The 66,843-nt window shown below is 55.6% G+C and overlaps 4 protein-coding genes across 5 annotated transcripts; all 4 read right to left on the bottom strand.

The window, feature by feature from the left end:
• Positions 1–5,089: 5,089 nt before the first annotated feature.
• Positions 5,090–7,165, bottom strand: APOC1 (apolipoprotein C1). The gene is made up of 3 exons (XM_049787321.1): positions 7,068–7,165; positions 6,353–6,500; positions 5,090–5,215 (listed from the first exon to the last, which is right to left on the bottom strand). Exons 1-3 carry the CDS (start codon positions 7,126–7,128, stop codon positions 5,158–5,160), a joined length of 267 nt encoding a protein of 88 aa, XP_049643278.1. The 5' UTR covers positions 7,129–7,165; the 3' UTR covers positions 5,090–5,157.
• Positions 7,166–13,413: 6,248 nt separating this feature from the next.
• On the bottom strand, positions 13,414–16,058 carry APOE (apolipoprotein E). Its single transcript, XM_049787300.1, has 4 exons — positions 15,944–16,058; positions 15,135–15,202; positions 14,571–14,769; positions 13,414–14,195 (listed from the first exon to the last, which is right to left on the bottom strand). The coding sequence occupies exons 2-4, from the start codon at positions 15,175–15,177 to the stop codon at positions 13,505–13,507; spliced, it is 933 nt and encodes a 310-aa protein (XP_049643257.1). The 5' UTR covers positions 15,178–15,202; positions 15,944–16,058; the 3' UTR covers positions 13,414–13,504.
• A 1,677-nt stretch (positions 16,059–17,735) lies between these two features.
• On the bottom strand, positions 17,736–24,921 carry TOMM40 (translocase of outer mitochondrial membrane 40). The gene is made up of 9 exons (XM_049787294.1): positions 24,657–24,921; positions 23,577–23,644; positions 23,076–23,168; positions 21,623–21,724; positions 21,435–21,540; positions 19,600–19,722; positions 19,418–19,494; positions 19,164–19,266; positions 17,736–18,267 (listed from the first exon to the last, which is right to left on the bottom strand). The coding sequence occupies exons 1-9, from the start codon at positions 24,913–24,915 to the stop codon at positions 18,128–18,130; spliced, it is 1,071 nt and encodes a 356-aa protein (XP_049643251.1). The 5' UTR covers positions 24,916–24,921; the 3' UTR covers positions 17,736–18,127.
• Positions 24,922–29,487: 4,566 nt separating this feature from the next.
• On the bottom strand, positions 29,488–63,615 carry NECTIN2 (nectin cell adhesion molecule 2). 2 transcript variants are annotated; one of them, XM_049787272.1, is made up of 9 exons: positions 63,342–63,615; positions 49,175–49,594; positions 43,609–43,905; positions 42,889–43,006; positions 42,451–42,599; positions 33,120–33,273; positions 30,842–30,905; positions 30,680–30,766; positions 29,488–29,823 (listed from the first exon to the last, which is right to left on the bottom strand). In XM_049787272.1, the coding sequence occupies exons 1-9, from the start codon at positions 63,433–63,435 to the stop codon at positions 29,551–29,553; spliced, it is 1,656 nt and encodes a 551-aa protein (XP_049643229.1). In that variant the 5' UTR covers positions 63,436–63,615; the 3' UTR covers positions 29,488–29,550. The 2 variants fall into 2 exon arrangements, with proteins under 2 accessions (XP_049643229.1, XP_049643228.1); XM_049787271.1 differs by lacking the exons at positions 29,488–29,823; positions 30,680–30,766; positions 30,842–30,905; positions 33,120–33,273 and adding an exon at positions 35,332–36,083 and having other exon boundaries at positions 63,342–63,597.
• Positions 63,616–66,843: the final 3,228 nt, after the last annotated feature.

Here is a 66,843-nt window from a genome sequence, read left to right as displayed (position 1 = left end):
CCCTTGGCAGGGACTTCAGAGAGAGGCCAGGCGGGCAACTGCTGCTGGCCCCTGTCCGTACCCCCCAGTGAAGAAAGGGGGGTTTCCAGGGGAGAGGAGAGATAGGACAGCAGGTCAGACACTGGCTATGCACAGAGCTGACCCAGGTTCGATTCCTGACACCACTGTGTTCGGTCCCTCTGAGCACTACTGGAAGTGACACCGAAGCGCAGAGCCAAGAACAGCCACCCCCCCACCTTAGCCCTTTGTCAGGAAAGTGGGTGGGGTATGGCCCCAACTTCCTCCAAAAGGGAAGGACAGGGTCCTTACCTGCCACTGAAGGTTCTGAGCCTTACTCACTTCCTGTGACTTCAGGCCTCAGTTTCTATGTTCTTCTGTGAAATAGGGCCACGCTGAGCACTGAAGGCTATGAATCAAGAAAACTTCTCTTTTATTGTCATTGGGGCCATACCTGGTGGTCCACTAGGCTGACTCCTGGCTCTGTGCTCAGGAATTACTCCTGGTGGTGCCCAGGGAACCATATTAGATGGTTCATCATTTGGGGAGATGGAGCATGTGCCATGCCCAGAAGTATTTAGGGATTACTCCTGACTCTGTGCTCCTAGTAGACTGGGGACTACATGGGGTACCAGGGGTCAAACCCACAGGTCATTTGTGTGCAAGGCATGCTCATTTCCTGCTGTGTGCTACTGCTCTAGCCCATCTCTGATTTAGTTCTTAGATTTTTGGTCATATCTGTTGGTGCTCAGGGATCACTCCTGTGGGGTTCAGGGTACCCTAAGTGGTGCCGGGGATTGTACCTGGGTCTGCCATGTGCAAGGCAAGTGCCTTCCCTACTTCCTGCCTGTCCAGGGTCTTGAGCCCTGTTTGATCACCTGCTCCTTTTTCTGTGAGCAGGAGCCAGAGACTCTGATGGAGGAAGGAAAGGAGGAGGGAGAGCCGCAGGGCAAGTGAGAGGGTGAAAGTTTGGGTGGAGCCCAGTGTGAGGCCTGGTCTCAGGGTCAAAAGCAGTTACACTTAATTTCACTAATTAACTTTTCTTTTTTGGGGGGTCACACTCACACTCGGCAGTGCTCAGGGGTTCCTCCTGGCTCTTACGCCCAGAAATTGCTCCTGGCAGGCTCAGGGGACCATATAGGATGTCAGGATTCGAACCACCGTCCTTCTACATGCAAGGCATGTGCTGTGCTATCTCTCTGGCCCTGTTTTTTTTTTGCTTTTGGGCCACACTCTGTGATGCTTTGTGCTCAGGAATCACTCCTGGTCGTGCTCCAAAGACTATATGGGATGTTGGGGATCGAACCGGGGTTGGCCACGTGCATAGTAAGCACCTTCCCCCTTGTACTATGTCTCTATGCACCAGTTAATATGCTGGGACCCGACACCCGAAGGAATGGAGCTGAATTCCCTCTCTCTGAGCTCAGAAATCACTTTTGGGGGCCAGAATGTTAAACACAGCGGTAGGGGCCCGGAGAGATAGCACAGACAGCGGCGTTTGCCTTGCAAGCAGCTGATCCAGGACCAAAGGAGGTTGGTTCGAATCCCGGTGTCCCATAGGGTCCCTCGTGCCTGCCAGGAGCTATTTCTGAGCAGACAGCCAGGAGTAGCCCCTGAGCACCGCCGGGTGTGGCCCAAAAACCAAAAAAAAAAAAAAAAACAAAAAAAAAAAAAACACAAAACAGCGGTAGGTCTTTTGCCTTGCAGGAACCCGAGTTTAATCCCTGGCATCCCATATGGTCCTCCCACAGCTCACCAGGAGCGATTTCTGAGCGAAGAGCCAAGAGTAACCCCTGAGCACCTCCGGGTGTGGCCCAACCCCCCCTCCAAAAATCACTTTTGGTGCTTGGGGGACCATATGGAAAGGTGGTGGTGTGATGAACCCACATTACCACCCCATCCCCACCCCCTGCCACCCACTGCCTTCAGCAAGCCCGTCCCCTTGTCAGGTCTAGCACAACATGGACTGCCTGTGTCTCCGCCCAGACCAGCCAGGAGCCCAGAGGCCAGAGCGGAGTCAGGACAGGGAGGTCTCTGACCCTCAACCCATCCCCAAGGTCTGGGCACTGTTTGCATTGGTTACTCAACAGGGGACAGTGGGGGCCAAAGGGCGGGATGTCCAAAGCTTCTTGGAAAACAACTGCAGGGGTGGGGGAGAGGGAGATCAGAGGGAGTGTAAAGAGGGAGTTGGAGGCCTGGGCCCCAAAGAGCCCAGTTTGTATCAGTAGCTCTCAGGATGCCATCTATAACCACCCTCCAATTCCCGATGGCCCCTTTTCTGTCTTGTTCTTGATCCATCCCCCCAGTCTATCCTTTTTGATCTTCCTGATCCTACACCTGCCTTCCCCATTGCACTGGGTTATTAGTCCTTTGAAAAGAGGAGGAAGGAGGCCGGAGTTTGATTCCCTGTTCCCCCATGCATAACCCCAGTAATAACACCTGAGCACCAAAACTAATAATAATAATAATAGGGGCTGGAGACATAGCACAGTGGTAGGGCATTTGCCTTGCATATGGCCAACCAGAACAGATCGTGGTTCAATTCCAGGCATCCCATATAGCCCCCCGAGCCTGCCAAGAGCAACTTCAGAGCATAGAGCCAGAGTAACCCCTAAGCACAGCCGAGTATGGCTCAAAAAAAAAAAATGGGGCTGAGAGATACCATGGAGGTAAGGCATTTGCCTTGCATGCAGAAGGATGGTTGTTCGAATCCTGGCATCCCATATGTCCCTCGAGCCTGCCAGGAGCGATTTCTGGGCTCATAGCCAGTAGTAACCCCTGAGCACCACCAGGTGTAACCCAAAAACCAAAAAAACAAAACAAAAAACAAACCCTAAAATTATGGATAAGTCTGAAGCCAGAGAGACATAGTACAGAGGGGAGGGGAGGTTGCTTGTTTTGTATGTGGCTGACCCCAAGTTTGATCCCTGCACTCCACATGGCTCCTCAGTCCTTGCCAGGGAATGATTCCTGAGTGCAGAATCAGGAGTAAGACGTCAGCATTGGGGCCGGGAAGGTGGCGCTGGAGGTAAGGTCTGCCTTACAAGCGCTAGCCAAGGAACGGACCACGGTTCGATCCCCCGGCGTCCCATGTGGTCCCCCCAAGCCAGGGGCGATTTCTGAGCACATTGCCAGGAGTAACCCCTGAGCGTCAAACGGCTGTGGCCCAAAAAAAACCAAAAAAAAAAAAAAAAAAAAAAAAGACGTCAGCATTGCTGGATGTGGCCCCAAAACAAAAAGAAAAACATGGGCTGGAGAGATAGTACAAGTACATGCCTCGTGTGTCATGATAACGAGGTCAAACCCTGCACCATGTGGTCCCCCAAGCAGAGTTGGTAGTATCACAGGTGGGACCCAACAATCCCCCTATACTTCACCCAAAAATAGTCAAAAAAGGAGGAGCAGAGAGATAGTACAATACAGCAGGTAGGCACTTGCCTTGCATGCAACTGACCCAGGTTGGACCCCTAGCATCCCATATGGTTTCCTGAGCATCGCTGGGTGTGGCCCCCAAAGCAAACCAAAATTCTCCAATGGGATCTTCCCATAGTACAAAACTTACCATTTATTTTTATTTTTATTTTATTTTTTGGTTCTTTGGATCACACCCGACAGCGCTCAGGGGTTACTTCTGGCTCTATGCTCAGAAATCGCTCCTGGCAGGCTCAGGGGACCATATGGGATGCAGGGATTCGAACCAAAGACCTTCTGCGTGAAAGGCAAACACCTTACCTCCATACTATCTCTCCGGCCCCATATTTTTATTTTTTATTTATTAATTTTTTTCTTACCATTTTTCTTTTTCTTTTCTTTTTTTATTTTTTTGGTTTTTGGGTCACACCCAGCGGTGCTCAGGGGTTACTCCTGGCTGTCTGCTCAGAAATAGCTCCTGGCAGGCACGGGGACCATATGGGACACCAGGATTCGAACCAACCACCTTTGGTCCTGGATCGGCTGCTTGCAAGGCAAATGCCGCTGTGCTATCTCTCCAGGCCCACCATTTTTCTTTTTCTTTTTCTTTTTTTTGTGGTTTTTGGGTCACACCCGGCAGTGCTCAGGGGTTATTCCTGGCTCCAGGCTCAGAAATTGCTCCTGGCAGGCACAGGGACCATATGGGGCGCTGGGATTTGAACCGATGACCTCCTGCATGAAAGGCAAACACCTTACCTCCATGCTATCTCTCCGGCCCCACCATTTTTCTTTTTAAGGATTGAATAGATCTTTTTTTGTGTTGAGAATGGATCCCTGGGCCTCACAGGTAAGGCAAGCACACTGCCTACTACAGCATTGTTGCTCCTGTCCTCCCTTCTCTCCTGGTTTCTTTTTTTTTTGGGGGGGTGTTTGAGCCACACGGGGTGATGCTTAGGGGTTTCTCCTGGCTATTCACTCAGAAATTGTTCCTGGGGCCGGAGAGATAGCACGGAGGTAAGGCATTTGCCTTGCATGCAGAAGGTTGGTGGTTCGAATCCCAGCATCCCATATGGTCCCCCGAGCCTGTCAGGAGCAATTTCTGAGCACAGAGCCAGGAGTAACCCGAGCGTGGCTGGGTGTGACCCCCCAAAAAAAATCACTCCTGGTTCAGGGGACACCGGGGATCGAATCCGGGTTCGTCCTGGATTGGCTGTGTGCAAGGCACATGCCCTATACTGCTGTGCTATCACTCTGGCCCCTTCCTTGCTGTTTTACCAGGGTATATCTATCAGATTTTCATCTTGACCTGCCTTCCTTTTTTTCTTTTTCCTTCTTTATTTGGGGTGAAGTAGGAGGGGAAAGTTTACACCCAGCCACCGTGCTCATAGGTTACTACTGGCTCTGTCCCCCTGGCAGCTGGGGGACCCTATAAGATACCAGAGACCAAATCCAGGTCAGCTCCATGCAGAGTAAATACCGTCCCAGCGGTACAATAGCTCTGGCCCCCTCTTTTGTTTTGAGGGCCTCACCCTCAGAAGTGCTCAGGGGGACCCTTTGGATAATGGGGATCAAACCCAGGTGGGCTGCACGTTAGGCAAACACCCTCCTGGCTGTTTCTTCCCTCCCCTCCCCTGCCTTTACCCCAGACGTGTAGCAAAGAGACACTCAGGATTCTGATAGGTTTTTATTGGCAGGGATGCTGGTACCCTGGAAAATCAGGCACTAATCTTGGGGCGCCCCTTGTACTGTTCAGAAGTTCTTTTTCCATGTCTCCTTCACTTTCTCTAGTGCTTCTAGGAACCAGTTCCTGCAGGGGAAATGGAAGATTACTGAGAATCCTCCCCACCCATCGCATCCACTAACTCTCCATCTCCTTCCCCACAAAAATGGCAAAGCACTCCAGTCAGCAGAATTAGTGGTCCCAGATAGGGGGGGTCACCCTCCCCACTTCTGTGCCTCAATTTCCCTGACACAGCACAGCAAAGAGAAGGCTGAAGTGTCGCCCTGGTCTGGGGTGGTCTGAAGCAGTGGGGTCCTCACTCCCAGACTCCCACATGCTGTTTTGTTTTGGGGTCACATCCAGTAGGCCTCCTGGCAGGCTTGGGGGACCATATAGGATATAGGATGCTGGGCTTCAAACACAGGTCGGCTGTGGACAAGGCAAACGCCCTTCCCACTGTTGCATTGGCTCCAGCCCCTTGTTTTGGTTCTAATTTCTAAGCCTCACTGGCCATGCTCAGGGATTACTTCTGGCTCTGCACTCAGGAATCACTCTTGATGGTGTTCAGGGGATTCTAGGGGATGGCAGGGATTGAACTCTGGTCAACCAGGTGCAAAGCAAACACTCTCCCGATGGGCTGTGTCTCCAGTCCCCTCTCAGGTGCTTAGATCTGGAATGTCACCCTTTCTCATCTTCCTCAGTTTCTCCAACCACAGGACCTTTGCACCTGCCTTCCACTTGGGAGCCTCCATGTTTTTTTTTTTTTTTAATTCATCCTCCAGACTTGAGAGTCAACATGGGGACACTTCTGGGAGGGCTGCAGAGCCCCTGCCCCACCCCAGCTATCTCTCTAGAGAGATTTGGAAAGTCTCTTCTGTTGGCCTCAGCCTCTTACCCCACCCCAAGCCAATGTCCACTCCATAGGTGGGGGGTGGAGGAGAGCTCTCCACCTTCCATTGTTATCATCCCTGACCACTTAGGAAAGTTCCGGGAATTTACCAAAATTTACTATTCCCCAAGGATTGACAGGAATCCTCAAGGCCAGGCAGAGCCCAGCACTCCCCACCCCCGGGAACCACCCCTTTCACAGAACCCAGGGCCCCTGGAAGTCCCAAAGGAGCCATTGGTCTGCTGAGACCCAGGGCCACAGTTAATCTTTCTGGGCCTCAGTGTATCCCCATCAGCGGGACATCCCACCTTCCCTTGCCCTGGGAAGGGTCTTACTTGGCCTTGGAAGTGATTTCACTCTCTTTGATGCGAGTGTAGACCGACCGGGTGGTCTCCTCCACGGTCCTTCCGAACTCCTTCACCTTCTCAGGGATACCCTCCAAGGTACCAGAGAGGTCAGGGGCCGCCTGGACCGGGGCTGGGCCTGCCCAAAACAGGGGTAACAGCACAGACATTAAGTTCAGTCTTGGTGGGGGGACACCTTTAGACTATTTCCAGCCCCGGGAAAGGAAATCCTTGAAGCTGATGCTTAAGGGATGGTAGCCTGGAGGTACGTGCGTGTGTGTACAGAGGATGCAGGCTCCCCTCTCTTCCCAAGTCCCCCCAACATTTTCTCTTTTATTTTAGGCTGTAAAAGCAGGACAGCTAATCAGGAGGCGGAAGTGGCTCTGCGTCATTGGTTACTAGGGCGCTCTGGGGGCAGATTTGCCCTATCTTGTTGGTGGACTTTTTCATGTTTCTGGACTTTTCATGCATGGGCGCCCCTTTTCCGACCCCCCTTTCCATCCTTTGATATCCCTGGTCTTACCGGCTGGGCCGGGAATCTCATGCCAGGGGGTCCCCCTTTTCACCAGTGGCCCACCCTGGAATATCCTGGTGGGGGGACCCCCTAGGATGGCAGGGGGATGGGGAGGAAGGCTGGGAGGATCTGGGGAGGGTCTTTGGATAGGGGTCCCTTCCTTCCCGGCTCCCTGACCGGATCCCCGCGTACCTTCGGACAGCAGCCATAGGGCAGCCACCAGCAGGACAGGCAGCGACAGATAGAGCTTCATGGTGGGCAGGAGGAGCACTGTGGAAGGAGCACAGGGGAGAGGACAGGAAGAGATGAGGGAGGGGAAGGGGGCCCCTCCCTCCTCCCTCAGGCCCCCTCCCCAGCCTCTTTAGGCTTTGGGGGTGGAAGTGGGGATGAGGGTGGGGTGGGACCTGCCACCTGAAAGCCACCAACCTTGCAGGAGAGGAGGCTGCTGCGAGGTCTGGGCCTCCCAGGCCTGAGGCCCCTTTATCAGCTGGGGCAAGGGCAGGGGCAGGGGCAGGGGCAGGGGCGGGGCGGGCGAGTTTCCCTCCCCACTGTCTTGGCCCACCCGCCCTTCCCTTCCCTGCACTGGTCTTTGGCGTGGGGGCGGGGTGCCAAGGTGTTTAGCACCCTGCCCTTCTCAGGGGGTCCCCCAGGCATAAGCAGACCTTACCCCTTTCACTGCAGACACCTCTCTCTCTCTCTCTCTCTCTCTCTCTCTCTCTCTCTCTCTCTCTCTCTCTCTCTCTCTCTCTCTCTCTCTCTCTCTCTCTCTCTCTCTCTCTTCCCTCCTCTCCTTCCCCTCTCCTGGTGGTGTTAGTGATGGTGCTAGGGGGTGTCCAGGAACCCGGAAACCCTGGGGGCATAGACGCAGTAATTAAAGGGGATATCTGGGCGCCACCCCTTGTTTACCTGAACCCCAGCACTCTGGTGTGGCAGTGTGGAATGGCAGAAACACACTCAGACACAGACACACAGACACACACACACAGACACACACACACACACACACACACACACACACACACACACACACCCCAGGATTAGGGGCGAGTTGAGTGTGTCCAGAAGTAGGGGACAGACAGGGGGTTCACTGCTGTGGAGACTTTGCATCCTGGAGGCTGGACTGGCTGTGCTCAGGCTTTGCAAGCAGGGCAGCGTGGGAAAATGTTAGGGATGGCTGAAGGGGAACAAAGGAAGGAACGGTCAATTGGGCGCCAATTCACATACTGGGGCTCCCACTCCCGTACCCCCCACAAGCCCACAGAGCTCAAAATTCTTCCTTTCCCTTCCTCCACTACCTCTCCTGGCACTTTGCTCTTTTTTTTTTTTTTTTGGGTAATAACATTTCTGTCCGGGCAGAGTGTTAGCACAGCATGTAGGGTGTTTGCCTTGCAAACAGCTGACTCTACTTTGATCTCCCCGCAACCCTGAGCCTGCCAGGAGTGATTTCTGAGCTGAGCACTGATCCAGGAGCAACCCCTGAGCATCATTGGGTGTTACCCAAAAGCAGAAAAAAAAATCTGTAATTATTGTATTATGGATGACCTGGGTGAATTATTTATTTGGGGAGGGGGAACCACTCACTCACTCCCTGCAGTGCTCAGGGCTTACTCCTGGCACTGTGCTAGGTGGGGGTTTCCTTCCAGGGACCCTAAGGGGTGCATGGGTTCAAAATTGGGGTTAGTCTCATCAGGCCTTACCTGATAGACTGCTTCTTTTTTTTTGGGGGGGGGGTTTAGGTCACACCTGGCGGTGCTCGGGGGTTACCTCTGGCTGTGCTGAGATATGGCTCTTAGCAGGTTTGGGGGACCATATGGGATGCCGGGGATTGAACCCAGGTCCTGATAGACTGTTTCTGATTCTGGGAATAAGAATAGAAAATTGGGGCCGGAGAGATAGCATGGAGGTAAAGCGTTTGCCTTTCATGCAGGAGGTCATGGTTCGAATCCCAGCGTCCCATATGGTCCCCCCACCCCACCCTCGTGCCTGCCAGGAGCAATTTCTGAGCCTGGAGCCAGGAATAACCCCTGAGCACTGCCAGGTGTGACCCAAAAACCACAAAAAAAAAAAAAAAAAAAAAAAAAGGAATAGAAAATTTAGGGGCCTGAGAAATAGCATGGAGATAAGGCGTTTGCCTTGCATGCAGAAGGATGGTGGTTCGAATCCTGGCATCCCATATGGTCCCTTGAGCCTGCCAGGAGCAATTTCTGAGCATAGAGCCAGGAGTAACCCCTGAGCGCTGCCAGGTGGGATCCCCCCAAAAAAGAGCGATAATATCTCTGCTTTTATTTATTTATGTATTTATTTGTTTTTGGGCCACACCTGATGACATTCAGAGGTTACTCCTGGCTATGCGCTCAGAAATTGCTCCTGGCTTGGGGACCATATGGGATGCTGGGGGATCGAATGGTGGTCTGTCCTATGTCTGCCAAGTGCCCTTAGGCAAATGCCCTACTGCTGCGCCAATGCTCCAGCCCCTACCTCTGTTTTTAAACCGTTTTCAGTGTCTGGGGATCTGGAGGATCCCCACATCCCTTCTTAGCAAGACTCTTAAGTTCTTCTGCCCTCAAAGGGCTGGGCAGGGCTCAACAGTAAGGGGCACATCTTGCTTGCAGTGGATGAGAACTGGGTTCCACTTCTGGCCCCACAAATAAACTTACAACAGTTCAACTCAGAGCCTGGCACCATATAGCACAGTCTACAGACCACACATGGGCCAATCCAGGTTCCATCCCTGGCACCTTATATGGTTCCCAGAGCCTTGCCAGGAGTAACAAGCAGTAATGCAGAGCCAGGAGTAATGAGCACTGCCGGGTGTGACCCCAAAACCAAAAAACAATTCCACTCTGGGGTCAGAATGATTAGTAGAGTGGGAAGAGGACTTGCTTTCACCTGGCTGACCCAGGTTTGATCTCCATGACTGAACACTGACAAGGAGTGATTGATTCCTGAGTCCAGAGTCAGGAGGAAGTTCTGAGCACCACCCAGTCAGCCCCACAACAACAAAAACACCCTTAAATCAACAACAGGGCCTGAGCAATAGCTTAGCTAGCGGCAGGGCATTTGCCTTGCACGTGGCTGACCCAGGATGGACCCGGGTTCGATTCCCGGCATCCCATATGGTTCCCTGAGCCTGCCAGGAGCGATTTCTGAGCCCAGAGCCAGGAGTAACCCCTGAGCACCACCGGCTGTGGCCCAAAAACCTAATAAATAAATAATTGAAGAAAAAAAAAAAACTCAAACCAACAACAATAGAATTCCAATCACTCCCTTTCTCGGGTCCCTCCTTCACTGGCTCCCCCACTTTCCAAGCCTGGTGGGGGTCCCACGTGCTCTTAGTCACTCTCTTATGCTGCCCCAGCTGGCTCCAAGTCCCCCCCTGACCCTTCCACATCTGCCTCCACTCCCTGGGGTTGCCTTAGATCACAGAGAACCCTGGCAGGGGTTCGAGGGGAGGTGCCTGCCCTTTAGGCTGCCTGGCCCAGTGCACCCGCAGACACGTGGCAGCCTGGAGCTGAGGCAGCGGCAGCGGTGAAGTTGTGAAAGGGACCCACAGACTCTTCCCCCCTGCAGGATTGCGACACCCTCCAGGCCCCACAGCCCCTCCCTACCAGTCTGCACCTCTCTGGATATCTGCTTTTCCTGGGAGTCGGAGCCCCCCACCCAGATATCTGCCCCCCCCCAGTCTGCTCCCCATTTCACCTCCTCATCAGAGAAACAACAATTGACCTATTCCCCCATAGACTGGGTGGCTGAGCTGAGACCATCGCAGCTAAGTGGGTCTTGGGGTGTCTTTCCCCAGCCAGGGTCCAGCTAAACTGTCTCTTTTGGTTTGGGGTCACACCTGGAAAGGCCTAAGGATTACTTCCAGCCGGGGATCACTCCAGGCTCTGTGCTCAGAAATCACTCCTGGGCTGGAGACATAGACGTTTGCCTTGCATGCAGCCAACCCAGGTCAGATGGTGGTTCGAATCCCGGCATGCCATTTGGTCCCCGAGCCTGCCAGGTGCGATTTCTGAGTACAGAGCCAGGAATAACCCCTGAGTGCTTCTGGGTGTGACCCAAAAAACAGCCAAACAACCAACCAAAAAAATCACTTCTGGTGGGCTTGGGTGAGGGCCCCTATGGGGTGCCAGAGAAGGAACCTGGGTTTGTCTCTCTCTCTTGACTTCTGCTAGGATCAACCTAGGGGCAACAGAAAGCAAGTTCCCCCTTTCTAGCCTCTTTCCCCAGCCTGAGCCCCTGTGAGAATTCAAGATTATGCTCAGAGTCTCACCTTCATTGACATCTGGGCAGACTGAGGCTCAGGGCTCCTTCCCACCTCTCCGGGCAGGGCAGGAGCCCCAGAGGAGCAGGGTGGGAAGCAGGGGTGGGGATGGGGGGGGGAAGGGCTGGAGCTCAAGCTGGGGCCTGTCCCTACCGGTGCAAACTGGGGAACTGGCCTTCCTGAGAATTGAGGGGGCGGGAGGGCAGGGGAGCCCCATCTGTGTGTCTGTTTGTCCATCTTTCCAGCCCAGTCCTGCAGAGAAGAGGTGGAGGAAAGGGGGGGCAGAAGTGGAGCATGAGTGGGGGAGCTGGGAAGCAGAGGGCTGAGGGCCTGGATTGGTTACCAGGGCCAACCCCCCCCCCCCCAGAAGGAACTTCCGGATAAGGATTAGAGAGAAGGCCCCGGGCCAGAGAAACTGGAGAAGAGAGAGATAAAAGATAGAGTGAGAATTGGACCAGCCAGAGATCAGAGTGCTGGTCTGATTGGGTGGGACCAGGTGGGACCAGGGTGGGACAAGGCTCTGGGACCAGGCTGAAGGGGAGAAGGTGGGGAAACGGGCAAACTGAGGGGGTGGGTGGGACCCTGATCAGATGGAATGTGAAGGAGACAGGCCTGGACTTATTGGGTGCACATGCCAAGCTTGTATCAGACCCTGGCTGGGTTCCACCTCCAGCACCGAAAAACAAAAACAGAGAGACAGAGACAAGAGACAGAGATAGACAGAGACAGAGGCAAATAGTGGAGAGAAGTGAAATAACTTAATGGTTTGATTTTTTTTTTTTTTTTTTTGGGTCACACCTGGCAGCGCTCAGGGGTTACTCCTGACTCTACGCTCAGAAATCGCTCCTGGCTGGCTCAGGAGATCATATGGGATGCCGGGATTTGAACCACCGACCTTCTGCATGCGAAGCAAATGCTTTACCTCCATGCTGCTTCGGCCCCAATGGTCTTTTTTTTTTTTTTTTTTAAGATTTTGGGGCCACACCTGGTGGGGCTCAGGGGTTACCCTTGGCTCTACACTCAAGAGGCACTCCTGGTGGTGCTTAGAGGACCCTATGGGATGCCAGGGATAGAATCCCTGTTGGCTACCTGCAAAGCAAGTGCCTCATCCACAGTGCTATTGCTTCAGCCCCATGTCTGTTTTTTCTTTTCTTTGGTTTTTGGGTCACACTTGGTGATGCTCAGGGGTTACTCTCGGTTATTGCGCTCATAAATCGCTCCTGGCTTGGGGGATCATATGAGACTGGGGGGGGAATTGAACCGCCCACTGTCAGTCCTAGGTTAGCAGACACCTTCCGCCCTGCACCACCGCCTCCGGGCCCCCCCTTTTTTTTTGGTGGGGGGAGCACATCTGGCAGTGCTCAGGGAACCACTCACTGGGTTGGCAGGGTGTAGAGAGAAAAGGCAGAAGCCCCTGAATACAGCTGGGTGTGCTGCACCCACACTTCTGGCTCTCTCTGCCCTCAGGGATCAGTCCTGGTGATAGTTGGAATCATTTTGGGGCGCTTAGAATTAAGCCCAGCTTGGCCCATTGCAAAACAAGCACCCTTCCTGCTGTGTTATCATCCCTTTGGCCCTAAGAGAAAAAATTTTATCTCGTAAATCAGTTGGGGAGGGCGCTTGCCTTGCACTTGGTTGACTGGGGTTCCATCCTTGGCATTCCAATGGTCCCCTGAACACTGCCAGAAGTAATTTCTGAGTGCAAAACACTGGAGAGTTAACCCTTGAGTGTGGCCGTGTGTGGGTCAATAAAACTAGAAATAGAATCCTCAGAAGTGGATTTTTTTTCTCTTTTTGGGTCACACGGGGCGAACCTCAGGGGTTACTTCTGGCTCTGTGCTCAGAAATTGCTCCTGGCAGGCTCAAGGGGCGGGGGAACCATATGGGATGCTGGGATTCAAACCACGATCCCCTGGATTGGTCGCGTGCAAGGCAAACATGCTCTACCACTCTCCAGCCCCCAGAAGTGGTTTTTTTTTTTTTTTTTTTTTCCCCCTCCAGGAAGCTCAGAATATTCTAAGGCAGAATGGAAAGAAAGGCAGAGAGCCAGAGAAGCCAGACCCATACTGGTGAGGGCTGATGAAGGGGTCACACAGTGGCCTGCAGGACCTATGGTTCCATTCCTGGCACTGGGCAATAAAACCAACTTCAAAAGCTCTGGAGAAGGGCCAGAGCCCCGGAATTCCATCCCTGGAACCTGCAGACCCGGGAGTAAATTAAGAACCAGATGTGGGGGAGAGGAGAGTCAGAGGAGACAAGAAACCACACCAGAACGCCCGTGGGCTGCTGGAAGCTTCTTAATCTTTATTAAATGAGAAGGCAGGGGGGATTGGGGGGATCCTCCCCTGGGGAGCCTGGTGGGCGCTCACTGGCTCTCTTGGGGCAGGGCATCAGAGGCGGGCCGGGTGCGCACGGCCTGCTCCACCTTCTCCACCAGCCCGGCCCACTGGCGCTGTATGTCCTGCACCATGGTGTCGAACCAGCCCTTGACCTGGGCCTGCAGGGCTTGGGCCTGTTGCTCCAGTTTCACCTGCACCTCTTGCATCTGCTGATTCAGCTCATCTATGCGGCTCCGGCCCTCTTCCAGCCTCCCAGCCAGCTGGCGCCCCAAGGCCTCGGCTCGCTCCTGCAGGGGTCGGCTGGCCAGGGAGCCCACATTGGTGGCCCGCAGGCGGCCCTGCTCCATCAGCTGGCTCAGACGCTCACGGAGGGCACCCACACCACGCTCGGCCCCTTCGTGGGCACCGGCCTGGTACACGGCCAGGCGCTTCTGCAGGTCCTCGGCATCACGCAGCAGCCGTTTGCGCAGCTTGCGCAGGTGGGAGGCCAGGCGGGCCCGCAGCTCCTCGGCGCTCTGGCCCACCATGGATTGCACGTCGGTACGGTATTGGTTCAGGCGGTTCTGCACATCGGTCATGTCCGCCTCCAGCCGGGCCTGGGCAGCCTGCAGCTCCTTGGACAGACGTGCCTTGGTCTCCTCGGCCACAGGGCCCAGCTGCTCTTCCACCTCGGCCACGTACGCCCTGATCTCCTTCATGGTCTCTTGGCTCATCTGCCTGGAAGGGGGAGAAGAGTGGAAAGGGAAGGTGGGCACAGAGTGGAGAAAGAAGTGGGGGTGTACAGACAGACCCTCCTGGCATCCACCAAAATCTGGGAGTTGAGCTAAAAGGCCAGACAGGGGAATATTCCAGATTTAGGGAAAGCCAGGGGTGCAGAGAGAGATGAAGCCAGGAGGGCTACCTGGAAAGGAGGTAGGAAGTTTTGGGAAGGGCTGGAGCATGTTTTTCGCCTAAGGGAGCCCCCCGGGTTTGAACCTGGGCACCACGCCAGGTCCTTTCGCTAGGAATGTCCCCCCACCTTGTTCAAGAAGGGAACAGTGACCCAGAGGCCCGAGTCGGGGAGCCCCTGGAGGCAGGTTGTGGGAAACTCACGTCAATTCCTGGGTGACCTGGGAGCTGAGCAGATCCTGCTGCACTTGGTCGGACAGAGTCTGCACCCATCGGAGGTACTCCCAAAACTGGCTGAGGGCTTGTTCCCAGGGCTGGTTGGCCTGCCAGCGATCTACCTCGGCCTTCTGCGGGGGCAGCTCCAAGTCCAGTTCCTCATCGGACGCCACCTGGGTTGGGCATCCTGCGAAGAGCGAAGCCAGTGAGTGGCCGTCACGGTACCATCAATGCTCACTGCAGGGCCCTGCAGGACCTGGCAGCCAGGCAGTGCTTTGTGGGGTTGGGGAAGGAGGGGACACCCCTGCAGTTTTTATTTGGGGGTGCATTGATGGGCGTTCAGAATCCACAGCTCATGATGGAAAATGTGCTGCTCAGGTTTGAAGGCTGAAGGGGAAACTGAGGCCCAGAGCGCCTCAACCAACTGCTTAAATTGTTAGATGGAGGGAATGGGACTTGGGGCCACCCATACGGTTCAAGAGGAGTCCAGGACGGGGAGGACCAGAGAGTAAAAAGGGGCAGCGGGGTATGACGGAGCCCATAAATCCATACCTGCCAGGAGGGCGACCACCAACAGGGTCCACAGCGACTTCATCTTGCTGGTCTGCAGATTGGTCAGACTGAAGAGGATGGAAAAACTGTCAAGTCTATATAGTCAAGGGGCCACCCCACCCCATTCCCAAAGCCCCGCCCCGTCTTTCAAAACTTTGCAGCTGGCCCCCCCTGACCCCCATCCCAGCAGGGTCCCATTGTTTATCTTAAAACTCCCCATTGTCTCTGTAAGTGCCTCTTTGTCTTCTTATCTTCCATCTGCCCCGGCTCTGGGCGGGCCCACCACGCCTCCAAAAATTCCTCTGCACCCCTGCACCATCCTAGGGTTCAAACTCCACGCACGTCCGCCCGATATTCCACCCCCGATTCAAGCTTCACAGGGTCCCTTCTCGCGCCCCTTTCCTCCTCCCTGCAGCAGGGACGACTCAGGTTCGGTACCCACAGCATCCCTTAGGTGTCAGGAGGGATTCTTGAGATCAGAGGCAGGATCTAACCTCCCTTGGGCACCACTGGGAGTGTTCACCCCTCTCCCCCCAAAAAAAACTGAGCACATTTTTTTTCTAACTGAACCCTTAGGGCCAAGTGCTTCTTCCTCCGACTTTGAGGTGCCCTCCCCTGCGCCTCTAGGGACCCACCCAGGAGATGCGCAGTAACTGTCCAGCCAGGGCCAGCCATGGACTCTGCTTGTCTCCCCGGCTCCCCGACCCCGTAGTGTCCCGGGGCTCCCCTGACCTGACCCCACCACCTCCAGCTCTGTCCTGACCCCAGGAGCCAGGACAGCGGCCCCCGCCCCCAGGCCCGCATCTCACCGCCTCCCAAAAGTCCCACTTCCACGATGCTGGGGCTGAACTGCGCTGGTGGCCCCGCGGCGGGTCCAGTTATAGGGCTCCCCGCCACCCCCGGCCCGCCCACACCCTGGGCATCTGGGCCGGCCCCCAAGTCACGAGGTGGGCTGCTCCCTCACGCCCCCTCCAAGCACTGGCAGCAGGGAGGGGCGGACGATCCGGTGACCCTTTCCCTGCCCCGCAGGTCCCCACCAGAGCCGGCAAATCCCTCTTTAAGTGGGGTTCCTATTGGTTTCCGAAAAGCAGGGCGCTGGGCACCAGGTGGAAGATGCCCTAGGCAAAGGGTGGTAAGGGCAGGTGCGCCCTGATTTTGGTGGTGGTGGTGAAACCGATGGCCGGTTTTGGAGGTACATTCTGCAGTGCTCAGGGGTTCCTCCTGGGTCTGTGCTCAGGAATCACTCCCGGTTGGTTTGGGGGGACCATATGGGATGCCCGGGATTGAACTCGGGTCAGCTGAGTGCAAGGGAAACTTTCCTGCAATACTCCCTCCGGCCTGAGCTTGACTTTTGGCCCCAGAGCTTGAAGACACAGGAGCCCCTCATTTGTGAGGCGAGAAGCCAGCACCCTAGTCCAAGCAGGGACCCTCGTAATTCTTCTCCCCTGTTGAAGGGCTGAGAATGTTCATCCCAGCTCCATGATCGAGCTGTGGACTCTGGAACCAAACAGCCCCGCTGGGCCGCTGTTGCCAGCTGTGTGACCTTGGCTCGGTGACCCAGCCTCTCTGGGCCCTCAGCAGTTCCCCGCGCTCACCCACAGCCGGTGGTGCAACCGCGCACGGCCTGGGACTACCCAGAAGAGTCCCTGGCACGCCCCGGGCCGCTGGCTGCCAACTGCTGCAAAGGGTCATGAGGCGCCCAGCTCCCCAGTGCACCCTGCGTGGGCCCTTTTCTAGAGCAGTCCCATCTCGGGGCCACTGCTTGAGCCACCAGTCAAGGCGAAACGGGGTGGGGGAAAGGTCTTGACGTGGGGTTTGCAGGGCCGGAGATGAATGGGCACTGAAAAGGGAGTCCAGGAAGCCGGCCAGGCCCAGCCTGTTTGCTTTGGCCTGGAAGGCACTCAGTAAGGGGGTGCTGTGGGAGAGAAGGGTCCCCTCCCCTGAGATGTGGGGTGGAGGCTGGAAGGTCTCTTAAGTCCGGTTTGTTCTCCACTGGGCCCAGCCTTCCCATCATGCGTAACTAGGCGGCATTTTTTTGGGGGGGAAATGTGGGGGACTTTGTTTTGGGGGACACGCCCAGCAGTTGACTCCAGGCTATTCCAGGAATCACTTCGGGCCAGTCGGGGAAGGGGGGAATGAACTCAAGTTAGCTGCGTGCATAGCTCAAAGCCTTTGAACTGCACTACTGCTGGCCTTCGGGGGTTTGAGTAGTTTCTGCACCCCATCTCTGGGGACTTGAGGCCCAGATGTCCTAAGATTGAATAAGTGGTTGGGTGGTCAAAGTCCAGCGTGGCCAGGTCAAGCCTGGACTAGCACGAAGCTGTCCCTCGCCCCCCCCCCCCCCAGAAGGGCCTGTGATGTCCAGGCAGGGTATAATCACCAGCCAGTGACCCTGGGCCCTCCCCATCCCGCAGGTGGCAGCGCTGGACCCACGGCGCCCCCTGCCAGCAGCGGCAGGAACAAGCCTATGCAGGAAACCAGACCTGGGGTGTTTTTTGGTGTTTTTTTGGGGGTTGGTTTTTCTCCCACATATATTTTTTGTTGTTTTTTGTTTTTCTGTAAAATGTCCCGGTTCTTCCATAACTTATAAACATGATTTATACCGAGGTGGTGGGTGGGCGGGAAGGCGGGTGGACTGGGGCCGGGGCCACTGCTCTGCTCGCTGCCCCCCACCCCCAGGGCCATAGGTGGGGGTGGGACACACAGGGACACCCCCAAAGCCTCCCTGAGGTTGTCTGGGCCACCTCCGCCCTTGGTGCTCCCTGCAGCGCCCCTCGATGCCCCAACGCCTTCTGGGGGGGCCCCCCAGGCCCACTCCTGGGCGAACCGTGCAGTTCCTGGTACTCCGAGTCCCAGAGCAGCGCACGGGGGACCCTCCACTGCCGGGATGAGGGGTCCCCTCTGCTCCGTGGCCCCCCGGCCCCCGAGGAGGGAGGGCAAGAGGGGAGAGGGGCTGGGCAGGCTGTGCAGGAGGATGGGCAGGCGGCGGTCGTTCAGCCGATGGTAAGGCCGAAGCCACACTGGAACTTGTTCTTGCGGTGGTTGAGGAAGGCGCCCAGGGCCAGTGTCAGGGGCAGCGGTGGCAACTTCTTCTCCAGTGTGGCACCCACGATCCAGTTACTGTCCACAGAGCCTGGGGCAGAGGGCAAGCTCAGACAGCTGCGACACCTCCCCAAGCACCCAGGGCCCACTGCCTTGCACCCCAAGGTGCACATGCACCTGAGTACATGCATGAGGGGGTCAGATCTGAGCCTGAACCCCAAACCTAGAGGGGACAGAGCCAGGGGTGGAGGCGGGAGGGGAGGCCAGCAAACCCGGGGATAGGGCTGCAGCCTTCCGAGGCCCCAGGTTCTATTCCTGGCCCCACATGCAGGTCCCATAGCACCGGAGTTGGCAAAAGACCCCTGCAGTCTCAGGTATGGTCACCAGAGACCCCCTCCATCCAAGGGAAGCCCTGCCCAGGCCAAATGAAACCACGTTCGAGGGTTTCCCGCATCTCGAAGCCAAGGTCTATTTTGGGTAGGTTTTTCTTGGGGGTGGGAGTCACACAGATGCCTTACTGCTTGCGCCACTGCTCTGGCCCCTAGCTTTTATTTTATTTTAGTTTTGATATTTGGGTCACAACTAGTGGTGCTCTTGGCAAAGCTCAAGGGATGGAACCTGGGTCGGCTGCTTTTGTGTTTCAAACCAGTGCCCTCCCTGCTATGCTTCACCCTGGAAGCTCAGGTGTAAAAGGAAACCAAGGGCCGGAGTGGTAGCATAGCGGTAAGGCGCTTGCTTGCCTTGCATGCGGCTGACCCAGGACGAACACGGGTTTGATCCCCAGCACCCCGTATGGTCCCCCAAGCCAGGAGCAATTTCTGAGTGCAAAGCCGGGAGTAACCCGAGCACTGCTGGGTTTGGCCCCAAAAAACCAAATAGATCTACTTTGGAAAGTCCAGGATAAAGCTAGAGAGTGGGGACAACGGGGAGCTAGTCCAAGACTGCTAACTAGCCTGCCACCCCTCAACCCTCTGCCCTTGCACCCACCTTTGAAGAGGAGGTTGGCCTTAGGCAGGTCCAGCTGGTACCCAAAGGAGACACTTGTGTCCTGCATCCTCGTGCTGGCCTCAAACTCCACGCCTACCTGCAGCTGGGGAGGGGAGAACGGACACATGGGGGGGTCAGTACCCCAAATGTGGACCACCCACGGCAGAGGTCAGCACTCAGTCCCGGCCACCCATGGTTCAGCAGCCCCCATCACTTGTGGGGGTCATTCCGCGGCGACTCTGTGTCCTGCCCACCTGGTCGCTGGCTTTGTGATAGTACGTCGCGTGCATGCCTGCCTGGCCCAGGGTGACTGTCGCCAACCAGTTGTTCACTGTGAGGACGGGAGCAGAGTGCGGGGGGGCCTGAGACCCTGAGGCCGAGACTGAGAGCCTGGCTCGCCCGCAGCCCTGGGAGGCAGTGCCCATTCCCCACTCACTCGTGTACTTCCCAGCCAGCGACATGACGGTGCCCTCCTCGCCCGGCCGCCGGTGGTAAACCAGCTCTCCGCCCAGGGCCAGGCTCGGCGTGATGCTCTGTAGGTAATGGGCCACTAGGATGCCTGTGGAAGACACGGGGGCACCTGCAGTCTGGACGCCTGTGACCCTCGGGCTGGCCCCCCACTGACCATGTCAGCCGGACATGGGGCTCCCACCTACAGGGGATGCCTCCAACTGGTGCCACCCTAACAGCAGCTACAGAAGAAAGAGGAGCACTGAAGGTTGGTGTGGGCACCCTCACAGGCTGACCATGCTGAGCCCCTAGTGCTCCCCTATGACCTCCTGCAGCGTGGGCCCTTTCTGGAGTCACAGGGAATTTGTGTGGGCAAACACACTGGGGTGCTGGCTATGGATGGGGCAGAGGGCCTCCACAGTTCCTCCTTCACTGACCACTCAGGTGGGGGTATATGGCCCCCAAGTGTCAGCTCCTCTGGGCTGAAGGGGGCTTACCTGCAGCTGACACTCCCTTTCTGGGCCCAACCTCAGAGATTAGGCTCAGAACCTGCGCCAGCTGCCTGGAGCCAAGGGATGTCCAGTTTGCCTTTCGGGGTCCCACAGGCCTGGCCCCAGCTCCCACACAGCCACCCATGGTCCCTCACTGTGGGACACAGCACCCACCGGGAATCCAACAGTCGGGTGTAGGCAACTTCCAGACATGAAATCTTCCAGGAGACACCCCCATCTCTGTTCCCCAGGACGCTCCACCTGACTCTCTATACCCCAGAATTCCCAGATGGGAAAGGAGCCATAGGTCTGGGGTGCGGAGATGGTAGCTGGGGACTCAGATGGGGACACCTAAAAGGGCTGTCCTGGGATACCCAGGAAGACCAGCTAGAAGCCATTTAAAGACAGTCAGTGCCCTACGCCCTCAAATCTCACCACTGAGGGTCGCCACCCAGCTATGCTGGAACTGCCTGAGACCCCTCCTCATATCCCCCCTGGATGGCTGGGGGGAGCTGCCAGCAGACACAGGCATGCACCTCTTAATGGTACTGGGCAGGCCCAAAGGGATCAGGGATCAAGCTCCTGGGAAAATAGTGGCTGGGGGCCAGACTGGAGTCTCAGTGCCACAGAAAAGAACCCAGTCCAGTTACTGGGGGGGACATGGGGGGTCTCAAACAGAACCCTGCTGACCCCAACACTGACGGGACGGAGGCCCACCCTGAACACTGTACTCCACCCTATCCAGTGTGTTGTCTCCCTGAGCACTGCTGGGGGTAGCTTAGTCCCCCCACCAATAAAACAAGTGGGAGAGGACACCCTAGGGTAGGTGTGGGGCACAGGACAGGTTAAGATGACCCTGCCAGTGATGCTTGTCACCTGAGGGAGAGGGAGGCCCTGGAGGTGAAAATATGGTGGAGAGGAGACAGGCTGCAGGGGAAAGGGGACGTGGTTGAGTTGGGAGGGGGGGGCAGGATCCTTGTCCTGGCACCATGGCACCAACAAGAAAGGCCCCTGGTGTCTGCACCCCTCACTTCTGGGCGAACAGGAAGTGGCTTAACACGGGCAGCTCGTAAAAAGGTCCTGGGGCTTCCAATGACACTAGGGACACAACAGGGCAGTTTGAGGGCCCCAGTGAGAGGCCAGTGGGGGTTTGGGTGGTCTGCAGCCAGGATGCAGGTTCTGCAGGTCGTCTGGGTTGTGCTTTCCATCCATGATAGGTGGTCCCCCAGCACTGCTGGGTGTGTGCTCCCCACGACTCCCCAGTAACTTTAGGACCCCCACCCCCAGTCCCTGGCACACTGGGGGTGCCTGCCTCCCTGCCCCATCTTACCTGAACCCACCAGCACGTCTGGGTTGCCTAGGGTCACAGCTGCGGTGAAGTCGGAACCACGGTACTCCCCATCCACCTGCCAGTTGACGAACTTGGACTGCTGGGTCTGTGGGGAGAAGGCATGCATGGGAATGGGGGGCCCAGTCTGGCAAGGAGCACCCAGAGCCCCCCAGGGCAATCCCACTCACCTGGATGGCCATCTTGGACCGGAGGCCGGGGCCCAGCTGGTGAATGACTTGAGCATTGAGGCTGCCGCTGTTGTCCATATCCCCTACCAGCACAGGGAATGCCTAGGGGGGAGCAAAGGGCAAGGTCAGAGGTCAGGGGATGGACCCCTGTGTGGCTGGGAACAGAGTGCCTCAGATGGAGGCCCCCTCCTTCAGGAAGTCTGCAACCACACAGGGGAGCTCGCATAAGCCTCTGGTGTGCCCCTACTTTGGACATTCTGGGGACAAGTCCGTTCCTTGGGCATAGCCCCAGCACGACCTGTACACAGGACACACCTGTAAGCAGTGACAGGAGGAATAAGTAGATAGATGTACTTGTGGAGCAACAACAACCAGCTAATTCGGGCCCCAACTCTGACTCCTGGGTCCTGTCCCGGCCTTCTTCTAGGCCCTGAGCATGGCCCATTAACTCCTAAATCTACTTTTGACAGAGAAACCCCACTTGCAAGTAAGGCTTCTGAAATTCTTTCCACCTGTGGCCCCTTTTACATAAGAAATTTTGACCTGGCCCTGAGCAGAGAACTGTATAAAATACCTACCAGGGAGGCCTTTTTCATGAGCCAGCATAAGGGAACTTTAAAACAGGGAGCAGAGGGACTGGAGCAATAGCACAGCAGGTAGGGCATTCGCCTTGCACACAGTGGACCTGGGTAATATCCTCTGCATCCCATACGGTCCCCCCAGAGTACCGTCAAGAGTGATTCCTGAGTGCAGAGCTAGGAGTAAGCCCTGAGCAGCTCCAGGTGTGGCACAAAACAAAATAGGGACCAGAGGGGAAGTCACTTGCCCTGCACATGGCCAAGCCTGGTTCACGCCCCAGACACCTCATAGGGCTTCCCTAGGCACTGCCAGGAGTGATCCCTGAGCACTGAGCCAAGCATCAGCCTTGAGCACCAAAAATCTTAAACAAAAACATGATTCTGGGGCCCAGCTGACAGTGGGAACACAAACAAAGACCGTTGCTCCATCTCTCCGGCCCTTAAAACAAATGTCTGGGAGTTTTCACACACCCCCACATCCAGTCCAGCTTGCCACCCCCGTTTTAAACAGGAGACCGGGCACCTCCATCTGTCCCTGGCTGAGAGCACTGGTGTCTCTCCGGCGCCCTCTAGTGGTGCAGCGGAAGCCTGACACCCATTTACACATTTCACCTGCCCGGGGACCTCAGAGGGTGAGAAGGGACCTTGGGGAACCCTCGCAAGGAGGCCAACCAATCTCATCGCCCCAAAGGGGCTGGGCAGAAAGTCTGGGTGCAGAATGCAGGAGAAATGCGCGCTCCACTGCAACCAGGGTAGACACCACATGGCCTCTGCCTGGCCTCTCAGTGGCCTCCTGGCCACGCTGCACCCAAGGGGGCTTTCGCCTGCTTATGTGAGGAAAGAAAAGGGCCAAGAGAAAAAAGAGGGGGGCTCACCTCGGTGGGACTTAGCTGCTTTGTTCCCACATACGTGACCCCAAAGTGGTAGTTGGAATCCCCGATTGTGCTGAGGGATACTGTGTGATTCACCTGGGAGAGGAAAGCAGGGGAGTTTTAAATTTGGGGTTCAAACCCCCTCCTCCCAAGAAACCCAGCTGGACCCAACCCCAACCCAGCTCTCCATTAGTCTGAGGTCAAAGGAGGAGGAGACCAGAACCAGGGTCCCATAGAGGGAGGCGTGGTTGCATTAGGGTCCCTCACTCCAGCTTGCAGGGGTGGTGGGGAAAGAGTGATTTGGTATCTAGACACCTCTAAACTGACCACTGGCTGGTACAGTCAACTGGGCCACGGGCCTGAGTCTTTGCCTGTACCAAGAGGCCCAGATGGCCTCCAGGAGGTGGAGTGTGCAGAGAAGCTGAAGAATAGGGTCCGGGTGGGTAGGTGGCAAACTGAGTGACCCCACTGAGGAACTGGATAGCCCCCCTGGGGGTCGCTCACCTGGAAGTGGTTACTCAACCCTTTGTTGACAGTAAGCTTGACACCTTCCATCTGAATGGGAAAGAGCTCTGAGGGAGAGAAAGGCCATCACATGCGACCCACCACGCCCCCCAACCCTTCCCTTCCTAGAATATAGCCCAGTCCCCGACTCCTCAAAATACACCCATTTGCTACAGTTCTCGCTTCCAAAACCCAATTGCTACCTGGCTGGCCCGAAACTGCAAAGCAAATCCGTATCATATCAAGACCTAACTTGTCATTCTCTAGATAAGGCTGCTCGGGAGCCTCAAGAAAGGCAGAAAAGATTTCGGGAGTCTCCCCTGGATTTGTTATCAAGACACCTCCCAGCCTCGGGTGCCTCCCCTGGCTGGACCCTCGCTGACACTGTGACCTTGGGATTCAGTTTCCATCCCCACATCACCAGAGCAAGCTTGCGTGGGGCTGATCTTTGCGGGAAGAGGGTCCCCTTGGCCCCCCAAGGTTTTCCCAACTGCAGCAAGCTTGCATGGGGATGATCCTTGGGAGAGAGGGTCCCTTTAGCCCCCACCCCAAAGTTTTCCCAACTGCAGCAAGCTTGCTTGGGCTTATGATCCTTGGGAGAGGGGGTCCCTTTGGCCCCCCCAAGATTTTCCCAACTGCAGCAAGCTTGCTTGGGGCTGATGATCCTTGGGGGAGGGGGTTCCCTTGGGCCCCCCCAGTATTTCCCAACTGCAGCAAGCTTGCTTGGAGCTGATCCTTGGGGGAGGGGATCCCCTTGGGCCCCCCCAAGATTTTCCCAACTGCAGCAAGCTTGCTTGGGGCTGATGATCCTTGGGGGAGGGGGTCCTCTTGGCCCCCCCCCAAGGTTTTCCCAAAAGCACCAAGCTTGCTTGGGGCTGATCTTTGGGGAAGGGGGTCTCCTTGGTCCCCCAACTGCTGATGCCATTTGCACCGTGAGGTTCCCCCCAAGCGATCCCCTCGTTTCTAAAGCCCCAAGTTGCATTGCACCCTTGGATCCCCAACGTCGACTCTTGGCCAAGGTCCCCCCAACGCTCCCCGACTTTCTTTCTCCCCGCGATCCGGGCCCTCCAGCCCCCTCACCCTTGCACTTGCGGTGGCACTCCTCGAACGTGCCCGGGTTGGGCAGGCACCCGCAGGCCCCGTCGTCCGCGCTCCCCGCGGCCCCGGGGCCCGTCGCCGCCGCCCCAGGGGTCCGTTCGGAGCCTCGACCGGCGCCGGCCCCGGCCCCCAAGCCGCCCCCGAGCGGCGGCAGCGTGAACCCCGGGGGCGCGGGCGGAGGCGGCGGCAGCCCCACGAGGGCCGGAGCGGGCGGCGAGCTGGCGGCCAACACGTTCCCCATGGCGGCCTGCAACGGGGGAAAGGTCGGAGGGCGAAGGTCAGGGCCTGCGCGCCGAGGGCCCAACACCCAGCAAAACCCCTTCTGGATTCGGGGGGCCCCCGGGTCTCACTCGCGGCGGCAGCGCCTGCTCCCGGCCTGGGCAGAGCTCCGCTCCCACCCCGTGCGCCACGCGCAACCAAACCCGCTACCGCCGCCGGCGCGCGGTGGCCCCGCCCCTCCACGCTCATTGGTCCAGCGCCCCTCAAAGCCCGCCCACCGCGTCAGGGTCTGCTCTTGCTATTGGGTATGCCGTCATAAATCCCGCCTACTTCTTATGAGCGCCTTTACTATTGGTCCTTAGTCTCGCAGGGCACGGCCCACCTCCCCTCGCTTTCGATTGGCTGCGGGGAGTCGACGCTGATTGGCTCGCTTCACCGCGGGTTCCAAAGCTTGTCCACGATTGGTCTGCGCTTCACACAGCAACGCCCACTGATGCGTAGGCTCCGCCCCTTCCAGAAGCAGCCTCTTTGACTCCGCCCCCTTGGGTGAAGTTGAGCTGCTCATTGGTCGGCCTTGGAGGCTGCCGCATCCTGATTGGCTACTGCACGACTTTGCTGACGTAAGCAGCTCCGGCGCTCTCATTGGCTAACCCGGTAGGGTCAAAGGACAGCGGTTCAAGATGGGTTGCGCGGCAGAGGCTGCTAGGCAGCAAGGTCAGGCCTCTCGTCCCACCAGCCACCGCGGCGGCAGGGGTGCAGCCCCCTCCCCCTAGGCCCCGAAGCGCCGGCCGGAAGCCGGAAGTGCGGGGCTTCCCACAATGCCTCAGGAGAAGGCTAACCGGTTCCGTGAACCCTGCCCTGGTGCTCGTTACCCACAATGCCCCTCACCGCTCATTGCGTCACCAATCCATCTTCTGCAGTCACTGCGGCTGCCATCTTGGGCCCATTCATTCAAGGTCCATTACCCGGCATGCCCCTCGCCCCATTCATTGCAAGTTCATTGCTTGAGCCGATTTGAGCACTTTTTGGGCCAGTTCCTGCTCCCAGTTTTTCTCTAATGATCTGCCTGGGAGGTGCATGGCCTACTAGGCTATGAGCTCTTGTAAAAATATTAGACATATATTTAAATTTTTCCTTTATTCTGCAGTGCCCAAGGAGGCACCCACAACCCCTGGTTCCTATCAGCAGCATTTTGATCTTTCTTTTTGATTTTTTTTTGATCTGTCTTTGATTTTGATTTGGGAGTTACTCCCAGTGGTGCTTAGGATCTTATTTATTCCAAGGCTCTGTGATATGAGGAGGGACACTCCTCCAGTATTCAAGGCCATGCAAGGCTGGGAATGGAACTAACTGGGCCTCTAGCCGGCAAAGCATGTACTCCATCCACCCCCATTGAACCATCTTTTTCCACCCTGGCCATTCAGTCATTAGACCTGAAAAGCTTGTACTTAAGGACTCTTATTTTATTTGTTTTATTGGGGGCCACATCCAGAGGTGCTCATCAGGGTTTACTCCTGGCTTTGCACTCAGGGATCATTCTTATGGCTTGGGAACCTTATGTAGTGCTAGGGATAAAAGTAGGGTCAGGGCCCGGAGAGATAACACAGCAGCGTTTGCCTTGCAAGCAGCCGATCCAGAACCAAAGGTGGTTGGTTCGAATCCCGGTGTCCCATATGGTCCCCCGTGCCTGCCAGGAGCTATTTCTGAGCAGACAGCCAGGAGTAACCCCTGAGCACCGCCGGGTGTGGGCCCCCCCCCAAAAAAAAAGTAGGGTCAGCCGCATCCGAGGTAAGTGCCCTCACCCCTGTGTTATTGCTCTGGTCTTGTCTTGCCACACTTTGTCGGTGCTCAGGGGTTACTCCTAGATGTTTGGGGGACCATATGGGATGCCGGGGCTAGAACCCAGGTTGGCCACCTGCTGTGTTATCGCTTTGGCCCCATCATTTTTGTTCAATTCATTATCATTCATTCATTAGGCTATTGCACTAGGTTTTTGTTTTGTTTGTTTTTGGGTCACACCCAGCAGCGCTCAGGGATTACTCTTGGCTCTGCACTCAGAAATAGCTCCTGGCAGGCATAGGGACCATATGGGATGCCGGGATTTGAACCACCATCTGCTTGAATCAGCAAACATCCTACCGCTATACTATCTCTCCGGCCCTATTGCACAATCTTTTATTTAACTATTAAAGCTCTGTACTCCTCTTCCTTCTCCATCATTATTTTTGATTTGTGCATCTTTGTACATTATCACCATACATTTTCCATTCTGTGTATATGGTGTCAGGAAGGAACCCTAAACTTGACGGATATCTTCAAGTGACTGTGTCACATGCATGCCCCCTTTACATAAGCATATACTTGTCTGTTTGCTTTTGTCTATAACCCATCTTGTTTTTAGCTTTTCTGAAGGGTCACATCCAAAAGTGCTCAGGGTCACCCGACTCATTCATTGCTCGCTACCAGGTCTGCTTGAGGGAATAGTGTAGTGCTGATTGAACCAGGTCCCAGCATGTTGAGAGCTTACACAATAGCCCTATGAGTTCCCTATCTGACCCAAATGAATCAGTCCTTTTTTTTTATTTGATGCTTGGGGTCACACCCAGCAGTGCTCAGGGGTTACACCTGGCTCTGCACTCAGCAATCACTCCTGGCAGTGCTCACAGAACCATATGGGGATCGAACCCATATGCAAAGCATACACCCCCTATCTATTGCTCTGCCCCCCCCCCTTTTTAATTGATTTTTTGGCCACACTCAGTGACACTCGGGGGTTACTCCTGGCTATGCACTCAGAAATCGCCCCTGGCTTAGGGGAACCATATGGGATGCCAAGGGATCAAACCGAGGTCCATCTTAGGTTAGCATGTGCAAGGCAAACACCCTACTGCCTGCGCCACTGCTCCAGCCCTGTCCCCCCTTTGTTTCCACAATGATGGAAAGTGTTGAGGACCATGCAATAGTGGGAACTGAGGTTTGGGGCAAGCACCCTGAATCTTTGCGCTACCTCCCAGGCCCATCTGGATGTGGAGTCTTATTCCTCTAAGTCCTGAATTTCCTTTTCATGACTCCATGATGTCTACCCTCCATTCCCTTCCCATGCCACAGAAAAAACGAGACACGATCAAAGTATAAATTCATGTTTCGTAGGAAATTCTATAATATTATAAAACAATATCATACCCCCCCAAACCGGGATGATCCATTTCCCTTCTGCACTGAGATGCCGGGGACCATCCCATTGGGCAGGGTTCAGTGGTCTTCAAGGTAACAGCAAATTCTCCCAATGCACCTTCTGCCCACCTGAGGGTCCCCCAACTGCCACCCTGGGTGAGGCTTCACTTTGTAGTAGATGGGGAACTGGTAGGGGACAGTGGGCAGGGGAGAGTTTGGGCCCCACACTGGGGCCATCCCTGCCTCACTTTGGGGGACAGACAGAGCGATGAGGGCGCGAGTGACGTGCTGCTTGGAGGGCTCAGGTCTGAGCAGCAGGATGTCCCCTGAGCAGCAGGCTCTGTACTCCCGGTGCCTATCCCAGCAGCTATTGGGGTTCTAGGGGGTGCCCTTTGTCAGGGAAAGAGCTACTCCTAGCAGGGCCAAGGAACTGTGCAATGCCAGGGATCGAACCTGGCATTGATGCCAAATGTTCCCCAGGCTTTATGTTTGTTCTCTGACCCAGACAGGAGGCATTGAAAAGGGGTTTGGGGGTGCAGAGAGAGGGGGTCAGACATACACCCACACACCTTCTTTTTCCTTTAGGGCCATTCTTCCTGGTGGTGCTTACTCTCGGTTCTGTGCTCAGGGATCATTCCTAGCTGGACTTGGGGGACCATATGGGGGTGCCATGGATTGAACCTGGTTTGACTGTGGGCAAAACAAGCATCCTACCCACTGTACTATCTCTTGAGACCTCTCTTTTTTTATTTTGTTTTGTTTTCTTTTGGGGCCACACCCTGTGGCAATCAGGAGTTGCTCCTGGCTCTGCGCTCAGAAATCACTCCTGGGCCCAGAGAGATAGCACAGCGGTGTTTGCCTTGCAAGCAGCTGGTCCAGGACCTAAGGTGGTTGGTTCGAATCTCGGTGTCCCATATGGTCCCCCGTGCCTGCCAGGAACTATTTCTGAGCAGACAGCCAGGAGTAACCCCTGAGTACCACCGGGTGTGGCTCAAAAAACAAAAAAAACAAACAAAAAAAAAAAAAAGAAAAAAACTCACTCCTGGCAGCAGCCTTGGGGGACCATATAGGATGTCGGGGATGAAACTCGGATCTGTCCCGGTTCGGTTCCATGCAAGGCAATTGCCCTACTGCTGTGCTATCACTCCAGCCCTACATTATTATTATTATTATTATTTTATATCTGGCACTGCCCAAAGCTGCTCCTGGCTGTCTTCAGGAATTACTCCTGGCTGGGCTTGGGGAACCATATAGGTGGGGTACAGGGAATCAAACCCGGGATAGTCATATCTAAGGCAAGTGTCTCCCCACTGTCCTATCTATCTTCCCACCCTTAAGTTGAGGTTACCCGCCAGGTTCCTGTTGTGATTTCTTTGGGTCAGAGGTTATGGGGTCGATATCAGATCGAGCCGCCAAGGGGCCCAAGTCCCGGATGAGGTGCCTGAGTGTCAGGGGGTGACAAGGTGAGGCAGGAGGGGGCAAATCACACGTACATGGCCCGGGACATGATGAACCCTTTGCCCTGCTGGGACTCGGCCGTGCTGGCGTAGGACAGGGCATCATAGATGGGGTTGATCTTGTCCATATAATCTTCATCCTCCTCATCTTCCTCGTCATTCTCCAAGTCCAGGGACAGCCGATCCATTGTGGAGGGTGCGGGGGGCACCAGGATGGGGTTTCCGAGGTTTGAGGCCCCCAAGAGCAGAGACCCCGAACGATCCTCCAGTGTGGGCAGCTCGTGGTACCGAGGCCTCTCCTGGGGGGTGGGGGGGACAGGAACCGGGGTCATGGCTGAGTGCCACATCTTTCTTGCTTTTTACTCTAGTTTTTTCTTTCTTTTCCTTCCTTCCTTCCTTCCTTCCTTCCTTCCTTCCTTCCTTCCTTCCTTCCTTCCTTCCTTCCTTCCTTCCTTTTCTTTTCTTTTCTCTTTTTTTTTGGTTTTTGGGTCAAACCTGGCAGCACTCAGGGATTACTCTTGGCTCTATGCTCAGAAATCGCTCCTGGCAGGCTCAGGGGACACTATGGGATGCTGGGATTCGAACCATTGTCCTTCTGCATGCACGGCAAATAATGCCTTACCTCTATGCTATCTCTCCGGCCCCTGCTTTTTACTGTAGTTTTCTTTCTTTTGAACTTTTTTTTGTTTTTGTTTTTGGGCCACACCCGGCAGAGCTCAGGGGTTCCTCCTTAGTATCTCTGAGCTCAGAAATCACTTCTGGTGGGTTCAAGGGACCATATGGGATGCCGGGATCCAACCTACATTTGTCCTGGGTCAGTCGAGTGCAAGACAAATGCCCTACCGCTGTGCTACCACTCCGGCCCCTTGTTTTTGTTGTTGTTGTTGTTGTGGGGAGGGTGATGGTGCTTAAAGGGTACTCCCCAATTCTTTTCATTTTAATTTCTTTGGGTCACACCCAGTGACACTCAGGGGTAACTTTTGGCTCTGCACTCAGAAATCGCTCCTGGCTTGGGGGACCATATGGGATGCCTGGGGATTGAACCGTGGTCTGTTCTAGGTCAGCGCTTGCAAGGCAAATGCCCTACCGCTTGCGCCACCGCTCAGAACCCTGGCCCTTGACTTAACTTGCCCTCATGCTCCCCAGGAGTCTTACCTGTTCGGTGCAGGAGATAGCAGAATCGAAGTAAGGGGTCTTCAGGGGGCTGTGCTCTGAGGCCCCAAGAGTGAAGAGCTGGGAGGGCTGCAGGGGAAGGGGGTACAGATGATCACCTCCAGTCCCCACCCACCTGGCTGTCCTCCATGGGGCTGTGCTTACCATTTCCGACTCATCCAGTTTCACCTTGGGGCTGGGCGGCTTGTACGAGGGTGGCGCCTCCAAGCTGGGGAGGGATACAGGACAAATCAGGTCCCCCTCTGTCCCACCTGCCTGTGGTCTTCCACTGCTGGGGAAGGTCCAGCCCTTCTGGAGTCAGGCCTGCAGGTTACAGGCCCAAAGGGGGCTCTGAAATTCCCTCTGGGGCAACTGACTGCCTTTGTATTTAAACCAGAGTCTATGTGGGTGGTTTGGGGCCATAGCTGCTGGTGCTCAGGTTTGACTGCTGGCCCTATGCTCAGGCAGGTCTGACTCTTGGTCCTATGCTCGGGGGTCATTTCTGGAGGTGCTTAGGGACTGGATGCACAACCGGATTCTGAACTGTTCATTGTGTCTGTGGGTGAACTGGGGGTCAAATCCAACACCTCACATGGCAGGAATGCTCTGCCACTAAACTCATCTAGGACCCTGAAATATTCTTTTTTGTTTATTTTCTTTTTGGGTCATATCTCACGGTGGTCTGGGATTCCACCTGGCTTTGCACTCAGAAATCGCTCCTAGGGGCCAGAGCAGTGGCGCAAGCAGTAGGGTGTTTGCCTTGCACACACTAGCCTAGGACAACCCGTGGTTTGATCCTCTGGCGTCCCATATGGTCCCCCAAGCCAGGAGCTATTTCTGAGCACAGAGCCAGGAGTATCCCCTGAGCGTCACCGGATGTGGCTCCCCCGAACCCCCCCCCGAATAAAAGCAAGAAATCGCTCCAGGGCACAGAAGCACAGAAGTAAGGCATTTGCCTTGCATGCCACCAACCTGGGAGGGACCCTATTCGATTCCTTGCATCCCATATAGTCCCCAGCTTGCCAGGGGTGATTTCTGAGTGCAGAGCCAGGAGTAACCCCTGAGTTCTGCTGGGTGTGGCCCAGAAACCAATCAATCAATAAATAAAGTTTAAAAAAAGAGATATCACTCCTGGCAGGCTCAGGACACCATAGAGAATGCTGGGGATTGAACCCAGGTAGAACGCATGCAAGGCAAAAGCCCTCCCAGCTGTGTTATCTTTCTAGTCCCTCTTATCTTCTTTTATTTTTTGGGGGGGTCACACCTAGAGCTGTTCAGAGTTTTCTCCTGGCTCTGCACTCAATAATTACTACTGGCAGTGCTCGGGGGAACATATGAGATGCTGGAGATGGAATCTTAGGTCAGCTGCAAGCAACGCAAGTGCCTTATCGGCTGTACTATCACTCTGGCTGCCCTGAAATATTCTTTCCATTGTTTATTGACTGAAATCCACTGTGAACATATAAAGGGGGAAATAAAAATTCCAGAATCCTGGAGATGAAAGTCCATCAATTATTATTTGTTTAATTTTGGCCTGGCTGCTCAGGGGATCAAACCAGAAGTCTGGCATGCAAAGCATGTATGCAGTCAGTTCTTTGAGCTGTATCCGCTGTCCTGGAACTCAGTACATTATTACTGAAAGAAGAAATGTGATGGCCAGGGAGAGAGAGAAACTCAAAGGACAGAAGCACCGCATGTTCCCCTGAACATCCTGGGTGTAGTCCCTGAGTATAAAGGAAAGGGCACAGAGATAGTACTGTGTGTGTGTGTGTGTGTGTGTGTGTGTGTGTGTGTGTGTGTGTGTGTGTGTGTGTGTGTGGAAAGGCACATGCCTTGCATACAGCCAATCCCAATTTGAGCCCCAGTGTGTGTGTGTGTGTGTGTGTGTAAGGGCACATGCCTTGCATACAGCCAATCCCAATTCGAGTCCCAGTACTGCATAAGGTTCTCAGAGCACTACCAGGAGTGATCCCTGGGGCCAAATTGATAGCACAGCAGGGAGGACAGTTGCCTTGCACACAGCCATCTCAGGTTCAACCCCTGGCATCCCATATGGTCCCCAAGGGTGAAAGGAGTGATTTTTTTTTGTTTATTTTTGGGCCACATCTGGCGGTGCTCAGAGATTACTCCTGGCTCTGTTCTCAGAAATCTCCCCTAGCAGGTTCGAGGGACCTCATGGGATGATGAATCGAACCCGGGTCCCTTCGGGTTTAGCTGTGTGCAAGGCAAACGCCCTACCGCTGTGCTATCCCTCCAGCCCCTGAAGGAGTGACTTCTGAGCACAGAGCCAGGAGTAACCCTGAGCATTGCTAGGTGTTACCCCCCCCCAAATAAAAACAAAAGTTGTTGGGAGGTTTCATCCTGCAGCCCCCACTTTACACTCACACCCACTGCACCCTACTTTGGGGATGTTTCCCAGCTCCTTCTCAGGACCCCGACTCACTCGTCCTCCTCCTCCGCCCCTTGCAGCCTCTGCTCCTTCTGCTGCTGCCGACAGATCAGGATGCCCGTGGCGGCCACGGCGGTGGCGATGATGGCAGCGATGATGCCTCCGATGATCCCCCCGGTGGCCCCAGCACCTGCTGTGTTGGGGCTCTCTGCAAGAGCAAGGGTAGGGCAGAGGGGTCTCCGGGTGAAGTCATGGTCACTTGTGCCCAGACCCCCACATTTGACCGCCCGAGGCCTACCTCCTCTCTCAAGGGTGGATATTCCCTTGGGAACCTAAAATCCAGCGGGACAGACACAGATAGGCAAGGAGCAGGGAGGTGACAGCCTGCAGTTCTGGGGTGGGGGAGCCTGAGGGCATGGGAGGGATCCTGGTAGAGACTCCAAAGAACACCTGTGGTCGTGTGTGTGTGTGTGTGTGTGTGTGTGTGTGTGTGTGTGTGTGTGTGTCGCATGCGTGTGATGGAGCCCAGAGCCTCCACCAGCCAGGCTCTTGCTCTACCTATGAGCCTCACCCCCAGACTGTCCCCCCCCCAAATCTCCTGGTTTGATTAATTTTCGGTGTAGGGGACACCCCCCTTGATGCTCAGGGGCTTTCTCCTGTCTCAGTGCTCAAGAGTTGGCTTCTGGAAGGAAATGCTGTGGGGGACCGTGTGATGCAGGGGTGCAAGTGCAGGTCTCTCCTGGGCCTCTCCTGGGATGTTTCAGGAAGCCCCAAGAAGACCCTATGGCCAGAGCAGAGAGATGAAGGGACAGAACGAAGGAGGAAGGGATGGAACTAAGAGGCAGAAAGGAAATTCTGGAGATTGGGAGGCCCTTGGCAAGAAGCCCCCAGGGCTAGTGGCTCAGAGCCCCGCCCACCAACAGGAAAGGGGCGGGGAGAAAAAAAAGCACCACTCTTGTGGGCGTGGTTCAAGCCACTTCCACACCACACCCACCATCCAATCATTACTCAATCCATGCCCCACCCACCATCTCATCACCACGCCCACTTTCTCCATGCCACGCCCACAATCTCATCCTCACTCCCTCAAAATCATGCTCATTATCCTATCACCACGCCCACTCCCTCCATGCCACGCCCGCTATCCCATCACCACTCCCATCCATCTCATTACCACGCCCACTCCTTCCACGCCCCGCCCACCCTCCAACCATCATTCCATGCCCCATTTACATCTCATAGCCACGCCCACTCCCTCCACGCCACGCCCATCATCCATCACCACTCACGCTTATTATCCTATTACCACGCCCACTGCCTCAAGTCACGCCCATCATTTCATCACCGCTCCCTCCAAGCCCCACCCACCGCCTCTTTGCCACGCCCACTGCCTCTACACCACGCCCACGCCCCACCTTGGCTTCTGAGCTCTTGGGGGCCAGAGTCCAACACACCTAGGTATGCAATTAGGGTGCACAGGTTGCATCTCCTGCTCAGCTGAGGCTGGGAGCTAGGGTGCAGGGCAGGCTGGCAGGCTGGTGCCAGGTGGACCCTGAACCTCACAGGTGTGCACTGACCCCACCCACAGGCCCCAACTTTCTCTGGGCAGCATGCCTGGGCTGGCTGGGTGGGGACAGAAGTTCCTGGACTGTCCGGTTTCCGCCACTTCCTGTCCCCCACAGGCATCCTTGCCAGATTGCTGACTGCGAGGGATGCACCGGGTAAAAGGCCACTGGGCCAACCCACACCCCCAAACATTAGTCATTGCAGGTGGGAGTTGGGGTGGGCAGTGGAAGAGAAAAGTTGGGAAGGATGGGGAGGCCCCACTTTTTTGGGGGGGCTTTACCAGGCACCTCTTGTCCACTCTCTCTCCTCTGTCTCCAGATTAGGGGAGTCAGGGGAAAATTGGGGAACTTCCTTATTGGGGAGTTTGAGGGATCCGCCCTCTGAATCACGGGAACCCCAGAAGGGAGGTGGGAGCAGGAAGAGGAAAAGCTGGGGAAAGGCCACTGAGAGGTGGGACTTGAGTGTCTTTGTCTGAGATCTGGTTGGGGGGGGGCTGCCAGCCCTCCCCTCCCAGCCGAACCTGAAATCAGAACCCCACCACCACCACTATCACCCTCTCCAGGATTCCAACCTGCTGGAGGGGGGAGGGCATCTCAATATGCCCCCCAACATGCCCCAAGTATAGCCAGGGCCCCCACCCTTAGTCCCTGCCCACCTTCAACCTGCAAAAGGGTTCGAGGTATTACAAGACACCCCAGTATTTCATTTTTCCTCCAAGGCGTTTATTAACTCCTGAGTATCACGCGGTGGGGAGGCCAAACAAGTCTCTGGGGGGATTCCAGTGTGGGGGCCCAGCTCCCCGCTGGGGGCCTCCCCTCCCCCGTGCAGCCCTGGAGCCCGAGTCCAGCGTGGGGGTCCACCTCCCTGGACGCTGGGAGAGTGGGAGGTAGTGGATGTCCTCCAGGCCAGGCCACAAGTTCAAGTCCAACCTGCCAGGCCGGGGCGGCTCTGGGTCTGTCTCTCTCTTTCTCTCTCTCTCTCTCTTTCTCTCTGCCTGTCAGTCTTGGGGGGCACCAGGTCACACGTAAACAGCCCGCCGGGAAATGAGGGAGCCGTCCAACTGCGACTCCATGTCGTCGTCCAGGGGGACAGGCGGCAGCATAAGGCCCACCTCGGCCTTCTCGTCCTCCTCCTCCTCCTCGTCATCATCTTTGCCGTCGGGCCTCCGGGCCCCAGGACCTGTGGGTGTCCAGAAGGCCGGACCCCCATTCCCAAACACCTGAGTTTTCGCCTCGTAGGACCCTCGGTCCGCACCGTCTCCTGCGCCTCCTGGACCACCGCTGTTTCCTCCTCCTCCTCCTGCACTTCCTCCGGGGCTCTTCCTCCTCCTCTTCACCCTCAGCAGGATGAAGGCCATGACCCCCCCGGCCAGAAGCAGCAGCACCAGCAGTGTCCCCCCCACGGCCCCCCAGACCACTGGACCCACTTCCTGGGGCGAGGCCCGGGGGGTGTCTGAGGAGAGAGAGGAGGGTGAGAGAAAGAGAAAGAGAGAGGATATGAAAGTCAAGAGGCTACATTTGGAAAGGGGGGGCTGTAGGGTTGGGGGCATTCCGGGCATAGATAGGGGGGTGGAGGAGGGAGAGAGAAGCCCCGTTCCCTCTTCTTGACAGGATGGAGACTGGTTTACATGGTGGGGGGCCCTTACACCTCCACAGTGTTTTTCAGACATTAACTTGCTAGTGAGGGGCCAGAGAGATAGCACAATGGGTAGGTAGGGTGTGGCTTTGCCAGCTGACTGGGTTCAATTCCTGGCACCCCTCAAAGGTCTCAAAGGTGAGCCCCATCAGGAGCAAGCCCTGAGCCCCACCAGGTATGATTCCCCCCCAAATAACTGCACCTTTCAAGCACCAAATAAATCTCAGGGCTAGGGAGGCCGCTCAGAGGACACATGCTTTGCACAGAGGCTTTGCTCTTCAACACTACCTAGTCCCCCGAGCACTGGCCCCTGAGCACTTCTAGCTGTGGCCTCCTAAGAAAACTCCTAAAATTCCAGTTTTGCTGCCTCAAATCTAGATTTCTTGGGCTGGAGTAATAGCATAGTGGTAGGGCATTTGTCTTACATGTGGCCAACCCCGGACGGACTCCAGTTCGATTCCCGGCATCCCATATGGTCTACCAAGCCTGCCAGGAGCAACTTCTGAGTACAGAGCCAGGAATAATCCCTGAGCGCTGCCAGGTGTGACCCCCACCTCCCCCCCAAAAACAAAACAAAACAAAACAAAAATACCCTCCAAAAATCTAGATTTCTTTTAGGAAGGGGGGAGAAAACAGATGGGGCCTTATGGTGGCCTGTGAAGGTGGATTCCTAGCAGGCCCCCGAAAAGACATGTGTGTTTGCAACTGCCTTGAGAAGTCCTGGGGAGGGGGTCCCCTTGTGAAAGCTCTGATGCCAGGACCCCGGATTTGTGGCCTGGATCTGGCCAGGGGAAGCAAGGTGAAGCTGGAGCAATAATACAGCAGGGAGAGCACTTGCCTTGCAGGCGGTTGACCTAGGTTCGATTCCCAGCATCCCATAGGGTCTCCTGAGTACCACCCAAAGTGATTCCGGGGGCGCTCGAGGTAAGGTGTCTGCCTTGCAAGCGCTAGCCAAGGAAGGACCGCGGTTCGATCCCCCGGCGTCCCATATGGTCCCCCCAAGCCAGGGGCGATTTCTGAGTGCATAGCCAGGAATAACCCCTGAGCTTCAAACGGGTGTGGCCAAACACCAAAACCAAAACCAAAACCAAAGTGATTCCTGAGAAAAGAGTTAGGAGTGGCCTCTGAACATTGCTGGGTGGGGCAAAAACAAAACAAAACAAAAACTAACAAAATGACTCCAGGGCCTGAACCTAAGGACAGTAGATATGGAGGGCACTTGCCTTGCACACAGCTGACCAGGTTCCCTGAACCCTGCCAGGAGTGAGGTCTGAGCTCTTCTGGGTGTGGCCCCAAACAAACAAACAAACAAAACCTCATACAATCTGATGCAGGGCTGTGATGAAGGGGGCCTGGGGTCTGTCCTCTCTGGGTGTGGCCCCACTGAGAACAAAAATAAAACCAAAGTTCTTTGCTCTGTGAGGACTGGGGAGGGTTCAGGTGGCCTGCTAACCCCAAAGCAGAAGATATGCCTTCCTTTCTCTAGTGGTTCCCTCCTACTGACTGAGCAGAGGAGGGGGCTTGGAGAGATGGGGAGGGCAGCCAGGGGCCTAAGGAGAAGGGAGGAAGAAAAAGGCAGGTAGGGGGATACTGAGGGAAGTGTCTCCCCCTCTTGGACCCTGCCTGGAAAACTGGGGCTCTCCTGACCACTGCACATGGAAGAGAGCCCAGCTCCTGTGGGGAGAGGGTTCAGATAAGGGGTATGGCTCAGTGATGTTGCAAAGCCGTTTAGCTATTGACAGGAGGTAGGTACTAAAGGGTAGAAAAAGTTCTTCTCCAGGTTGGAGTGATAGCACAGCAGTAGGGCATTTGCCTTGCACGCAGATGACCAGGGATGGACCCTGGTTTGATCCCCGGCATCCCATGTGGTCTCCTGAGCCTGCCAGGAGTGATTTCTGAGCGCAGAGCCAGGAGTAACCACCTAGCACTGCTGAGTATGGCCTCAAAACAAACAAAACAGAACAAAACAAAACAAAAAAGTTCCTCTCAAATAAGCCCTGCAGGTGTGTTTGCTGATCCTGGTTTCTTTTGTGGAGTGGGGGTGTCATGGGGCTCCAGGGGTACAACCCTGGCCTTGTGTGTGCTGTCAGCACTCTCGCCCTAAGATCATTTTTTTTTGGGGGGGGCCCACACCTGGTGATGCTCAGGGGTTACCCCTGGCTATGTGCTCAGAAATCACTCCTGGCGGGCCCGGAGAAATAGCACAGCGGTGTTTGCCTTGCAAGCAGCCAATCCAGGACCAAAGGTGGTTGGTTCGAATCCCGGTGTCCCATATGGTCCCCGTGCCTGCCAGGAGCTACTTCTGAGCAAACAGCCAGGAGTAACCCCTGAGCACCACTGGGTGTGGCCCAAAAACCAAAAAAAAAAAAAAAAAGAAATCACTCCTGGCTTGGGGGACCATATGGGACCATATGGGGGATCGAACCGTGGTCCATCCTAGGCTAGCGCGGGCAAGACAGACGCCTTACCATTTGCGCCACCGCTCCAGCTCCTTTTTTTTTCATTTTTGAGTTATATTGGAAAGTTACCAGAAAGAGGTACTCAGAGCATTGTGCTCGAGGGACCCTATGTACTGGGATCAAACCCATGTGCCCCTTCTGTACACTCCTCAGCCTGGCCCAGGTGTGTCTGCAGCACCCGGACACCATGTGGGATGCAGACGGGGGACACTGTGTTTGGTATTGGTATGTGGATCGAATGTTCTCCCCTAGTCTCCCTGGAGTGACCTTCAGCCCGAGTGGCCATCTGGGGGCCCCCGACCCTGAATTATGACAGCATATCTGGGTTGAGGGAGTGTGGGACGGTGTGGGACTTCTGGCCACAAGAGCCAGCAGGGAGCCTGGCTATAGGCACTTCCTGGCCTGGAGTGCCAAGGGCTGGAGGTAACCCTGCTTGGCTAAAGGTCTGTCTTTGCAATCATGTTTCTTTCAGCTATTCCTTGGCAGTGCTCAGTGCTTGGGGTGAGGGTAGCAGGGATGGAACCAGAGGCTCCTGCAAGCACAAAATGTGCTCTGACCCTTTCAACCCTCTCTAGGCCCAACTGAAACTCTTTCTCTCTCATTCAAGCTCAAGTGCTTAGTTTATTATTATTTTGGGTTTTTGGTTTTTTGGGTCACACCTGGTGATGCTCAGGGGTTACTCTTGACTATGCGCTCAGAAATCACTCCTGGCTTGGGGGGACCATATGGGATGCTGGGGGATCAAAGTGCGGTCTGTCTTAGGTTAGTGCGTGCAAGACAAATGCCCTACCACTTATGTCACCGCTCCAGCCCCAAGTGCTTAGCTTTTTTGGCAATGCCTGAGGTTGAATCCCAGTCTCATGCATGCGAGGCATGTGTGTTCTCACTGAGCTGCATCCCTGGCTTACTATGACTTCTAATCTTTTTTGTTGTTATTTTTGGGTCACACCCAGCAGCGCTCAGGGGTTTCTCCTGGCACCAAGCTCAGAAATTGCTCCTGGCAGGCTCAGGGGATCATATGGATGCCGGGATTCGAACCACTGTCCTTCTGCATTCAAGGTAAATGCCCTACCTCCATGCTATCTCTCTGGCCCCCTGCAATGACTTCTAAAAACTTTACTTGAAGGGGGCTGGAGCAATAGCAGAGCAGGTAGGGTATTTGCCCTGTACACAGCCTACCCAGGACCTAACAGGGTTTAATCCCCAAGACTGTCACGAGTGATATCTGAGTGCAGAGCCAGGTATGGCCCAAGGAAACAAAGAAAAAAATTACTTTAAGGGGTCTGGAGCAATAGCACAACAGGGAGGGTTTTTGCTTTGCATGTGGCTAACCTGGGTTCGGTCCCTGGCATCCCACAGGGTCCCCTGAACACTGCAAGGAATGATTCCTGAGCACAGAGCCAGAAGTAACTCTGAGCTACGCTGCATGTGGCCCAAATTAAAATCATTTAGTTTAGGGGGCTGGAGAGATAGCATGGAGGTAAGGCGTTTGCCTTTCATGCAGGATGTCATCGGTTCGAATCCCGGCACCCCATATGGTCCCCCCGTGCCTGCCAGGAGCAATTTCTGAGCCTGGAGCCAGAAATAATCCCTGAGCACTGCCAGGTGTGACCCAAAAACCACAAAAAAAAAAAATCATTTAGTTTAGTTTGGGTTTGGGGGGCCACACCCAACGTTGCTTCAGGGCTACTCCTGGCAATGTTCAGGAGACCATATGTAGTAGAGGATTGATATAGGGTTGACGACAGACAAGGCAAGCACCTTAGCCCTCTCCATACTATTCTCTCCAGCCTTGTAACTAGGATGGTTTTTTTGGGGGTCCCACCTGGGGGTCACACTCTCAGGGATCACTCCTGACTTCTGGTGATGTCTGGGTGACCGAATGTGTTGGAACAGAAAAGGGGTCAATTATGCACAAGGCTACATTAGTGATTTTGTTTTGGGGTCATATCTAGTGATGATCAGGGGATGTGTGGGATGCCAGGGATTGAACCTGGGTCAGCTGTGCGCAAGGCACTTGCCCTACCTGCTGTGCTATTACTCCATCCCTGCATCAATGAGAGGTTTTTGGCTTGATCTGGGCCATGGGTACCAAGCAGACTGCTGGGGGCAGGCTGCTCCAAGCCCAGAGTTCTCTGGTTGACTGTGAGAGCTAGGTGTAGATGGCAAAAGTGTTGGGTCCCCATGCTCGTGGGTGGGGGGTCTATTTCTAGCTTTGGGCACTCCTGCTGTTCTGGGGGGCAGAGGGGCAGGGCACATGACCTTCAACCCTTGGTGGTGCCAACTGAGTGCAAGTGGGGAGACCAGTTTCTGGGGTGCGTCTCTGAGGGAGAGGTTCAGGGGTGTATTTCTGGTTGGGCATCCTGCTAGCTGGGTGGAGGCTGACCCTCCCTTGGGTGTGTCCTCTCCTTCACTGAGGTGTTCACCTTGGTGCTTGGCATAGCTGGCCAGGAGGCCTTCCTTAGCGGGGTTCTTGGTATGGGAGCAGGGAAATTCTCTGTCTCCGCCTCTGCGTGCAGGTGCATGCTGGGGGTTCCCAGGTGGATTCCAGGGAAGGGAATGACCTCCTTGGATGCGCTGATGCGGAAGCGTTTCAGTGGGGGGCGCATTCTGCCCATCTGGGTGTGTCTCCCAGTCTGTGTGGCTTGGGGACAATGTAGATTTGTTTTTTTTTTTGGATTTTGGGTCACACCCAGCAGTGCTCAGGGATTACTACTGGCTCTACACTCAGAAATCCCTCCTGGCAGGCGCAGGGGACCATATGGGATGCCGGGATTCGAACCACTGACCTTCTGCATGCAAGGCAAATGTCTTTACCTCCATGCTATCTCTCCGGCCCCCAATGTAGACTTTTTTCCTTTTGGGCCACACCTGGCGGTGCTCAGGGGTTACTCCTGGCTGTCTGCTCAGAAATAGCTCCTGGCAGGCACGGGGAACCATATGGGACACCGGGATTCGAACCAATCACCTTTGGTCCTGGATCGGCTGCTTGCAAGGCAAACGCCGCTGTGCTATCTCTCTGGCCCGTAGATTTGTTTTAAGTCTCAGCTGGGAGACAGGGAACTCCAACTCATATATACTCATGTTGTTTGAGTTTTGGTTTAAAGGCCACACCTGGTAGTACTCAGGGGCTACTCCCAGATCAGTGCTCAAAGACCGGATAGTGCCAGGGTCAACCCCAGTGCTCCTTCCTGCAAAGCCTGTGCTCCAGCCCTTTGACTATCTCTCTGGTCCCCTTAGCTGTCATTTGGGTATAGTGAGGATACGACACGGTGGGGCTTGGGAGACCCTTGGTGGTGCCAAGAACTGAACCGGGGTGGGCTGCATGCAAGGCTAGAGCCCCTCCCCTCACCCCCAGTACTGCGTCTGTGGCTCCAGCTGTCATCAAGTGCCACCTCCGTACTCCGGAACCTTTGGCACCCACAGGCTCTGGCTTCCCATGGAACAGCTCCTGGGAGCACCCCGCTTCCACCTCTACCTGGTGTTGGCCTCAGTACACTGGAGCTGGGAGCTGTGTGCTCCCCTGGAGTACTCCTCTGGCTGGAAGGAAGTACCTGAAATCTGCTCCTCAGCCTCCACATCTCAGAGAGCCTTCAGCAAACCTCAGCCTCCTCATGCCCCTCTCAGAGCCTGCCCAGCCACCCCCAGTCTCAGCCAGGCGGGTCCCCAGGACGGCGGCACAGCCCCACTCCCACGAGCCCCAACAGGTGAGCCTGTCTTCTCACCTCGCACCAGGACGGGCAGCTCGGCGCGGCCAGTGCCCACGGCGTTGGTGACAGTACAGATGAAGGTCGTGTTTACCAGCCTGTCCACCGAGTGGATGATCAGCTGTGAACCCCGGGCCAGTGCTGAGGCTGGGAAGACACCGGAAACCCTGCAGGAAAGTGGGGGTCATGGGAGGGCAGGTGCCAGCAGCCTCCCAAGACACCCCCCAAGACTGGCCTTCCAGCTGAGACCTCAGGCTGCCAGTTCTTCTCCTTTCTGGGATCGCCACCCCTGGAACTTGTCTTTGTACTTTGCTTTAGGAGGTCCAGTCTCCAGTCCCTCTGTCAGACCAGGTGTCCACTTGCCAGCCTCTCCCCTCGACCAGGAGTGCATTCCCCAGACCCAGGGTTCTGTTCCCAGCCTCCCTCCTCGGACTGGGACCTGGGCCCCCCACTCACGTGCTCCAGTCATAACCCGTGGGCTCGGGGTTGCTGCGGACGTCACAGTGCAGGCTGGCCTCAGTGCGGCCGATATACCAATTATCATCGTACCCGGAGATAGAGACCTCGGGGGGATCTGGGGGTGGGGGGGAAGAGGCTCAGAGAGGGGATGATTAGGGCAGTTGAAAGGGATGAGCTGGGGGCCAGAGTGGTGGCGCAGCAGTAGGGCGTTTTGCCTTGCACGTGGCTGACCTAGGATGGACCGCTCGCGGTTCAATCCACTGGCGTCTCATATGATCCCCCAAACCAGGGGCGATTTCTGAGCGTATAGCTAGGAGTAACCCCTGAACATCACCGAGTGTGGCCCCAAAAAATAAACAAACGAAAAAGAAAGGGACAAGCTGGGCTGGCCAGGGGGTGCCTGTGGCAAAGGGATCCAAGTGTGCGAAGCCCCCATAGATGGCTTTGGCTTAGAGTCTGGTGTGCCAACACTGACTCAGGGAGCCTCAGGGGTGAATAGAGAAGGGGGAAGCCAGTTGGAGGGCTGGGGGGGCACCATGGAGTGGGGAAGCATTTGAGCCCTGCCGGGTTTGACCCCCGGCATCCCATATGGTCTCCTGAGTCTGCCAGGAGTGATTCTTGAGCGCAGAGCCAGGAGTAACCCATGAGTGCTGCCAGGTGTGCATTCCCCCCAAAACAAGCCAGTGTAGATGGGGCGAGCTCACCCCGGACACTCACAGCGCACAGAGAGGGTCACAGGCAGCAGGATGGGCTCCTCGAAGCTCTCATGCTCCACTTTGCAGGTGACCTTGGCACCATCGACGCGGCCCAGGGGCACCACGGTGAGGCGGCTGGTGACGGTGAAGGTGCCGGGCTCTGGCCCTGCTGTCTGGCTCTCGATGGAATCTCCGTCCAGTGTTGACAACCAGGTGATCCGGGCGGGGGGGCGGCCCCCCGTGGACACACAGCGGGCCACGGGCAAGGGGTCCAGGCTCAAGGTGACCTCTTGCTTCTCCGCATGGTTTTTGGGCTCGGCTAAAGAGATGAAAGTGGAAGTTGGGGGGGGGGTACATCGTCACCCCTGGTTGGCACTCTACAAGGGGGAGGCAGAGCTGCCAATTCCCCACAGCCTGGGTTCCAGCCCCAGCTCTGATGCTAGGAAAAGTCTCAGGCTTTGGGGTACACGTCATTCCCTAGCTCTCTATACCTTTTGGGGCCGGATAGAACATTGGGGAGGAAGCTTGCCTTGCAAGTGGTTGAGCGAGGTTTGATCCCCACTATCCATGGGGACCCCTAGGAGAAACCCCTGAACATCACCAGGTGTGACTCTAAAACAAAAGCAACAACAGAAAAAAAAAGGGGGGGGGTGGTGATAAAGCAATAGCAGAGCAAGGGGGGCGGAGAGATAGCATGGTGGTAAGGCATTTGCCTTGCATGCAGAAGGTCGGTGGTTTGAATCCCGGCATCCCGTTTGGTCCCCTGAGCCTGCCAGGAGCGATTTCTGAGCACAGAGCCAGGAGTAACTCCTAAGTGCTGTCGGGTGTGACCCAAAAACCAAAACCAAAACAAACAAAGAAAAATAACAGAGCAGGGAGGGCATCTGCCTTTCACTGACCCAGGTTCGATCCCTGGCATCCTATATTGTCCACTAAACACTGCCAGGAGTGATTCCTAAGTGCAAAGCCAGGAGTAACCCCTGAGTCTTGCTCTCACCCACCAAATAAAACCAAGTAAACCAAAAAGCCAATTCTATATCTCAGCTTCCTTTGTAGAGTGAAGGTAAAAAGCAACCCGCGGGCAGGGCGGTGGCGCAAGAGGTAAGGTGCCTGCCTTGCCTGCGCTAGCCTTGGACGGACCACAGTTCGATCCCCCGGCGTCCCATATGGTCCCCCAAGCCAGGAGCAACTTCTGAGCGCATAGCCAGGAGTAACCCCTGAGCGTCAACGGGTGTGGCCCAAAAACCAAAAAAAAAAAGCAACCCGCGCGTGCGCGCTCTCTCTCTCTCTCTCCTCTCTCTCTCTCTCTCCTCTCTCTCTTCTCTCTCTCTCTCTCTCTCTCTCTCTCTCTCTCTCTCTCTCTCTCTCTCTCTCTCTCTCTCTCTCTCTCTCTCTCTCATTCCCGCCCGCCCCAGTTTTGCTGCGTGGATGCAGTAAGTGGATTTATCTGCACTGCATTCTAGACAGCTGCCTGGCCAACAATCTGTGCCGCTCTGCTAAATGAAAGCAGATGGGGCCAGAGGCCTGGGAGAGGGTGCGGGTTCAGACATTAAAGCTGGGGGGTGGAGACACAGGACAGCGGGGATGCGCTGGCCTTGCACACGACTGATCCGGATTATATTTATCCTTGGCACCATAGAAGATCCCTTGAACCCTGCTCAGGAGAGATCACTGAGCACAGAGCCAGGAGTAAACCCTGAGCACTGCCAGGTGTGGTCCAAAAAAAAAAAAATGGGTGGGATGAGAACACTGCGGTAGGGCATTTACCTTGCATGCTGGGTTTGGTTCCCAGCATTCCATATGATCCCTTGAGCCTGTCAGGAGCTATTTCATTTTTTGCGGGGGTGGGGGGGGTCCACATCCAGTGGCGCTCAGGGGTTACTCCTGACTCAGTGCTCAGAAATTGCTCCTGGCAGGCTTGGGAACCATATGGGATGCTGGGATTCGAACCATCGATTCATCCTGGATCGGCTGTGAGCAAGGCAAAGGCCCTGCCACTGTGCTATCTCTTCGGGCCCCCCAGGAGCTATTTCTGAGCACAGAGCCAGGAGTAACCCCTGAACATAACTAGGGATGGCCTCACCCCCCAAAATAAACAAACAAAACCCCACCTTCAAAGCTAAAGGAATATAGTACATCAGGTAGAGCGCTTGTCTTGCAGCTGCCAATCTGGCTTTGATCCCTGGCACCCCATATGGTCCCCTGAGTCCACCAGGAGTGAGCCCTGAGAATAGACCTGGACATAAACCCCAGGCACTGCCAGCTGTGACCTGAAAACCAACCAACCAAACAAAAAAACCACGTTCTGGGGTGATGGGACAAATGTTAAAGTGCTCATGTGCAGCCCACCTTGAGTTTGATCCCCTGCACCACATATGGTCCCCTGGGCATAAGCAGTGGCTATGGCTGCCTGTGGCACCAAAACACAGCACATCACAACAAAAAGCTCCAGAAGGAAATGTCTTTTATTCCTCCTGTAACTACTCCTGTTGGTGCCAGTGGTGGGTTAAAAGCACATAACATTCCTAAAGCCGGTATCCTTATTTTGGGGGAACAGTATTGGGCAGTGAGTGAGCCCAGAAATTCAGACATGCAAAGCAAGTAATCTGCTCCTGAGTTGGTAACTTTTTGTCGTTGTTGTTGTTTTTGGGCCACACCAGTTGATGCTCAAGAGTTACTCTTGGCTGTGGGCTCAGAAATCGCTCCAGGCTTGGGGGGACCAAATGGGACACTGGGAGATCGAATCGCAGTCTGTCCTACGTTAGCGCTTGCAAAGCAGGCCTTACTTCTAGCGCCACAGCTCCAGCCCGGAGTTGGTAACTTCTTTGTTTGTTTATTGGGCCCCCTGTGATGGTGCTCAGGGGATCTTCTGTCATTTGGTTACCATCTAGATAAGTCACTCTTTTTATCTGACTTGTGGGCCACACCCAGCAGTGCAAAGGACTTAACTCCTGGCTCTGTGCTCAGGAATCACATTGGGTTGGCTGGGCTTTGTGCAAGGTAAGCTCCTGACCTTTTGTTTTGGTTTCGGTTTTGTTTTTTGTTTTTGTTTTTTTTTTTTGTTTTTGAATATGGGACTCTGATATGCCCATTGAGTCACCTTGGGGACCCCCAAAACTGTGCTTGTGAATGATGTAAAGCATCTATGGTTTCCGGGTTCCTGGGAAAAGGGAAACATTTACTCAGGGGCAGTCCAGACTTCCAATTCCCTAAATGAAATGGGGAGAAGAGTGAGGTACTTTCTGGGAAGCTGCTGTGGGTAGGGGTTGTGACTGTCAGTGTCTGACTCCAGGGGAATCCCAAGAGTAAACTTCCTTCAACAAAAATGCCTTTCTGGGGCCGGAGAGATAGCACAGAGATAAGGTATTTGCTTTGCACAAGGCCAACCCAGGAGATGGTGGTTTGATTCCTGGCATCCCATATGGTCCCCTGAGCCTGCTAGGGGCAATTTCTGAGTACAGAGCCAGGAATAATCCCTGAGCGCCACTGGTGTGATCCCAAAACAGAAAAAAAGAAGCCTTTCTGGGGGTCGAAGCAGTGGCACAAGTGGTAGGGCGTTTGCCTTGCTATGCGCTAACCTAGGATGGTTCTCAGTTCAATATCCCAGCGTCTCATATGGTCCCCCAAGCCAGGAGCAATTTCTCTCTCTTTTTTTTTTTTTTTGGTTTTTGGGCCACACCCAGCGGTGCTCAGGGGTTACTCCTGGCTGTCTGCTCAGAAATAGCTCCTGGCAGGCACGGGGGACCATATGGGACCCCGGGATTCGAACCAACCACCTTTGGTCCTGGATCGGCTGCTTGCAAGGCAAACACCACTGTGCTATCTCTCCGGGCCCAGGAGCAATTTCTGAGCGCAGAGCCAGGATAAATCCCTGAGCGTCACCGGTGTGGCCCAAAAACCTGGACCCCAGAGTGACAGCACAGTGGGGGAGGGCATTTGATTCCCTGGCATCCTATATGGTCCCCTGAGCACTGAGCCAGGAGTAACCCCTGAGCACCACTGGATGTGGCCCCACAAGAAATAAAAATGCCTTTCTATGGGGCCCGAGAGATGGTATAGTAGGGAGGGCACATGCCTTGCAGGCAGATAACCTAGGTTCGATTCTCTGACATTCCATATGATTCCCCGAGAACTGCCAGGAGTAACTGCTGAGCATCACCAGGAGTGGTCCCCCCAAAAAATACCACAAACAAAAAAAGCCTTCCCAGAGCTGAGGTGAGACCTCAAAGAGTTGGACCACATATTTTTTTTTTTTTTTTGGTTTTTGGGCCACACCCTGCGGTGCTCAGGGGCTACTCCTGGCTGTCTGCTCAGAAATAGCTCCTGGCAGGCACGGGGGACCATATGGGATGCCGGGATTCGAACCAACCACCTTTGGTCCTGGATCGGCTGCTTGCAAGGCAAACGCCACTGTGCTATCTCTCCGGGCCCTGGACCACATATTTTACAGGTGCAGAAGGCCTGGGTTTGATCCCTGGCACTCTCAGGCTGCCTGTTGGGAATGGCCCCTGAGGACCGAGCAGGAAGTGGCAACAGTGGCCAGAGTGACAGGCATTCACTAGGGGCACTTGCTGCACATATGGGAGACCCGAATTTAAAGCCCAGCTCCTCCAGATGATTCCCTGGATCCCCACTAGGAGTGATCCCTGAGCGCAGAGTCAGGGGTAAGCCCGGATCACTGACAGGTGTCCCCCCAAAAAACACACAATAAAACCAAGCAAAACTAGCAACCAGTGCAGTTGTGACCTTGCACACAATCCAACCACCAACCACCAAAAAAGGCCCTTTTTTTTGGGGGGGGTCACACCCTGTGGTATTCAGAGGTTACTTCTGGCTCCATGCTCAGAAGTTGCTCCTGGGGGCCGGGTAGGTGGCGCTGGAGGTAAGGTGTCTGCCTTGCAAGCGCTAGCCAAGGAAGGACCACGGTTCGATCCCCCGGTGTCCCATATGGTCCCCCCAAGCCAGGGGCGATTTCTGAGCACATAGCCAGGAGTAACCCCTGAGCGTCAAACGGGTGTGGCCCAAAAACCAAAAAAAAAAAAAAAAGAAGTTGCTCCTGGCAGGCTCGGAGGACCATACGGGATGCTGAGATTCGAACCAGGGTCTGTCCTGTGTTGGCTGTGTGCAAGGCAAACACCTTACTGCTGTGCTCTTGCTCCGGCACCCCCAAAAGGCCTTCTCAAGTAGTCCCCCTTTCTCTCTGGTTGCCAAAAGGTGAGAATGGGGGCTGGCCTTGCAGGCGGCCCTGTAGGGTTTGATCCCCAGAATCCCATATGGTTCCCTGGAGCTCGCCAGGATTAATTCCTGAGTGCAGAGCCAGGAGTAACCCCTGAGCATCGCAGGGTGTGGTCCCCAGAACAGAAGAAGTTGGGATCCTGCTTCCTACCTGTGGCCAAGATGGGCCGCCCCCTGTTGGCATTAGTGAGGGCTTTGCAATGTGCCATCCTGATGGCCTTTGCCAGCCTGGCAGGAGGGCATGGGGTGCCCAGCAGTGGCTCCAGATTTGCCAGGGACTTGCTTGGATGCTCAGTGGAATCAGGGAGACTCCCATAGACCCACCCGGGTCCCATGTTCCTACCCAGGCTCACCTATGGCCTTGAGCCAGGTGACGCCTCGGCTGGTGCCCCAGGGGAAGGTGGCAAACTCGCAGGTATAGTTGCCCTCATCCTCCACCGTCAGCCCGCTCAGTGCCAGGGTGGCATCCCGCAGCTCTGGCTCCCATTGCTCCGGCGCTGCGGGGCCCGGCCCGCTGCCCGCTTTCTGGCCGGCCATGACAAACCACAGGCGCTCTTGGCCCGGTTTGGAGCTGGGGAAGCTGGGCCCGTAGGTGGGGTGGAAGATGGCCAGGTTCTGGCTGGTTTTGCTGGAAACCTGGCGCATCCACATCACTTGTGACACACGCACACGGACGTCCGATGTGGGGGGCAGCAGGTGGCAAGGCAGCTCCACGGTGCTCCCCAGACGGCCCTGCACCTCGGACGGCACCCGCACCTCCACATCCTGGGCTCCTGGGGAGGCACAGAGAAATGAAATATAATAGTAAATGAATAAATAATAATAACAACAGCAAATATGGGGCTGGAGTGATTGCACAGTGGAGAGGACGTTTGCCTTGCATGTGGCTGACTCAGGTTCCAGCCCCCCACATCCCACTCCTTTAAAAATATTTATTTATTTTTTGGGTCACACTCAGCAGTACTCAGGGGTTACTTCTGGATCTACGCTCAGAAATCGCTCCTGGTACGCTCGGGGGTCCATATGGGATGCCAGGATTCGAACCACCGAACTTCTGCATGCAAGGCAAACGCCTTACCTCCATGCTATCTCCCCGGCCCCTATTTTTGTATATTTATTTATTTAGGTTTTGAGCCACACCCGGCAGCGCTCAGGGGTTACTCCTGGCTCTGCATTCAGAAATCGCTCCTGGCAGGCTCAGGGGACCATATGAGACGCTGGGCATCAAACCCAGGTCCATGCCAAGATCAGTTGCGTGCAAGGCAAATGCTCTACCACTGTGCTATCACTCCGGCCCAACATATCCCACTCCTGAGCACAGAGCCAGGAGTAACAGTAGCCACAAAATAAACAAACAAAATCCTGTATATAAGATAAAATACAGATGAGCTGTAGCAGATAAGACGTTTGTTTGCCTTGCAAGCAGATGACTGGAGTTTGATCCCTGGCACCCCATAGGGTCCCCCAAGGCCCATCGGAAGTGATTCCTGAGCACAAAGCCTGTAGATAGGCTCAGGCATCGTTGGGTGTGGCCCTAAAACAAAACAAAAAATAATAAAATAAAAAAGATCTGTCCAGTTCAGGCACTTAGGAGACCCAGAAGGCAATAGGGGTAATAGCCCCAAATGTTTCCAGCTTGAAAAAGAAACACAGGGGGCCGGGCAGTGGTGCTAAAGGTAAGGTGCCTGCCTTGCCTGCGCTAGCCTTGGACGGACCGCGGTTCGATCCCCCGGTGTCCCATATGGTCCCCCAAGCCAGGAGCAACTTCTGAGCGCAAAGCCAGGAGTAACCCCTGAGCGTTACTGGGTGTGGCCCAAAAACCAAAAAAAAAAAGAAAAAGAAACACAGGACAGACTTGCCTGAGGCTGACCCAATTTCAATTCCCAGCACCCTGTAGGCTCTCTGAGCCCCACCAGGATGATCCCTGAGCACAAAACCAGGAGTCAGCCAGTTCTGAGCACTGCTGGGTGTGAAATGGGGAGTGTTTGGGGTCCCAGAATGCTGAGAGGTTCCTCCTGGCAGGGGGCTGAGTAGGGGTTAGTTGTAAGGCAAGTTTCAAATCCCCAAGGGAGTGTAGGAGGAGCCCCCAAATACCACAGGGGTGTGGCAAGAAAAAAAAGTGGCTAACACTTGGGCCTCCCTTTCCTTGCATAATAATGACTTTGACCTTTCCCTAAAAGCCAGCAGCCTCTGAAACTATTTCCCGTTTTTTTTTTCCCTTTTTATTTTTTGGCTCTACACTCAGGAATCCCTCCTGGCAGTGCTCAGAGGACCATATAGGGTGCCAGGGTTCAAACTGTCGACCATGCGCAAGCAGCTTCCCTCCCTTTGCTCTGGCTCCCTGTCATTTGCTTTTCACAGCTTTTGCAAAGACATGAGAATAAGCAAGACAATGGCTTTCCTTTTTCGGCTTTTTGTATTTTTGGGGGGCAGAGGTGACAGTTGGGGACCACACCCAGCGGAGCTCAGGGTTTACTCCTGGCTCTATTCCCAGGTGGGGTGTGTGTGTGTGTGTGTGTGTGTGTGTGTGTGTGTGTGTGGTCTCAGGAGCCATCCACATTGGGGGGAAACTGGGTCCCCAAAATGTGTACCCCAGAGGCAGGCAGGGGGGAAGGGCGGGGGGGGGGGGAAACTGGGGACATTAGTGGCGGGAAATGTGTACTGGGTGAAGGGTTTGGACATTGCCTGATTGAAACTCAATCATGTATAACTCTATCTGGGGGATGGGAAACAATTGCATTATGAACAACCTTATAACCATGGTGTTTAAATAAACTTTAAAAAATGGGTTCAGGAGGCTGGAGCAGTGGCACAGTGGTAGGGCATTTGCCTTGCATGAGGCTGACCTAGGACAGACAGCGGTTGAATCTCCCGGCATCCCATATGGTCCCTCAAGCCAGGAGCCATTTCTGAGCACATAGCCAGGAGTAACCCCTGAACATCAGAGTGTGGCCCAAACCGCTCCCCCCAAATGGGTTCAGTGCCTTTACTCAATACTATCCCTGCTAGGCAGACCCAGGTTCCATTCGGAGCCAGGAGTAAACCCTAAGCACTGCTGGGTGCAGCCCCCAAAAAACCAAACACCAGAACCAAGAATTATTCCTCACCCCTAGAATGGATTGTAGGACCTTAAAACAAACAAACAAACAAACAAACAATTTTAGGGGAGGCGTGCTACACTCAACAGTTCTCAGGGCACTCAGAATTCTCCTGGGCTCAGGGGACCCTATGATGTGTCCAAATTGGCTGTGTGCAAGGTAAGCACCATCCTCACTGTCCTATCATTCTAGCCCCATTCTAGAACATTTTAAGGAGACCCGGAAACTCTCCAAGGACCCCCAAGGCCATGTTTTGTCTCTGTGCTTGTGCCTCATGGTTACACAGAATCTCCCAGCTTGTGGCATTTGGGGCACCTCCACTGGGGGTGCTGAGGAAGCATTGTAGGTCTGAATCTTTTTTGGGGGGGATTTGGGCCTCATCCAGTAGCGCTAGAAGTTATTCCTGACTGGCTTTGGGGATCATATGGGGAGCAAACCTGGGTGGGCTGCATGCAAGGCAATACCCTATCCACTGTACTATCACTCTGGCCCCTCGGGTATGACAGGCCTTGAATAAACCCTGGTGTGGTGACAGGCTCTCTCTGCTGGAATGGGCCAGCACAGCATGGCACTGCCGGGGTATGGAGGCCCACAGGGACTGCCTAGTTCTGCCACACATTGTGTGACCTCGAGCAAGACATCAGATGTCACTTCAGGCTTACAGGAAGGTGAGCTGTAAGACTCATGGTCTTGGGATTTATCTCATGACTTTATTTATTTATTTAAGGTCTTCTAAGCCATGGCTCAGAGGGCTTGGAGGCCATTCCCAGGGCAATGCTTGGTCAGGCATTGAGGGGTTGCTTTGGGGGGGGGGAGGCGCCACAGGGCTCAGCAGAGTGTAGGAGATCCTGCAGTGCTGGAGATGAAAGCCAGGATCCCTCTGTGACAAGGTAAAGTATCCAGCCCTTCGAGCTGGCAATAAGATGAAAGAAAACTTGTCCAGGGGTTGAAGAGCGAGAAAGGGCCGAAGTTAAAGCCCTCACTTTGGGGCCCGGAGAGATAGCACAGTGGTGTTTGCCTTGCAAGCAGCCGATCCAGGACCAAAGGTGGTTGGTTTGAATCCCGGTGTCCCATATGGTCCCCTGTGCCTGCCAGGAGCTATTTCTGAACAGACAGCCAGGAGTAACCCCTGAGCATCGCCGGGTGTGGCCCAAAAAAAAACCCAAAACAAAACAAAACAAAAGCCCTCACTTTGCATGCCCCCAGTTTGTTCCCAGCCCTATGTCAGGTAACCGAGTTGAGAGTCAGAAGATAGCCCTGAGTTTCCCTTGGGTGTGATCCCAAAATGGAAATTAAATAAAGAACACTTGTAGAGAGATAGCACAATGGTTAGGGCACTTGCCTTGCACATGGCCACCCTGTTTGATCCCCAGCACCCCATGTGGTCTCCAGAGCCTGCCAGAAGTGATCCCCGGAAAAGGTTGGGTGTGTCTTCCCCAACAAAGCATTGGTAGAGAGAAAGCTCAATGGGCTGAGCGCAGGATTTGAATGCAGAAACCCTGGTTTGATCTACACACTGTGGTGCCCAGCACCTCCAAGAGGGGCCCCAGAACACTGCTTCAGGAGTAACCCCTAAGCATTCCTGATGCTGTGTATTCCTCAGCAAGAAAACTGGGCCCAGGGTTAAAGTTCATACTTGGCGGGCCAGAGCGATAACATAGTGGGTAGAGCATTTGACTCACAGGAGGCACACCCGGTTGGATTTTCCGCACAACATATGGTCCCCCAAGGCCTCCAGGAATGATCCCCGAGCACAGCCTAGTGTGGCCCCAAAAGAAACAAACAAACCAACCAACCACTCAAAAGGCTCACAGCTTGCATGGGGTTAACCCTGGTTCCATCCTCTACTCCATGTAGTACCCCAAGAATTATCAGGAGCCATTCTGGATGCCCTAAGCCGAAGCACAATATTTTCAGACCACCCTGAAGAGGAGCCAGGGGAGCCTGGAAGGGGTGTGGCCTGAAAGGGATGGAGCCCATAAAAGTGGGGTCAGGAAGGGGGCGTGACCATAAGCAAGGATAATCGGAAATGGGCGGAGTCTCAGGGGTGGAACCCCCATAGGGGAGGGGCCTACAAGAAATGGTACTGTGGAGGGGCATGGCCTTGGACTCAGCCAGTCCCACTTAGGGGCACTTAGGGGCACTGGGGTGGGGTGTGGGAATGTCTAAACCCAGAACCTGCCATGCTGCACTGGCCTAAGTGCCTTTCTGTCTTCCAGAGCTGGGGAGGCGGACCTGCACCCTGCACCCCTCAAAGTACCACTTGAGAGCACTTAGCACTGGGCCACCGGAAAGGGAGGCCAGAGCAGGTTAAACAAACTCTCAGTCCCATCTAATTACACGGGGCCTCTGACCCCAGCCTGGGGCAGAGCCACCTAGAGACAGAAATGGCCTTGTCTGGTGTCTAGGGCCAGGCCGGTGCCTCCCAGAGGAAGCCAGGGGACTCTAATTAGGGGGTTCGGCTGGGAGGAATCCCCACGCGTCCCCCCCACGCAAGCCCGCTGCTCAGCAGACTCAGGGGACTCCTTGGGAACCAGGGCTCGTCCCCTCTAGAGGTCCCACACCCCGTGGGCACAGGCTTGGGGGACCCCAAAGTGAGAGGCCAGACACTTCTGGGAGGTGCCCTTCCTGTGCAGGTGGGGAGCCTGGTTTCTCACCACCCACCTCGCATCTGTATTGGGGCAGTTTAACTGCAGGTGGCAGCAGCTCTCTATAGCACCCCAGTTGGCTTCTAACCTCAGTGTTAAACTATCAAGAAATGTGTTAAGGGCCCGGAGAGATAGCTCAGCGGCATTTGCCTTGCAAGCAGCCGATCCAGGACCAAAGGTGGTTGGTTCGAATCCCGGTGTCCCATATGGTCCCCCCGTGCCTGCCAGGAGCTATTTCTGAGCAGACAGCCAGGAGAAACTCCTGAGCACCACGAGGTGTGGCCCAAAAACCAAAAAAAAAAAAAAAAAAAAAAAAAAAAGAAATGTGTTAAAATGAGGTGGGGCACTGCATAGGGGTTTCCCCTCTCCTGGGGCCCGGCCAGAGGTGATCTTTTTTGTTAGTTTTTGGGTCACACCTGGCAGCACTAGGGTTCCTCCTGGCTCGCTCCTGGCAGGCTCGGGGGACCATATGGGATGCCGGGATTCGAACCACCGACCTTCTGCATGAGAGGCAAACACACTACCTCCATGCTCTCTCTCCGGCCTCAGTAGTGATCCTTGAGCAGAGCCAGGACTAAACCCTAACCAGAGGGGGGGAGTAGCCTTCCTCAAAACAAACAAAATCCACAAAAAGAAAATACTGGGCAGAGAGATAGTACAGCGGCGTATGCCTTGCAAGCAGCCGATCCAGGACCAAAGGTGGTTGGTTCGAATCCCGGTGTCCCATATAGTCCCCCGTGCCTGCCAGGAGTAACCCCTGAGCACCGCCGGTTGTGACCCCCCCCCAAAAAAAAAAGAAAAGAAAATACTGGGAGAAAAATATCAGGACCTGGGTGGGGACAGGAGGCCAGTACAGTACAGTACAGTAAAGGACTGTACAGTGACAAGGCATGTGATCCATTCCCCTACATCGGATGTGGCCTGAGCCCAGAGCCAGGACTGGTCCCTTACAAATCACCTCACCAAAGAAATATCAGGTCATTGGACTTACGGCATCAGGTCATGGGACTTACGGCTGGAGAGATAGCACAGCGGTAGGGAATTTGTAGCTGACTATAAAGAACCTGGTTTGAATACCAGCATCCCATATGGTCTCCCAGTCTGCCAGGAGCAATTTCTGAGTGCAGAGCCAGGAGTAGCCCCTAAGTGCCGTTGGGTGTGGCCCAACAACCAACCCAATCAATCAATACAGTTAAAAAAAAAAAAAGAAAGAAAGAAATGAGGGGCTGGAGGGCATTTGCCTCACATGCAGATGATCCAGGACTGATGGTAGTTTGAATCCCGGCATCCCATATGGTCCCCTGTGCCTGCCAGGAGCTATTTCTGAGCATAGAGCCAAGAGGGACCCCTGAGCACTGCTGAGTGTGACCCAAAAATGAAACAAAACAACAACAAAAAAGAAAAATAAACAAAAAATGATTGAGCAGGAGTTGGTACTTGTGACCCGGGTTCTATCCCGGGCATCCCATAGTTCTCTGAAGCACTGACTCCTGAGTGCAGAGGCAGATGCCTGGGAGGAAGGGGGAGAGAGCGAGAGAGTTGAAGTGAGAGCGAGGGTCAGAGTGTACGAGACACCGCTGTTGAGGCTTGCTTTTCTCCTGGAGGTAAAATGCAGTCCTGGAGTGCCCTGGGGGTATGTGTGCAGAGGGAAGGGACATTCACCCAGAAAGACAGCAAAGTACTGATGACAGAGGTGGAATCCGAGGGAAGAGCCCTTTCCTCACCCCCTCCTGCCACATCCGCATCCAGAATTAATCCGGGGGCACAAACAAGGAGCTTGCTCCCTGCTTGGGGGGGGTGTGTGGAGGGGAACAGGGCTGACTCCATCTACACGGGGCTACTGCCAGGCAGGGGACAAAGCGCGTTCTTGTCCTGCCAAAGGTGACATTCCATCAGGGGAGACAAATATTGCACAAAGAACCGCCAGGAGGGATGCCAGGAAAATGGGGGTGGGGGCGGTGTAGCAGGATTGAGCAGGGGAGAAGGAGAAGATGGAGCAGGAAACTGAGCCACCTGAGCAGAGAAGCCAAGTGAACTCCCTGGAGGAGGAGGAGGAGGAGGCCTGGTTCTCCTTTCCCAGGGAAGCTGAGCTCTGGCCTGCAGAAACTTTGCCCTTTCCTGGGGTCCTTTATGTCCTTTCTAGGAGAGATGTCCTGTCCTCAGAGGAGACTGATGACGAGATGGGTCTCCCCTTCTTCTGATGGGAATGTTCTCTTGCTTCTTGGGGTGGCTGGGGAGTATCATAGGCGATTTATTTACTTGTTTTTGGTCACACCCAGCGGCACTCAGGGGTTACTCCCGGCTCTGCACTCAGAAATCGCCCCTGGGGGGGCCCGGAGAGATAGCACAGTGGCATTTGCCTTGCAAGCAGCCGATCCAGGACCAAAGGTGGTTGGTTCAAATCCCAGTGTCCCATATGGTCCCCCGTGTCTGCCAGGAGCTATTTCTGAGCAGACAGCCAGGAGTAACCCCTGAGCACCGCTGGATTTGGCCAAAAACAAAAAACAAAAAACAAAAAAAAAAAAAAAGAAAGAAATCGCACCTGGCAGGCTCGGGGGACCCCTATGGGATACTGGGAATCGAACTACTGTCTTCGGGGTTGGCCCCAATGCAAGGCAAACACTCTACCGCTGTGCTATCTCTCCGGCCCCGTCATAAGCAATTTAAAACCTTCCACTTGTGTGCCAGAATGATGGTTCAATGGGAGTATGAGGCCTGGGTTTCGTCCTGGGACCAGCCAAGTACAGAATCAAATGTGACCCTGAGACCAAAACACCAACAGATAAATCTTAGACTCGGAGTTTTTTTGGGGGCGGAACGGTCCTCAGTCTGTGTGGATCCATCCCCATGCTCTGCCCTAGTGGACAAGCCTCCCCATAACTGCTGAACCCCATCACCCGGACAACACATATCCTCCTCATCCCTTTTTGTGGGTGAGTGTCCACATCCAGCGATATTCAAGAATCACTCCAGGCAGTGCTCAGGGAAGCCTATGGGATGCTGGGGATCGAACCCTGGTTGGCCAGGTACAAGGCCAATACCCTCCATGCTGTACCATGGCTCTGGCCACCCTCCCCAGCTCTTTCCCCTCTTTCCCATAAAGGAGCTCCCAGGTCTTGGACATTGGCCAAATGAAGGAGGCTGATCCCCGGCCCCACCCCACTCCCCCTACACCAGCTCAACTGAAGGCCAGGAGCCCAGGAAGAGAGAGGCTGTATCTGTGTTTGTTTGGGCAAATTTTTCCTCGCTGAATCACTGGTGAAATATGGAGTTTCGGTCAGACACTGTCCCAACACCAAACCTTTCATGTTGCTCGTTTCCTGCCACCAAGGTCCCAGTTTCTCTACCCCTACTGCTCCTGGCTTCCAGCCCAATCCTCACACACAACCCCCTGGAGGATCTCAGCTGCCCCTCTGGACAGCAGAGGTCCCTTATGAGGCCCTCTTTCCAGGTTTTCCTGAACCCCACCTGCACCCCTCCTGCTGATGGTGTTTCCTGTCCCCCCTCGTCCACCTCGGCCATGATGGCTTCCTTCGTGTCCCTCAAACAGCCCTGCCAGGGCCCTAAAGACAACACAGGGTGGCAAGGCACTTGTCTTGTAAGCAGCTGGTTGGGGTTCAATCCGTTACCCCATAGTGTCCCCTGAGCACCGCCAGGGATGATCCCTGAGCTCAGAGTCAGAAGTAAGCCCCAAGCATCAATGGGTATGGCCCAGCAAATGTCACTCCAGGACCTTTGCGCATGCCAACCCTGGGAGTCCTCACCGCAATGTCCCCATATTTTCTCAGACCACTGGAACCTCAACGACAAAATCTCCTTGACTGCTTTGCCTCATAGCACCTGCAGGATATGTGCCCTGCCCCCCATCATTAGGGCAATGGAAGTGGGGGGTTGTTGGACGGGGGAGCTGCCATCCTGTTCACTGCTGAGTCCTCACGTATTCCTCAGTCCCTGGCACACTGGCCGAGCGCCAGAGAGGGGCGGAAGGGTGGGGAAAGGGCTCAAAGGACAGGGCGGGCTCTGTGGACAGAAGGTCACAACTGACCCCCCCCAGTTCTAGATCTGATCCCTGCAGCCTCCAGTACAGCCAGGTGTGGCCACAACATACACATACACGCACACACATGTCAAAGAAAGATGGACTTGATAAAGCTCTTATCAGCTAAGGTCAAATTCCAGTCTATGCTTCTTCCAGGGGTTAAAGGGGGCATGCTTGGGGGTTAGGTCAAAGCAACAGGGTTCGGCTTGTACTTCTGAAAGAGCCCCCAAGGAAGGCCTGCGCAAGTGAGGAAGGAGTTTGCTTTGGATGCAGCAGACCCAGGTTCGATCCCCGGTATCTCATATGGTCTCCAAACTTTTTGCCAGGAGTGATTCCTTAGTGCAGAGCCATGAGTAACCCCTGAGTGCTGCTGAGTGAGGCCCAAAGATCAAAACAAGCAAGAAGGGGCCAGAGCGATAGCGCAGAGGTAGGGCATTTGCCTTGCATGTGGCTGATCGAGGATGGACCTGGGTTTGATCCTGGCGTCCCATATGGTCCTCCAGAGCCAGGAGCGATTTCTGAGCGCAGAGCCAGGAGTGACTCTTGAGTGTCACTGGGTGTGGCCCAAAAACCAAAACCAAAACCAAAACCAATAAACAAGCAAGCAAATAAACAAAACCCCGAAAAAGCCAGCAGGAAAGGAAGACCTGAGGGGTGCAGGATGAACAGGACGGAAACACATGCAGAGGCTAGAACTGGGGAGGGGGTCAGGCGGGGGAGCCATCTGTCTCCACAGGCTCTGGGGTGCTGTGCCGGGTGCCTATGTCCTATCCTGGTCACCCTGGCCAGTCAGGCCAACAAGCACGTGTCTCCCTCAGCTTCCCAGGCCAGCTGGCCTGGCAGGTTACAAGGTCATTGGTTTTATGAGGTGTCAGCTGGGTCCCTAGACACACTTCCTTCTCCCAGGGCAGAGACTGCAGGCTTCCTGTGGGGGTGTCTAGGCATTGTGTAAGCCTAGGGGGGAAGCTTAGTGGGGGGTGGGAGGCAATGGAGGGGGGGCGAGACCCCAGAGCAAAGTGTGGGGGGCCTGGCCTCCAGAGTCCCTGTCTGGCTGGCACCCCCCACAGTCTGATAAAACCCAGTGGCCGCCCCAAGCTCCAGCTGGCCCCTGTGTGCTTGGAGCACTGGCCTCAGCTGCAGCTTCAGCCGCCTGTTAATTAATTAATTGCATTAATCACCCAGCAGACATCCGGGAGCCGGTATTTTTTTTGGGGGGTGGAGGCAGGATCTGGGTGCTCCTAGCTCAGTGTGCACCTAGCTGGCTCCCTCTTCCCCAGAGAGTGTCTCCCAGGGCCTCTTTCTAGGGCCTGGCTGGGGGCTTCCCTGTCATGGTTTTTATTTTGTTAATTTTGGGGGGGGAGGTAGTTGTGACAATGCACAGGGGGTACTCCTGGTTCTGCACTGAAGAATCACCCCTGGTGGTGTCAGGGAGGAGGAATTGGGGGGACTATATGGGATGTTGGGGACCAAATGCAGGTTGGCTGCGTGCAAGGCAAATACCTTCCCTACTGTGCTATGTCTGGCTCTGGCCCCAGCCTCTGTCTTGTCTGGTTCCCCCTCTGCAGAGGTGAATCTTTTAGGCTGGACCCCAAGTTCCACCTCTAAGTCTTCAGCTCTGGGGGAGGGTCACTGTCTCTTATGGGTCTCCCCCATTAACTGTGTCTCCCCAAGACCCGCCAACTCTCTCACTCTCTAATTCTCTCACTCTGTCATTCTCTCTCTCTCTCTCTCTCTCTCTCTCTCTCTCTCTCTCTCTCTCTCTCTGCCACCCCCTTTGTAACTCTAGTGAGATCCAACTCTCATTCATCAAGAACACTTCTGTGGTGCTCAGAGATGGGTCGAGTGGGGGTGTTGTCACCACACCCCATTCCGAAGCCCTGGCCCCAGCTCACCCCTCACTTCTCTTAGCCACTCACTCTTTTATTGCAGGGGAGAGTTTGCATTTTGGGTCACATCTGGCAGTTACTCATAAGCTCTGAGCTCAGGGGTCATTCCTGGGGGTGCTCAGGGGACCATATGGGCTGCCGGGAATCGAACCTGAATCGGCTGCCTGGAAGGCAAGCACCCTTAATAACTGTGCTATTGCTCCAGCCCCAATCACTCTCACTCTTGATTTTGGGGGGGAAGGGGAGGTCTGGAAGCTGTGGAACTCAGACCTGAATCCTGCATCTGGGCTCAGGGATCATTCCTGGAGGTGCTCAGAGCCCACGGTGGCACTTGAACCTGGATCGGCCAAATGCAAAGCAAGTGCCTTAAAGCCTTAAACTCTCTCTCCTGCCAAGTCCTTCTTGGGGAGTCCTTTCTAGGCTTTGCCAGCCCCAGTGTCTGTCCTCCACACTCCACACCATCTTTGGATGCTCCCTTTCTCAAGGTTCCGGGCTGGTCTCTGTGGCCCACTGCTCCTTTCCTCCAGGTCACCCTGTGTCTACCTCTCTCAGCTTTTCTGCTTTTCCTCCCACTCCTGCTTGGGATCTCAGCCCAGATGGACATTAAAAATGTAACAGCAGCGGCCCAGCGGGGGAGCTGGCGGTCTGGGGGCCTCCCAGCACCCCACCCCTACTCCCTGGCCTTGAGGCCTTCACTGGCCTGGCTGGCTGGGACCTTCCGGGGTCATGACACCCCCCCTGTCTTTCTCCTGAGGCCACTCCTGCCTGCGTGGGGCGGCTGTGTCCAGACACTGGCCTGGCTCACCCCAGACCTTGAAAGCTTTTCCTGTCTGTTTTCCTGCCACCCCTGACTCCAGCCTCTCCTGTACCCCCCAGTCTGCCCAGTCTGGGAGCAAATGCCTTTTCGCTTCTGCCCGACCCACTTCCCTCACCAGAAGAAACAGTTATGCTATGCCCACCTAGCGTATACCCCATACCCGCCTGCCCTGTGTCTGCCTGATGCCCGCTGGCAGCCCGGTGCCCATCTGCATGATGCCACCGCCTGTCCCTCCCCCCTTCCATGTGGCACCTTCCATGCGGCCAGTCTCACTGGGGAGCAAATGGATCCCCAGGTAGTGGGGTCCTCTAGAAGCCAAAGAAGGGGACAGAGAAGGCTGGAGAGGAGAGAGGAGGAAGAGGAGGAAGAGGAGGAGGAGGAGGAGAAGAGAGCTCGGAGCTGGGGGGCGATGAGGGAGACTACAGCAAGACCGGATCAGGGGTGGGGTGGGGGGAGACTAACATGAGGAAGAAGGGGAGCAAGGAGCAGAGCAAAAACACAAGGATGTGGGGGAGAAAGCCCCTTAGGGCCTGGGACACCCCAAGCTTTCAGAGCACCGAGGGGAAGGGGAGGGCAGCTCAGTTTTGCAGGGGGCACCCCTTTTCCCTGCTGAAGCAGAGCCCCAGAAAGCTCTCAGGTCGCCCATCGGCTTCCTGGGAGGGGGGACTAGTCTGTTCTGAGCCTGGTTCCCCATTGCCAGGTGCAGAAGGGGAAGGAGCAGAGGATGTAGGAGGCCCCCCCAAGTCTGTCTAGATCTTCCCACGACAGAGGTGTCCCAGCTCTGGAGCTGGGAGGCGTTGGCAGGTGGGCAGGAGGCCAAAGGGGTGCTAAGGGTCGCCCCACGATCCCGAGGGCGAGCTCTCTGCCGGGCCACAGACACCCAGAGTTCCAGCAGGACAAGAGCCGCAGCCAGGTCACCTGTAAGGGGCGGGCCCGCGTCTCCACCTGTTTCCTCCAGGCCGCGCCCCTCCTTCCCTCCGTCCTTCCCTCCCTGGGGGGAACAGGGGTGGGGGGACCTGAGGGGGCGGGGGCTTAGGGCGGCGGCGCCTGGCGGCCACCTCCCGCCCAGGGAGCCTGGGGAGGACAAAGACGGGCCCTGCCGGAGTGGATAAAAGTCCCCAACCCGAATCCCCGGGATCCCGAAAGTGAGACCAGGAAAACTTCCCTCGGGACCGCCCCGCCGGCCCAGCAAGCGGGGAAAGTGAGGGAAACTGAGGCCGGGAGGGGGTCTCCAACAGCTTCCCCAGCTTCCCCCCCCCCCATACCGCACCAGCGATCTGGACCCAGTTGGAACCTGGGCCCCCGTGACTACCAGTCCGCCTGCACGCCCGGGAAGCTCGGGAGACGTGGCCAGACAGACAGACAGACACAGACAGACGGACCCTGGGGGGGGGCTGGGCAGTGAACCCCGCAATCCACGTTCCCCCATGTCCGGCCCCTGATTTTTCTGACACCAGGACTCGGCCCCTCCATGCAATGCAGCCCCGGGTTTCTCTTTTTTTTTTTTTCTGGGGTGCAGAGTTCAGGCCTGGCTTAGCAGCCCCCAACTCTCCTAGGCCCAAGACTCGCCGTCTCTCCCCTCTTTTCCTCCTCCTCCTCCTCCTGGACCCCCGAGCCTGGGAGGCCTTGGGGGAGGGGTCTAGCCCCTTCCCCCTCCCCCAGAAACCCCTCTGCCAGCCTGGAGGAGGAGGCGGGCAGACATTCCTCGCATTTCCCAAGCCAGGAGGGGAGCGGGGACCGAAACAGCCTTTCGCTGATGGGGGCCGGGTGGGGAAGGGGCGCTCGGCTTAACCCTTGCGGCGGCGCCGGACCCAGGGATGGACCCAGGGGGAAGGATCCGGGGTGCCCAGGGATGGTGATGGAGGGGGTGTGCGTCTCCGGGCGCGAGTGGGTGTGGTGGGTTGGGTTGGGGGGGCTCGGGGTGTCCGATCAGGCGATCTGCAAGGCGGCAAGGGGAGGCAGGGGGTCAGGATCGGCGCCCCCACCCCCCACCCGTCCGTCCAGGGCAGGACGGGGCAGCCCCAGGTCTCACCGGCCTCCCGCAGCAGCATCAGGAACAGCGGCAGCAGCGGCAGCGTCGGCACGGGCGGCGATCTGGACGGCCGGAGGGCTGCGGCCCGGGCCATGGAGGGCCCGGGGAGGGAGTGGGCCCGGGCGGGGGCCTGCGGGCCACTGTGCGCGCTGGCCCCGATCGCAGGACGGGCGAGCCCAAGTCGCCTCCGCCTCCGCCGCCGCCGCTCCAGGTGCTGGGGCTCCCGGCCGCTCCCGATCTCCGGGTCCCGCTCGGCACCCCCCGGCCCCTGCCTGGGTTCTGGCAGTTCGGACTCGCTGACGTCACACGGCCCACCCCTTTCCTCCTCCCCCACCCCCAGCCCCAGCCCCGCCGACCCCAGGCTGCGCCCCGCCTCCTCCGCCGCCCGGGACCCGCCCCCGCCCGGGAGCACCCCCGGGGCCCTCAGCCGCTTCCCGATCTCGCGGGGATCCTCCCCAGGCCGCGCCCCGGGAATCCAGGGCCGCCGCCCCCTTTCCTGGCCTCCTCCCCCGGGCATCGCTCTCCCCGGGCTGCAGCCCGGCCCGGCCCGCCCCTCCGCGTCGCGTCGACGCCTCCTGGACTCCGGACCCGTTTACACACTCGTACACTCGCTTACACACGCGCCCCGGGGCTCTCCCTCCCGCACCCCGCGGCGCAGTCTCTCCGAGCCGAGAGTATGTAAGTTTCTGCCACGCCCCCTTGGAGTTTCAGTCCGGGCCCCGCCCACTTGCACGAAGCCCCGCCCACACCGAACACGCCCGTTCATGAATGACGGTCGGCCACGCCCGCCCGCCCAAGGCCACGCCCCGAAAGGCCACGCCCCTCCTCCTTTCCCGGGACCAGGTCTGGCGAGTTTCGGTCCCGCCCACCATCGTCTTGCCACGCCCACCACCGGCCTGGCCACGCCTTCCTCGGCCCCGGCCTGGCGCTGCGGTCACTCGCAGCAGCCGCCGGAGAGAGAGTGAGAGAAAGAGGTTATGGTTCGATTCCCGCCCACCCACCCTTTTCCCATCCCGGCCTCCAGGCGTCCCAGGTTCTCGCCTCTAGTAGCCCGGCACCTGCCTGCCTCTAGGGGGAACTGAGTTACACTCTGCTTGCTTGCTCAGGGATTACTGCAGATGGGGCTCGGATAGAGGGGGGGGGAGGAAACCCTAATGGGATGGCGGGGATCGAACCCGGGTCGTTTGCGTGCCAGACAAGCGCCCGCTCTCCTTCTGCATGGTCTCTCCAGGCCTCAGTCTTGTCTTGTCTTTCTTTTCTTTTTTTTTTTTTTTTTTTTGGTTTTTGGGCCACACCCGGTGACGCTCAGGGGTTACTCCTGGCTATGCGCTCAGAAGTCGCTCCTGGCTTGGGGGACCATATGGGACGCCGGGGGATCGAACCGCGGTCCGTCTCCTAGGCTAGCGCAGGTAAGGCAGGCACCTTACCTCGAGCGCCACCGCCCGGCCCTTGTCTTTCTTTTCTAAGCTCTGCCTTGGACTCTGCTGGGGTGTTTCTTAGATGTCTGTCCGCCTATTTGTCTGTCTGTCCGCCTGTCTGCTTGTCTGTCTGCCTGTCTATTTGTCTGTCTGCCTATTTGTCTGTCCGCCTGTCTGCTTGTCTGTCTGCCTGTCTATTTGTGTGTTTGTCTATTTGTCAGCTTGTCTGCCTGTCTATTTGTCTTTTTGTCTGTCTGCCTGTTTGTCTGTCCGCCTGTCTGCTTGTCTGTCTGTCTATTTGTCTGTCTGTCTGTCTATTTGTCAGCTTGCCTGCCTATTTGTCTTTTTGTCTTTCTGCCTATTTGTCTGTTTGTCTGTCTGTCTGTCATCCCTCGATCCCCCCCAGCTTCATCTTTTTTCCATCCCTTTGTCTCTCTCTTCTTCTTCTTTTTTTTTTTTCCTTTTTGTTGTTGTTTTTGTATCACACCTGGAGATGCTCAGGGGTTCCTCCTAGCTCTGAGTTCTGGAATCACATCCTGGAGGAGCTCAAGCCTACGGGATGCCGGGGATCGAATCCTGGTCTGGTCTGCACGACAGGTGCCCTTTCTTCCAGCTGTGCTAAATAATTTCTCTCCCCGGCCCTCTAAGTCTCTTTCCTCGGGTGTCTCTTGGATCTGTCTCTGGTCTCTCGAGGTCTGTAGGGCCTGCCTGGGGGGGGGTCTCCCTGCACCATATCACCCCCTCTCTAGTGCTTTCCACCAGCGGGGTCCCCCCCCAAACGCCTGCACCCCTTGCAAATGCCGCAACTGCCCGCCAGGGGACAGCACAGACCGCCCTAGTTGCTTGGGCCTGCTGGTTCGGCCCCAGGCTGGAGTGGATCGCCGGAGTCCGGCCTCCCGGTCCCACCCCGTGTCCTTGTCCCACTTATCCTATCTTCCCGGCTCCTTCTCGCCTTTGTGTCTCGCTCTGACTCGGCCCCTTTGTGCCTTCCCACGCCCCCTCCTCCTACCTCTTCACATTCCTGGGGCTGCCCAGCGGGTACGTTAGGGCCCTGGGTGGAAAGCCTGAGGCCTAGCCAGGGGCCGGCCGAGCTCGGGAAGTCTCTGGCTTCCAGTGTCCCAGGAAGTTCCGAGCTGGGCTGCTTGCAAAAGGGTTCACCCCATCCCCCCGAATTTCCAGTCCTTACACACACACACACACACACACACACACACACACACACACACACACACACACACACACACACACACACACACACACACATCCTCCTGCCCTTCCTTCCCAGAAGAGCTGGATCTCAAATCCAGCCTAGGCTGATTGGATCCACAATTCATCTTGGCCCTAAAACAATTCATCGATACATTTTTATTTTATTTTATTCTTGGTTTTTGGGTCACACCTGGCAGTGCTCAGGAGTTCCTCCTGGCTCTACACTCAGAAACTGCTCCTGGCAGGCTCTGGGGCCCATATGGGATGCCGGATTCGAACCACAGTCCTTCTGCATGCAAGGCAAAGCCCTACCTCCAAGCTATCTCTCCAGGCCCTATTTTATTTTATTTATTTATTTATTTATTTATTTATTTATTTTTGGTTGGTTTTTGGGCCACATCTGGCAGCACTTGGGGGTTACTCTTGGTTCTGCAAGGCAAATGCCTTCCCCGCTGTGCTGTGGCTCCTGCTCCCTTTCGTCGATTTAATATTTAATGTTTGCTCTGTGCAGGGTGCTGGGAGAAATTCAGTCCATACAGCAGCCTGTGCTGCGTGGTAAAGAAACTGAGGCTAGTGAGATGAAAGAACTTGGACGCCCAATTACATACTAGCTGGGGCAGAAATTCAGGGACGGGTCTTCATTAATTTGCACAGGGTAACACAGAGGGGGCCCTATCTCTGTCCTACTTTTACAGAGAAGCAGAGAGGGGTGCTTTGGCCCAAGCTCCCTGATGAGCAGGTGGCTGATGGGGATTCGAACCCATTCTGTGTGTGCGCTTGGTATCCCGTGTTCTTTGGTCTATAGATCAGGTGTCAGGCTTGGCCCAGACTGGTTGGTAGAGAATGCATGGAGACCAACCGTGCTTAAGAAACAT

This window comes from Suncus etruscus, chromosome 14 (assembly GCF_024139225.1).
Source record: "Suncus etruscus isolate mSunEtr1 chromosome 14, mSunEtr1.pri.cur, whole genome shotgun sequence".
In the NCBI taxonomy this organism is placed as follows: Eukaryota; Metazoa; Chordata; class Mammalia; order Eulipotyphla; family Soricidae; genus Suncus; species Suncus etruscus.
This window is presented reverse-complemented; position numbering and strand designations above follow the sequence as displayed.

Bases quoted from the DNA above. Each gene is read 5' to 3' on its own strand.
- APOC1 (XM_049787321.1), bottom strand. From the start codon at position 7,128: ATGAAGCTCTATCTGTCGCTGCCTGTCCTGCTGGTGGCTGCCCTATGG. The intron at 6,501-7,067 runs GTACGCGGGGAT...TGTTTTGGGCAG, and splicing joins CCTATGGCTGCTGTCCGAAG to GCCCAGCCCCGGTCCAGGCG. The intron at 5,216-6,352 runs GTAAGACCCTTC...TTTCCCCTGCAG, and splicing joins GAAATCACTTCCAAGGCCAA to GAACTGGTTCCTAGAAGCAC.
- APOE (XM_049787300.1), bottom strand. From the start codon at position 15,177: ATGAAGTCGCTGTGGACCCTGTTGGTGGTCGCCCTCCTGGCAG. The intron at 14,770-15,134 runs GTATGGATTTAT...CGCTCTTCGCAG, and splicing joins GGTGGTCGCCCTCCTGGCAG to GATGCCCAACCCAGGTGGCG. The intron at 14,196-14,570 runs GTGAGTTTCCCA...TCCCCCTTCCAG, and splicing joins CAGGTCACCCAGGAATTGAC to GCAGATGAGCCAAGAGACCA.
- TOMM40 (XM_049787294.1), bottom strand. From the start codon at position 24,915: ATGGGGAACGTGTTGGCCGCCAGCTCGCCGCCCGCTCCGGCCCTCGTG. The intron at 19,495-19,599 runs GTGAGTGGGGAA...CCGTCCTCACAG, and splicing joins GCTGGCTGGGAAGTACACGA to TGAACAACTGGTTGGCGACA. The intron at 19,267-19,417 runs GTGGGCAGGACA...TCCCCTCCCCAG, and splicing joins ATCACAAAGCCAGCGACCAG to CTGCAGGTAGGCGTGGAGTT.
- NECTIN2 (XM_049787272.1), bottom strand. From the start codon at position 63,435: ATGGCCCGGGCCGCAGCCCTCCGGCCGTCCAGATCGCCGCCCGTGCCG. The intron at 43,007-43,608 runs GTGAGTGTCCGG...CCCCACCCCCAG, and splicing joins TGTGACCCTCTCTGTGCGCT to ATCCCCCCGAGGTCTCTATC. The intron at 30,906-33,119 runs GTGAGTCGGGGT...ATCCCTCCCCAG, and splicing joins GGGGCGGAGGAGGAGGACGA to CTTGGAGGCGCCACCCTCGT.